Source organism: Elaeis guineensis, chromosome 10, assembly GCF_000442705.2.
Source record: "Elaeis guineensis isolate ETL-2024a chromosome 10, EG11, whole genome shotgun sequence".
Classification (NCBI taxonomy): domain Eukaryota; kingdom Viridiplantae; phylum Streptophyta; class Magnoliopsida; order Arecales; family Arecaceae; genus Elaeis; species Elaeis guineensis.
The window spans coordinates 26,792,158-26,843,126 of NC_026002.2; the positions used below are offsets into that span (position 1 = coordinate 26,792,158).

The window sequence follows — 50,969 nt, forward strand, 5'->3', positions numbered from 1 at the left end:
ATTGGTACCGGATCTGGACCCAAATACTCGACGAGTCTAGCCTTGAAGTACCAAATCCGAATCCTAATGGATCACGGGTATCTAGATCCGATTTCGAAATCCGAAACTCATATTCAAAGTCTCAAAAAAATACCTAAAAATTATATAATAACCTAAAAAAATATCTAAAAATTATACAATTATGTGATCATACAAATAAAAATATAAAAGTTGCTCAAATTCAACAAGTAAAATTCTAATTAAAGTATCTAAAAAATCAACATTCCAATTATAAAATATTCAATATATTATTCAAATTTTAATAACAACATCACACTGTTCCATCCCAGTTTGTTCCAACATTCCTCACAACTCCAAATCAACTTCCTCTATGCCATGGGATAATAATGAAAGCTTATTCAAAAAAAATATAAAACATTACTTATTGAACATAAAAACAAAAACTACACAAAAAAATGCCCTGGTTAATAAAAATCGTTAGATTGAGAATTCTATTAATTCGGAGGTCCAATCCCTCAAAGCAATCTATTTGATCTATATATTAATTCAACAAGATGAGAAAGATCAGAAAAAAGAAATGTCCAAGAGCCCAGAATAAAGAATTGAAGAGGGGGAGGGGGGGAGGAGGGGGGGGGGAACCCAAGAGGCAGACTGGCTGAGGATGACGAAGGCGAAGCTGTGGTCGGGATTGATGGAGAGCTTGGCATTGATGAAAAGGAGAAGGGCCTGCTTGATGGAGTCAAGACAGGTGATGGGGTGGCCCTTGGGTCCCGATAGCTTCATCTCCATCTGCAACTTCACGTCTACATCCACGTCCATGCAGGGCATTATGTCCTCGCCGTATAATCAGCTCGACGATAGCGAGTACACCCCAACTGACTGCCCACCCTTCATCAAAACCCCAGTTCTCTCTCTCTCTCCCAGATTCGTCTTACTTTTTGGGCTGAGCGTTCAACCTGGTTGTTAGACTTTGTGCGAAGTAGAGATCTCCTCCCAAAGCAAATCTCCTCTATCCACAACTTAGGTGTCGGGTTCGACCACCAACGAACAAATCTCACGACAGAGAGGAAGAGACAGGGCATCCGAAGTGGGAGAGGAAGGAAGGGAGGGAGGCCGTCGGAAGACTGAGAGACTCATAGAGGGAGACAAAGACTGATAGAATTTTAAGGCTTTTTTGCTTTTTGCAAATTTTAGACCGTTGGATCACTGATCTAACAGCTCAATATATATATATATATATATATATATATATATATATATATATATATATATATATATATATATATATATTATTTAAGTCTCAAGTCTATTGAGTCTGGATATTAAATATCCAAATCCTACCCATTTACATGATAGTTTATCAAATCCGGATCCGAATTCAGATAAACGGATCTGATGCTAATACCATATCCGAACCTATCGGATAAATATCTACGAATCTCAGGCCTACACCCGATCCGTTGATAGCTCTACATCCGAGACTAAAATATGACCTCGAATTTCATAATTTTTTCTAAAAAATAAGAATATTTTCACCATACAAAATTTTTAAACAAAAATATAGCGACAAAATTTTTAAACAAAAATATAGCGACGACTACATGGATCAATCGAATAAAATGGTGTGCTCCACATCGAATTTTCTATACTACCCGTGGTGCACAAAGAATTTCTCTTAGACCTTGTCCAGAACAAATGAAACAGCAGCTTTAAGATAAAAACAAGAAGGGAAGAAACTGAAGCAGCAACATCATGCAACATCACGAATGGTAATATTTCTTAATTTTCAGAGAAACGTATTTCTTCACCATATACATAGACCCCAACAAGATGTTTCTCTTTTTAAGTCCAAACCTACCCAGGATTGGTGTCCTCGGCATTGTTGCTCTTCGCCATCCTTCATAAACACAAGTTGAGCTAACTCTTATAATAGAACGTAATTTTCCCTAGACGATTCAAGGCAACAAAATCATAACAGCATTTCCTGGTCTCCTCCTCAGCTCATCCATGGTGCTTCTATCCGCTCTCTAGCATTTTGTCAAAGCAACCAGCCTTCATTTGGAACATTAATGCACTGAAAAGGGTTGCAATATGAAAAACTGTGAGTGACTAAGATTATTACCACGGAATGGAGGTGCTGGGATAATTGAAAATTAAGTCTAATAGAGATAATTAAATCATAAAAACATATAGCTGCAAATATGGCAATACCTAGCTAATAGTAGCATCAATCAAGCTATCATGATGTCATAGGCAGGAAAGTTCAACTGGCATGTAACTAGCCAATGCGTATGTGCATATAAAAACTCTTGACTTGTGAATGGAACCCCTACTCGGGATTTTGAGCTCACAAGATAACCCAATACCATAGATAATGGGCATAGTTAAATAAGTGCACTTAAGCCTAACAGTGGTGGACTTGGTCCATTTCATGTTGGACTTGGTTTTGAACCTCAATGTACAAGCAAACATGCATAATCGTATTTAGTGTATAATGATAACTACAAAGGTATATCCAATGCATATGTGATATATAACACCTCGACTTGTGAGTGGAGCCCCTAGTCAGGATTGAGCTCACAAGATAACCCAATACCATAAGAAATGGGCATAGTTAAAATAAGTGAACCTAAAGTCAAACAGTGGTGGACTTGGTCCATTTCACGTTGGACTTGGTTTCGAACCTAATTGTACAAGCAAACATGCATAATCGTATTTAAAGTATAAAGATCACTCCGAAAGTATATACAAAAAAACTCATTGTATCATTAAATACTTTTCTTCTAATAAGCATTTATAACATCAAATTCAGCCCTTCACCAATCACCAATCTCACAAGAAAAACAGTAAGAGGCCCCATCCTAAATATTTATCAATATATTTATGACCACTGTATCTACACGAAAGCTTATGCATTATAAACGAATATCAACTGCTGAACTGGAAAGAGGAATAGGGCCCTAGGGGCGAGACCAAGGATAAATATTGCGAACATATGCAAATGATAATGACTCAAACTAGCACTTGGTGTAAATTTGGTACTCAATAATTCTTGTCAATTGACCAGAAAAAAGGGTACCTGATCAATTAAATAGAGCATGTAGATAACTAGCTCCCAAATGTGATAGCGATAATGCCAAATTTTGGAACCGTGTTATGTGAGGTTACTCTCTTTTTTTTTTCCCCAAAAAACACTTATGTAAGGTTTACTTGAAACCTTGTCTTGTCTAGAATGCATGAACATGCACAACACTGGCACATCCCCTTATGTTTACCAATAACTACCGTCACAACCAGATGAAACAATGATATGAAGGATGCAATGGATAATCACAGGAGAAATGCAAGAATACCTCCACAAACATGAAATGGGTCCAGAAACAGCACAATCATAAAGATGAGATGACAAATACCAGAAACATTTCAGCCCATAGTAAACAGTGACTTCTCCAGAAAGAACCCTGCTTCTATGTTCCGTTGCTTATAAAAACATTAACAAACTAATGAAGAATGATAACCAAAAGGATCTCAATGAAGCTGACACAATCAATGACAGAATGTCTTGCCAATATGACACGAATGAAAATGCATTACATGACTATATGCATAGCAATGCTCCTCCAAAATCATGCCAAACCAAAAAAATATTTCAACACCATTTTGAGTTGGAAGGCAACATGAAACTCCTTCCCATCTACATTTTATCCACAAACAGTGTACATGTGGGATCCAAATCAACAACAACAACCACAACAATGTTAACACCAGTGAGTATGCTGGCCCTGGGTTTCCCTTTGCTACAACTGGCAAATAATCAAAGGGTTTGGTGTAAACTCACAAACTTACAGGATACCAAAACCAGATAGAGAAGACCGTGATTCTAAAAGATCAGAACTTGCAGGGATTGAGTTTTCTCTTATATTTAGCCATTGAGTATCAAATATCTAAGAGAGAAAAAATCCTTTCAATTAAGCCAACATTTGACTAAATGTTATGCAAATCCAATGCAAACTCTCAAAAACAAAATGTCAGAATTACTTCCAAGCACAAAACACTGACAGAGGCACTGCAAGTTGAAATCAACACTTTATGATGCACAACCCAAGCTCCGCTCATCTATATTCTATCAGTGTGCACACACACCCACATGCACATACACACTGAGAAAGCAAAAAAACAAACAAACAGAAAAGGAGATAGACTTTTCTGCTGTTCTTGCAAAACCTACAATACTGAGGACTTAAGATGTGCAGCAGATATGATTCAAGGTTTCTTTTAGTTATGAAAGCAGCCAGTAGCAGCCATAATACCCCAACAGAAGGATCATAAAGACTCCAGGTTAAAATGTTGTATAAGGCAATTAACAGTATCATAGCAATAAGTATCTAAAAGTTAACACCTGTTCAAGAATGTCATTCTCTATGGCTGGTTAAAAGCCATAAATAATATAAAAATCAAGGGCACTTGGTCACGATACAGTTAAATATTTTAACAAATAAAATTTAGAAAAATATTAATTAATGCTAACTATGCATATATAAACAATGCATATGGTAATACTTAGAGATATTAGTTTTCATGACTACCAATGTGCAAACATCTGTAAACTTGGAAATGACATCAAGTATCAAGCATAATATGGAGGAATGATGTTGCTGCTGCATCACAAAGAATAAAATGACAAAGAAGACAGAATAAGATGAATAACAAGTGGTCATTTTTTGAATTTCTATCTAATTGTTTGAGAAAATAAGATAAAATGATGAAAGGAGGGAGAAGAAGTGAGAAAAAGAGATTTTTTTTTTTTTGGGGGTAGGGGGGGGGGGGGGGGGCTGAATTTCTATCTAATTGTTTGAGAAAATAAGATAAAATGATGAAAGGAGGGAGAAGAAGTGAGAAAAAGAGATTTTTTTTTTTTTGGGGGTAGGGGGGGGGGGGGGGGGGGCGGGGGTTGCCCTGTATTAAGAGACCAGGAATACATCTTGTAGGAGATTCAGCTTCTAATTTCATCAAGGTGATCCTTTTCAGGTCTAAAACACAACTCCCCAAGCAATTTCCCGAAATCAAGGATTTATTCTAATTGATGCCCAACCAACCCAACACAGAGCGTGCCTATTTTTTTTTTTTTTTTTGCATTTACAGTATTTGCAATGCATAATTCTCTCCCCAAAAAAGTCAACGGATTTCACTAGCTGCATGACATATGTTTTACATTATTTTGCTTCCATCTATCTCAATTCCCACTTTTCATATTGACAATGTAATTCATTGGAAGAGAACTCATTTCTGGCTGTTAACCAACCATTAATTTGTCACTAAATTGATGTCCTTTTATGATTCCCTATGATAGTTTGGAGAAAAGAACTTCTACAAAATTTTGAAGTTGAACAAATTAGAATGTCTATAACATAATATTTGAACTATAACAATGGCATGCAAGATTGCATGGATGGACCAACCAAATATTGAAAATCTGCTGCTAAAGCAAACAATTATTTGGATACAAGAACAGAAAACCGAACATTATAAAGAATGTCTGAACAAATGAAACATCAAAAGTAACCATTCATGTAGAAATTGGGGGACTAAAAGAAGATACCAGATTGAGATAAAAGGACTTCAACAGACACAAATCTCATTCCATCCCTGCTAACTTGTTTCGCAATAATGAATTTCGATTTTCCTGCCAAATATGCACAAAAGAAAAGGATGATTGCTAAGGAGAAGTCACCTCGATCACACTAGAAATAATCTTTAATCATGTTTTAATCCATACAAGATACAAAGAACAGTGTCACAGTCAAAACAAAAAATAGTCTGCATTTACCTATCATGATTTTAATCTACATATATATTTTAGCCAAAATTCATAAAGATTCTTTGTTATCAATCGAAGATTTGATTGCCATCAAATATTCAGCCTTAACCAAGAAGATACGAATGATGATGGCACAGTCAAAGTGAAAGAAAATACTCCACTAGTAACCATTCTTGATTTTAATCTATATATCTTTCGTAAAGGTTTTCCGTTACCCAATCAAAGAAGCACTGACATCAAGTAGCCAGCCATGAGCAAAAACTATCTTGTCTACACAAAGCTGCTTTTGTGAATCAAGATGTGATCCACCAAATTTTAGAAAGTTTTGTCAACAGCTCTCAACCCAACATCAGCCCTCCATGCGTTTGTTATGAGTTCCTAACTGGGGTAACTTTGGGAGACAAAAATATTTGTCATGCAAACAAGGCAACATAACAGCAAATAGTGAAATCTACCATGCTAGTTATACACTTTAAGCTCATGCAACCAAGAAAAAACCCTATATTCCTTTAGACTCGGAAAGATGCAAAACCAAAAATAAAGAGGCAAGATTTGATATGGGAACTGCATAAATTTCTAATAAACAAATAAAACATGCCAACAAACCAAATTCAGATTCAGTCGACCTTAATAAGTCATTTAGTAAAATTAAATTTAAAAAAAAATAAAAATCTAAAACCATGAGCTACCAAGTATGCTTCTCTTACAGACACAGCATCCCCCTAATCCAACAAAGCATGAGTGATTTATAGAACTCCTAAGCACTTAAGAGAATGTACGGATATTTACGGTGGTGTGAATGAATTACTTTCAACACAATAAAATAATATATATCAATTCATAGTAGATCAAGGACTTGCGAAAGAAGTACTTTGAATAAAAATTACACAAAGTTCAATTTATTCAATATTGTAGGTACAGAGATCTGTAATAAAAAAGCACAAGGCATTTAGGCGAGAGAGAGAGAGAGCTCACCTGCTCGAGAACCCTAGCTGAGCTCTTCTCCACGAGCCTCGCCAAGCCCTCCACCTTGAGCAGCATCTTCGTATACAAGTCCTCCAACTCGGAGGTGTACTCTGCCGCCCCTGGCCCCACCAGCAGCTCCAATCTCGCCAGCCCGAATCCCTCCGCAGAGGACTCCAAAAGCCGCAGCTCCCTCTCCGCCTCCCGGAGGCTCTCCCCTTTCTTGCTTCCCCTCTCCCTCTCCCCTTCCTCGACGCCCTTCGACCAGCACGGCATCCACGGGAACGCCGACTCCGGCGAGAAGGAACTATACTGCCCCCGGAAGGCAGGGCCTACATTGATGACGTCCAGCGATCTCGGCTCGAGGACGCCGCTGCCGCCGGCCGTCGATCGGAACACGAAGGCCCGGTACTCGTGGGTGTGGACCGCATGGTTCGGAGATGACGAGGAGGAAAGGAGGAGGAAGATGCAGGGCTTCGGAGGGAGATCGGGATGGGGAGAGCCGGGGCGTTCGTCTAGGGTTAGTATTGGGGATTTGTAGAGGGAGAGGGAGACGGCGAACTCGCGCATGGAGGGCCGGACGGGGGAGCGGCGGCGTCCAGAGAACCATCCGAGGAGGGAGCAGCCGGGGGGTCGGTGGTCGGCCGCGGCGAAGGCGCGGCGGAAGGCGGGTAGGTCGAGGCGGCCGAGGGCGTTGTATAAACCCATGGGGGAGCCGGAGCAGAAGATGCCGGTGACCGTGGCGGAAAGGGGGGACGAGCTGGCGGCGGAGGCGGCGGAAGAGGGGTCGTCGTCGTGGAGATCGGGAGGAGGAAGGCGGGTGACGTGGCCGAAGAGGAGACCGTCGACATCGCCAGGAGAGGAGGTGAAGCGATGGATGATGGAGGCCAGGGTGGGGCCAGAGATGGAGATCTTCTCGACGGGGGTATCGTCAGCCATGGCGATCGCAGAGAGAGAGTGAGAGAGAGATTTTGAGGGTGCTGGGGTGGCGAGGGGCGTAATTGGGGAAGGGCAGTTTTGGGTCTGAACGATTTGAGTAGGGTTTTAAAACTCGCTGACACGAGTCAAGTCTCGTCCGATTGCTGTTGGATTAGTCAAAGTTCTGCTCAAAAATCAATGGAGTTATTCTTTGCACAGCCAGACACTGTCCCATCTTAATACATCAGGGATATTTAATATCTATAATTTTATTTTTTTATTTAAAATTTTAAATAAAAAATAATTTTTTTAAAAATAATTATAATATTCAATCATCATATTATAATATATTATAATTAAATTATAATTTTTTTTAAAAAATTATAAAGAGAGAAGGATATTTTTATTATTGAAAATTTATAAAATTTTTAAATGATAAAAATATTTTTTTCTTCTTTATGACATCCTGTAGTCAAATTATCACTTACTATTGTATAGGAAGTGATAATTTAACTACAGTAATATAGCTACAAGATATCATAATTTTTTTAAAAGAAGTAGAGTATTTTCATAATTAAAAATTTTAAACGTAAAAATATAACTGCATGTATTAAATGTACTTTGAAAATAGTGGTTATGTGGTCTACTCAGATGGGACGGTATATTTTTGCTGCACAAAGACTTTCTCAAATCAATGGGTCAATCTAAAATCAATTGCACTATTTACGGATCAAATTATTCAGAGTTTTTGATGGTCAACTAATTGAGGGTAAGCCTTAACATAATAACAAATTTACTCCATCATAATCCAAGTTTTATAAGATTCAAAACATGAAAACCTCTGATCCTTACAGGATTTCGTAGTTGCGAGAGCCTATTAGTGAATCTATTTAGTATTTTGGGTTGGAAAGGTCACCCTCACTACCCATATTTACTTTTCTTGAGCACTACTAATATGATACTGTTGGTGCGAGAATCCATCTGGTGTCGGAATGCTAGAGTAGACAATGAAGCAAGCCTCCGAGGGGTGTGACCGGCACAAAAAATCTTGATCGGATGTTGCTCCGGTGAGGACTTTCTGATGCTCAAGTTAGAACTCTCATTCAACAAATGGAGGAGGTGAGAGGCAGAATGATGGCGTAGCTTTTTTAGGATCCTTTTTGAGCCTCCTTTATAGGCGGAGGGCTGGAGCTTTAGTTGGCAGGATTGTTGGCACAATTCTGCTCGATCAGGGTGCCATTCACACATGGTGGTGAGACTATTATTCGAGATTCTTGAGATGTGGTGATTATGGTTGCCTTATTAGTTTCGTGATGTCGTCGTCTAGCAGGCACTTGAATTTTGAATTGGGCTGCCAATTGGGTGTCACTGAGATAAGGATTGGTCGGCGACGACCAAGAATCAGTTGCCTTATTTTGCATTTGGGTGGGGAAGTCATAGGCCACAGGACTACTCAAAAGAGAGAGATCAGTCAGCCCGTTCGGCTAGCGATCATCTTCTGGTCAGACTGATCTGGCCATTTAGGCATACCATCGATTCATCGGCCTAGGCCATAGGAATCGGCTAATGAGGAGATATCAACGATGATGCACAAAGATCGTCGAGTGATAGTCGGATAGCTTCTGTCTGCTCGGGATAGGAAGCATCAATCAGACGATCGACGAGGAGTAGCTTGGCAGGAGTTATGGCCGACTATAAGTCGACAAAGGCTTCAATGAGCAGGCTCGCTATGCTTGGACCTCTTGGGTCTTTTCATATCATCGGCCCAGGCAGAATTTTTTCAAACACATGCCCCCTACTCACGAGTCTGACTTTATTCGGACGAAAGGAGTATATCTGTTCCTTTATGTCGAGAAAGTGAAAAGACTTTTCAGTTGATGGGATACGCTCGGCTTTTGGGCCAGAAATGAGGCAGCTTGACGTATGCCATCATGGTTGAATTAAATGGGCATTATTTTGAAATCTTCTTTTTGAATCATGGCATCGATTTATCCAACTAGCGGCAACAGCTAACCGAGTAGGAAGATGCCACGTGTGCCATATGCTGCAAGTTGTTGGGCAGAAAATGATATGATATCTAAAGATTATCTTCTTCTGACTATAAATAGAGGAAGCGCCCATCTTGACCTTTTTGACTGCTATCAGGTCCTTCCATTTTTCTTCTTTCTTTTTAGCCTTTGCTGTAGCTTCTCGAAACAAGTTTTCCTTTTGCATCTATGGGGCGGTTCCTCGGAGGTGTTGTTGAAGGTTCCAGCCATTTCATTCCTCTGCTTTCTCCTTTTGTTCTTAAGTGAGTTTTCTTGGTGCCCCTTTCTCGCCTATCTATTTTTCCATCCTTCCTTTCTTTTTCTAGTCTGCCTTCTAACCTCTTTGTCTGAGAATGGCTGATCAGAGTGAGGTTGGGCCAGTGCCTATTATTCCATATTGAATTTGAATGACTTGAGCTAGATATGAGTGTGGTATGGAATTCTCTCTGACTTCGATCTGGAACTCCCTAAGGTAAGTGATCGTGTAGACAATCCTCCTTCCGGTCGGCTTTATGTATATGAGAAAGTGCTCCGAGTAGGTTTAAGATTTTCTATTCATCCTTGATATTTTTCATTTTTACAGCCTTTCCTTTGTGCGATTGTTCCAAACTCCTTTAGATTTGTAGTGAATTTCATGGTTATCTGTGTTATGACTAATGTTTAGCCATCTGTCTCTCTTTTTCGTTCTTTCTTCACCATCAAGAAGCATCCATATGCTAAGGACTGATAGTACTTTTCTTTTTAAAAGACATTTTCTCCTCTGATAAAGGGTGCTCCTATCTCCGTAAATGGGTGGAAGGGATGATTTTTATTGGTGTTTAGCTCTTTGATGGAGAATTAGAACTTGTCGAGTTAAAGTCGGTCAGAGGCTTCAGTGTTCAAGATCCCAAAATTAGGGACCGAGGAAGAGGGTTGTTTTAAGATCCTTTGGGATTTCAAAGCTCCCTCAACCGAGTGTTGTCCGATAGATCCCTTTTTAATGCTGGGCTCAGTCAGATTGATCCTAGAGGTGAGTACTACAGTCATCCATCTTTTATGTTTTCTTATTTTATGTATTTGACAAAGTTTGATTGTTTGTAGAGATGAGGCTTGAGGATATTGCCAAGATGAAGTGGAACCTTCTTAAGAAGAGGAAGGCTCCAGCATTTGAAGGTGCCTCTAAGAAGCCAGTGGTCCGTCGAGAAAAGATCATGGATAAGCATGTTTTACTTGATTGCTGGCCTTTAAGGACCTCTATGACCAGATCTTTGCTGTTTCCTGACGTCCACAATCTGAAAAAATTGCTCCAACAATTGGTATCAGAGCACGAATTGTGTGGAGAAAGAAGGAGATTCCAGAAGTTAAAAATCTTCAAAGACTGAAACTTCAGCAATGACCCTGTCAAGATATTTCTCAAATTTCTTGGAGTTTTGTTGTATTTTTGGTTTGGATCCAACCATGGGAAGCAACATGAAGGTTGATTTTGAAAAGTTTGATGGGAAAAAAAATTTTTTCATGTGAAAAGTTTGGATAGAAGATCTTTTGATTCAAGTAGATCTGGATCTGACATTGGAGGAGAACCTGAAGGGATGACAGATCATTAGTGAATGTCCTTAGAGAAGAAGGCTTATTCTGTGATTAGAGGATGTTTGATGAATGCGGTGCTCTATTCAGTATTAGAGGAGAAGATCCCAAAAGATTTATGGTCAAAATTGTACACCATGTATATAAAAAAAAAATATGTACAACAAGCTGATGTTGAAGAAGAGACTGTACAATATTCGGATGCAGAAAGGGAGAGACATCTTGGATCACATCCAAAAATTCGACTAGGTGTACAATGAGTTGCTGAACATCAGGGTGAAGATGGAGGAGGAAGATAAGTCATTGCTACTACTATGCTCGCTGCCTCCTTCTTATGATCCATTGGTGATAATGTTGCTCTACGGTAAGGAGACCCTGGAGTATGAAGATATGGTCTCGGTATTGCGGTCAAATGAACAGTGGGAGAAGTTAACCGAGGAAGGTGGTCCCTAAGAAGGCTTAGCCATGGGGGAGAGATCAAGAAGAGAAAGGAAAAGAGGTAAGTTAAGGGAACGATCAAAATCTCGAAAGAGCAGAAATAAGAAGGAAGCCAGGTGCTATAAGTGCAACGACATCGGGCATTTTAAACGAGATTGTCCGCAGTGGAAGAACAATAAGGGAGATAAGGGAGGATGTAATGCGCTGAGTATGATGGTTGATGGTGAGATGGAGGATGATTTCTTGATGGTATCAGATGGTCACAGGCAAAATACAGATGTATGGATCCTGAATTCAGCCTGTTCGCATCACTACACTCCAAATCGATCTTGATTCGCTACATACACTAGAACGGATGAAGGGAGCGTGACACTTGAAGATGATCACCCGTATCGAGTTGCTAGTATTGAGAGCATTCGGGTGAGGATGCTTGATAGGATGGTGCAAACTCTCACTAATGTGAATCACGTTCCTGATCTGAAGAAGAATCTTGTGTCACTTGGTTATCTGGAGCAAAGCAGCTACAGCTTCAGCAGTCGTGTCAAGAGTGGGGTGTTGAACATTTCAAATGGAGTTTGATAGTGATGAGAGGTAAGAGGATGGAGAATAACCTCCACAGGATGAAAAAATCTGTGATGACTGAAGAATCTGACACAGCAGCAGCGCAAGACCAGTAGGGGACTCACCGGTTGTGGCACTACCACCTAAGCCACATGAGAGATTGTGGGATGAAGGAGTTGAGCAAGTATGGTCTGATTTCAGATCTAGATGGAGGTATCTCAGAGATATGTGAGCCATGCTAGATGAAAAAGCAGAGGAGAGTGCAGTTTGCCAGCAGTGAAGCCCACAGTGAAGTCCCACCGAAACTAGTTTACACTGATGTGTGGGGACCGACCCCAATTTCAGTCAGAAATGGGGTGAGATACTTCTTGACCTTCATAGATACTTCCTCAAGAAAGGTATGAGTCTACTTTATAGAGAAAAAATAAAAAATTTTCATCAAATTCAAGATGTGGAAAGCTGAGGTGGAGAAGCAGATACTTCAAGCTCCGACCTTGAAGTATTTGCGGTCCAACAATAGCGGGGATTACACTAGCAAGGAGTTTCATATTTTTTGTAAAGAGTGCGGCATCAAAAGATACTTCTCGATGAGAGAGACTCCTCAGCAAAATAAAGTGACCGAGAGGATGAACAGAACCCTTATAAAAAAGGCACGGTGCATGAGGTTGCAGGTAGGACTTCCTAAGACGTTTTGGATTGATACAGTGGATGTAGCCTGTTATTTGATGAATCGATCACCTCACACTAAGTTAGATGGTGGTATTTCAGAAGAGAAATGGTCTGAAAGGAAGATTGGGCTAAGCCATCTAAGGGTGTTTGGGTGCATGACATTTGTGCACATCAGTGCTGGTGAGTGAAGCAAATTGGATGCCAGATCATGGAAGATGGTGTTTTTGAGATATCCGTGAGGAGTTAAGGGATACCGACTATGGGATCCCTTGGAGAAGCAGGTTGTCATTAATAAGGATATCACCTTTGATGAAAATTCAGTTCTCCAAAGGCGAGATGGCATGAAGGAGCAGTAGAGGTCCAGCAGAGCAGTGCTGGACAACTAACATCTTATTCTATTTTGCTACTTACAGGTGCATCGAGAGGGTTTGGTATTCAGGTGGAGCACTCTCCAAAGGTATCTCCATAGGTGGAGAGAGCTCGGATGGATGAAAGAGGCCAGGGGTCCAGCAGGAGTAAACTGGATCTAGGATGGATATCGGAGTTGCACTGCACAAGCCCAAAAGAAACGTCAGGCAATTAGAACGATATAGCTTCGAAGAGACGGTGTCATGTGCCCTGGTGACAGAGAATGGGGATCCCTACACCTACGAGGAGGCTATGGAGAGCTAGGACAGAGAGAGATGGGTTCAAGCAATGTCTGAGGAGATGCAGTCTCTCCATAAGAATGAGACGTGGCGATTGGTGCAATTGCCACAAGAGAAGAAACCCATTAGTTGCAAGTGGGTTTACCAATACAAAGAGGGGCCTTTGGAGCAGGGAGGTATAAGGTACAAGGCGAGGCTAGTGGCCAAGGGATATTCCCTGAAGGAAGGCATCGACTTCAGCGAGATTTTCTCTCTTGTCGTCAGGCATACTTCCATCAAGGTGCTGCTGAGCATTGTAGTAGCTCAGGATTTGGAGCTAGAGCAGATGGATGTCAAGATGGTGTTTCTCCATGGGCATCTGAAGGAGAGCATCTACATGGAGCAGCCACCTAGGTTCCTAGAGCCAAGAGTAGAAGGAAAGGTTTGTTTGTTGCAGAAATCACTGTATAGGCTGAAGCAGTCGTCGAGGTAATGGTACAAGCGGTTTGATTTTTATGTGAGGGCATCGGACTTTCTAGGTACAAGTATGACTCTTGTGTTTATGTTAAATCTTTGGAGGATGGGTCAAGGGTATTTTTACTCCTGTATGTAGATGACATGCTTATAGCATGTAAGAGTAGGAAGGTTGTACAGGAACTGAAGGCAGTCTTGTCTCAGGAGTTTGAGATGGAGGATTTGGGGCTTGCGAGGAAGATTTTAGGCATGAAAATCTTCAGAGATCGAGCCAAGAAGGTGCTGTATTTATCTCAAGGAGGTTAGATCAGGAAGGTCTTGGAAAGGTTTGGAATGAAGGAAGTGAAATCGACGGAGCTGCCACTCGGCGGACACTTTAGACTCTCGAAGATGATGTCACTACAGACTGAGGTGGAGGCTCAGAAGATGGAGAGAGTGCCATATGCTTCTAGTGTGGGGAGCCTTATATATGCCATGGTGTGTTGTAGGCCAGATATCGCCCACGCAGTGAGCCAGGTCAGCAGGTTCATGGCGCAGCCTGGCAAGAAGCACTGACGAGCACTGAAAGAGATTTTCAGGTACTTGGCAGGTACTGTTGGAGTCGGTATCTACTACGGACAACGAGGAGGTGCTGAGAGATTCTCCAACATATCCAAGGAGGCTCAAGGGTTGATAGGAGGGTTCATGGATGCGGACTTCGGTGGAGACGTGGACACCCGACGGTCGATGATAGATTTTGTATTTAGCCTGTTTGGATGTTTCGTTTCATGAAGATTATGCTTGCAACTCATCACGACCTTATCCATAACTGAGGTGGAGTACATTGACATTATGAAGGCAGCGAAGGAGGCCCTATAATTGAAGGCCTTGGCATTGAAGATACGTGTATTTGAAGTCGGCATGAAACTCGAGGTGGTGGAGGACTGCCGGTGGCAGGCCGGCGGAGCGGTGGTGGTGCGATCGCAGGCGGCGGGACACGGCCTGGCATGCGGCAGCACACGGGTTGGGCATGCGCAGGGTGCGGCCCAGCAGGCAGGCCCGACCCAGGCGCAGGCACGCGAGGCGCAACTCGGGCCCAGGCGCACGGTGTGAGCACAACCCAGGCCCACTCACGGGCTGGCCCAGCCCAGCGCGCCATGCTGGGAGCCCAGATCCTGATCCACTGTGGATCGGGCGGTCCACGGTGGATCGTGTGGACTGCGTGTGCATTTCTCATGCATTTTGCATGATCTATGGCACTATTTTGTGGACTGACGCGCGATCAAAGGGCTCTAAGATATTATGGTATTGATCCGACGGTTCAGAAACTTAATTAGCTTTGATTAGGAGTTCTAAACATAATCTAACACGAGCTTTTTAGCCTATAAAAGGCCCTGATCAAGTGAAACAGGGGTGTAGTTTTGGTTTTCGCCGCCTGTGAGCACCCATGAACAGTGTTTCTCGCATACGGCTCTATCAGCCGCAGGAAAGCAGAGAAGCCGTGAAGGAGGTGACGTGTGAACGCCGTAGAGAGAAGAAGTAAGACTCCTGAACAGCGGACAGCGATCGCTTCAGAGATTCAGAGGGTCTTTTAAGAGAGAGAGTTCTTGTGAGGAAAACTTTCTGTGAGAAAAAAATTAGGTGTACGAGGGTTGAGGGTGAGATCTCCTCTTGTAAATTTTTTTTTTTATAGTAAAGTTTGCATGTTCCGTGGAGGCAAGCTCTTTTGTGGCTGATCTACGTATTTTGATTATTTTTGTTTCATTTTTTTTTCTGCTGCATCGCGCAGTATCGAAAAGATCTTGAAAGGTGGTGTTCTGATCAGACATCCATCCAACAGTTTGCTCTACTTTCAACATACAATGCTGTTACTTAACAAGTAATTCTATTTGCAAATAATAAAAAAATATATTTTTTTAAAAACAATACTTTCAAAACAAACCATGAATGTAATAAACCACAAACAAAATGAACCATACAATACCAACTAAAGCAGCAGATATTGCTTTATCCATAATGCTGATTCATCAGGTTAAAAAAGAAGAAGAAGAAGAAGATTGTCGTGACTCAACACTGCAATACCAATCGAAGTAGGAAGATTCACGACCGAACGCTCCATGCGAGAGGAATGGTGGGGCAACGGTGCCTTCGCAGGGAGGCTACGGCGTGGAGACGCCGCAAGTACAAGAACATAGCCGATGACGATCTTGAGGTGGAAAACGGCCGAATGCATCAGGCGAGAGGAGGGAATAGCGATGCTGTCGACATGGGGACATTGTTGATATGTGGATCTTGCAGGTGAGAGGAGGGGGATGGCGAAGAGAGGAGGCCTCGAAAGAAAGGGTAACTCCTGCCCATGAGAGGAGGGGGCGATCGGTGTTGCCCTTGTAGAAAGGCTGTGGCACGAGAAGGGAATAGATGAGGGCTCGAGAGTCAAAGACATCCAGATGTGGTGGGAGAGATGAGGGTTTGGCGATGCTGTAGGTGCAAGGAGGCCGTCGGCATGAAAATACTTGGGGTGCGCGGTGAAGGGAAATGGAAACGAGGGGATCAAAGTCACACACAAAAAAAAAAAAAAATAGTAATAATAAATTTTAAGGGTTTACCTGCGGTTGGTAACCTGTTAGGATGGAAATTCTTGAACCTCAAATAATCAATCGTCGGGATGCCCCCTAATCTTCATTAAAATATATTTAAGGAGTACCGTAGCACAACCCTAAAAAAAAAAAAAAACTGTCTCCGATCTGCAGCTCCACCCTCGCCGCATCTGCGCTCGAACGCCTCTTCGGGCTCCGCAGCTCCGCCCTTGCTGAACTTCAGCCGCGACTCCGCTCTTAGCCCCATTCTTTACGGCGGATCTGTGAGAACTTGTTCAAGAGAAGCTCGCAGCTGGGATCTGGAAGCGGCTCTTCCCGGTGCGCGGCGACTGGCGGGTGGCCTAGGGCGAGGACGCGGGGTCGCGGCCGACAGCGGGAACCTTCCTCGCCGACCTCTCTAGCCACATCGACGCCGCTCTCTCCACCATCTGCCGGCTCGCTCCGGAAACCGAAAGGGAACTGAAACGAGAGAGAGAAAGAGAGAGATGAGGGAAGAAGAGGAGCTGCTGCGGTGCCAAATTCAGGAATGGTACCCCATCTTCAAACCTTATTCCATCCGCACCCTCTTCCACCCCCTCCCCGACTCCTTCCTCCGTTACCTCCTCTGCCTCCCGCTCAACCCTTCCTCCCCTGACGGCGACGACGATGCCCCGCCCCCTTTTCTCCTTCCCGTCTGCGCCTCCGGCCGCGACCCTCTCCCCCGCCCCACCGCTCACATCGACCCCGTCTCCCTCCTCGATTCCGAGAATTCCTTCTCTTCCTCCGACGACGAGGACGCGGGCGAGTCCTCCACCACCGCCGCTCCGTCATTCCCGGAGCTGGAGGCGGCGGTGGAGCGGTCGATCGCGGCCCTCGGTGGGGCCGCCTTCCCCAAGCTGAACTGGAGCGCCCCCAAGGACGCCACCTGGATCTCCGCCGACGGCACCCTCCGCTGCACCTCCTTCGCGGACGTCGCCCTCCTCCTCCACTCCTCCGACGCCATCGCCCACGACCTCTCCCACGCCCTACCTTCCTGCCGCGACAACGAGCGATCCTCCACGACAACCTTCTACCTGGCCCTCCGCAAGTGGTACCCATCTCTCCGCCCGGAGATGGAGTTCCGGTGCTTCACCCGCCACCGCCGCCTCGTCGGCATCTCCCAGCGCGAGGTCACCGGCTTCTATCCGGTGCTTCTCGATCGCCGCCACGAGATCCAGCCCCTCATCGAGGTCTTCTTCGCCGAGGTCGTCAAGCCGAGATTCGGATCGGAGGACTACACGTTCGACGTCTACGTGACCGGAGACGGGCGGGTGAAGCTGCTGGACTTCAATCCCTGGGGGTCCTTCACGTTGCCGCTTCTCTTCAGCTGGGAGGAGTTAGAGGGCGAGGGTTTTGGTGGGGAGGAAGGCCGGGCGGTGGACTTTAGGATCGTGGAGAGCCGGTGCGGGGTGAGGCCGGGGCTGAAGACCGCCGTGCCCTTCGATTACTTGGATACAGCGGAGGGTAGCGGCTGGGATCAGTTCTTGAAGAAGGCGGATGAGGAGCTCAGGAGGCAGACCCAGACCACTTCCGCCCCCGATGCTGACTGAATGCCTACTGGTAGAAAAAAAAAAGGTGAAGGACTCCTCATGCTCTTTGATCTAAGGTCCGTCAGTCTTCAAAAAAAGTCCTTGTTTTTGCTTGTAATTGTTGTTTAGCAATGGGTTTTGAAGGCAATTATGGAGTTTCAGTTGTAGTTCCAGTTAATGATCCGAGTGTTGGTTCATGTCATACTGCTGAAAAGATTACCGACAAAGTATAGAAGTATACATATCATGTGTTTGCTTGTATTGCTCGGTAACAACCCATACTTTTGCATCATTGTGACGCACTATGATGCGGGTTAGCTTGATGTTGCCAAACTGAAATTAAATTCAGCCAAACCAATCCACACTACATTATTTCATTCCGGTAGTTTGGTTTTGCATCTTTTCTTCAAGCCTTTTTGCAAGCAAAAAGCATTAGATGTTTCAAATTGGAAGTAGACAGAGCCTTGATGCAGAGAGTTAAGCATGTCTTATGATGAATTTTCTTCCTAAAGAACAAGCAAACATTATTGGTCTAGTATGATAGTGGATAATAATTAATAAAGATAGATCCTTGGATTTTATAAACAAATCAATCTTTTACATAAAATTCTGTATGAATTGGAGGGACTCTGCATGACATGGTCCCTTTGTATTAGTCAAAGTCTCTTAGAGCTAGTTTATGATGCTTTGCAATTTTGACTTAAGCATCAGCTTTGTTTGGGATTGTTTAGGTGAAGATAATGCTAATCTACACCTTGTGGGCAACCTTTGTTAATTGATGTATCACATATATTCAGGTTTTGTCTATTAGCAGCACACATGTTTAGTTGGAGCAATGATGCTTGATATCTCTTAAACTGCCAAACTTGGTTTATATATGTTCAGGACATGTGTACCCGTCAGTGTGAAGATCCTAATAACCAATCACACTTCTTCCTTGGCCACATACCTTAATTACTGATAATAAAATAATTGTAAAGTGAGCACAAGAATATAGCCTAAAAAAGTGAAAAATTCGAGGTGACAATCTTTATGTTTCGCTTATTAAAGCATAGATTCAGCGTATTCAAAACAGTTTCTTTAAAATATCAACTCTGTTCATGCACAGTGTGTAATGGGCTGCATGGTGTTTAAGAAATAAAATGTCGAAAGATTTTTGCTCATGCACATATTTTATAGGTTCATGAATTTTTAGAAAACAAAAGCTTTGATGATTTGGGTTTATGTATTTGTGGTATGTGCTTTGTGGTGGTTGATTTTATTTAGGAAGGAACCGCTGGATAACTCTGCTTAATGGAAATGTTTTATTATCTATAATGCATTCCATTAGAGCAAATAAAATTTTAGTTAATTTGGTTTGCTGTCTTGCCATATGTGCAGTAATGGATTGAATGCTTTTCCGGAATATTATTTTGGCAATTTCGTTCTTGTGTAATTTTGGCTCATGGGTGATCTTTGTTCCTGCGCATCATTGTTTTTAATAAGATTTTAGGAAACAATGTCTTTGCAGATGTTTTTTCTTGTACTTGCAGGATGCTCTGTAATGTTTGCATGTTGTTCTTGGAAGCCAAACCCTTGGCGATTGGGGATCCCATACGTGTACTTGAAACTCCCATGACTAGTAAACAAAATATATGACAGATACGCTGCTGTCCTCCTTATCTATCTTTGAGTTCCATCTCTATATAAGTATATGAAGGAGGGAAACGAATTCTCGCAGATCCCACTTCTTACCACCTCTCAATCAACAAGAATGACAGTACCTCATGTGGAGGAGAGTGTCTCCCACATATCTCCATCTCATGACTAGACAAAAGAATAAAATTTCATGTAAGCCCTTGCACCTTTGCTCCTTTATGCAAGCAGTGCTGCCCAGGATCTATATGCATCTCTTCACATGTTGCAGATGGTTTCCTTGGAAAAGTGTTCACCAACTGAGACACAAATATCCCCTACTTCAAAGGGTCCTCCTTGTCTCCTCCTACCTTCTTTTTTCAAATTTTATCTACTCTTCTTCCACCATTGCTGGGTAAGCTGGGATCAAGCGAATTAGTCAAGCTCCAAAACCAAGGTAATTTGATCCCCCAAGTACCATACAAACGCACCCCTTCAGCCATTGCCTTCCCTTTCTGCCTTTCTAAGATTAAACCCCGAGTGCCTCAGGAAGCCCAGAGGAATTGACACCACAGTTGAGAGAGCTCGCTTGCACTTCCAGGTTTCATGGTATCTTCTGACTGAATCATCGAGACCCGGTAATCTAGAGAGTCTCTGAGGTTAGTCTTTTGTTTATTCTTATTTCTCCTTCTGATTCTCATGAAGTAATCCAAACATGCTTGAATTTGAAGTCTATAGAATGTTGTTGGTATCTGTCATATTCAATTCTTACTGACAACATATCTTTCCTTGCAGTGATGAGTGATTTTCTATTTCTTCTTTTCCAGGATCAATTCATCCGTGTGGTTGGCAATTGGATCCTTGGAAATGTTCAGGAGTGGAAGCAAGTAGGAGCTTTGCAAGCAAAATCTAGAAAAGCTGATACAAGTCATTGTCTTGTTATGAAAATGGGATTGTGAAGGCTAGCCTTGTATGGTTTCTGAGTTACTTATATTCCTCAAAATTCCGAACGTTTGCTCTGTGTTTTTAGAACATATGATGGAAAAAATGAATCTTGTGTGCATGGTTATGAATATTTGTAATTGCTTTTTTATGTTAACCGGGAAAAATGCACGGCAAAAAATATATTGTTGAAAATTGCATGTTTCCAAAAAATTGTGGAAAATAATTGGTCTGCTGATCAATCTACGAACAAGAGTACATACTAGGAATATTGCTCTAGTTGATTCTTTGTACGGCAAGTGATCTCATGGTCTAATGTAGATTAGGGACTTCGACCACATAATTAAAACTAAAATTATAATCTCAGATTGACGATAATCAATTGTTTGACTGCTACTTGTAGCTTGTCTTGGATTCCCGAGCCTTTTTGACAAAAGAAGACTGATCGAGCAATTCTAGGTTTTGAAACTCTTGCAAGCTTTGTAAGTCTTGTGATTTTGTGGCAAGCTCATCTTATGCCTACTTGGCTGAAGCAACGGTTCAGCAGATATATCTAAGTAATATCAGGTAGATAGACTATCATAGAATCAAATCGATCCTTCCACTTTATAGCCAACCATTTAGGTGATGGAGAAGGCTTAGACCTTACTGAGGGAAGTCTTTTATAGTGCATACCGGTAGTCTCACAAATCAGAAGAAGGATCAGAATAATTAAAATTAACCTTTCCAATGTCAAAAATCCTTTATGATATGCATTAATTCAGAGGAGTCACTTAGATCCACTTAAAAATGGATAATCTCAGTTGTCGCTAGTGTAGTTGAATATGTAAATATTCCTTGTTTGATGTTTCTTGTTTTCTTCTCATCATGCCTGCTCTTGCCTGTTATAGGCTGACAGACTCAAACTCCAAGAACCCACATACATGGTCTTCAAACCTGCTATTGGCTTTGCCATTACAACAACTGTCTTCAAAATCTGTGGTATCATGGATTACAGGCATCCCACTCATGTAGTAATCATTTGATTACATATTAACTAATCAAACTAGCAACTAAAGCAAGCTAAGTGTGCTCATTATTCAATGAGTTGCACAGCAAGTAATTAATTAGCAAGCACTTACCGTACATCATATCATAATATTAGGCAAACACCAAATAAACTAAGAATTGGTACTCTAGTTTTCCGAGCTGTATTTGTCAGCTAATCTTGTATTAGAAAAACGGCACAGATGGGCTCATGTTTTTATAAAAAAATTTCCGACTTGCCAGCACAGGACAAGTAGAGGATATCCATTTGGTGCAGAGAGACAGGATGCTTTGTTGAATGGCCAGTCCAGTTAGAATTATTAACTTGTTTGATAAAGAGAAGTCAATTCGAATTTAGAGACTCTTGGTCCAAGCATTGCTCATAACATTAAGTTTTGATCCATCTGGGGCAGTAAAGACGCATTTTTCTAAAATGACTTGAGTAGCGTCTGGAGGATTACTGTATTCAAGTTTTTCAGAAAGGATGGTCAGTAACCTGGTTTCCTCAGAGTTACCTGAGGTTTTATTTATTAGATGATATCAATCTCTTCTTTCCCTCATTTTTTGTTTCTCTGTAAACAGATATACAAGCAAGAAAGCCACCATCTAAATAAAAACTTGAAATCTCTCCATATTGCGTGCACTTACAAGCGGGATGCCGGCAAAACAAACCAAACCCTGTTCTCAAAAATGATACCTGAATCAGTAAACCCAAACCCCGGTAGTCATAAATGATAGCGAACTTTTTCTCCTTCTAAGAAGAAGTCATGTCATATCCTCTCATTTCTGAAGAAATGGGACTTGTTGGGGGAAATTAAAAAAAAAAAAAGAACTACTAATATTTTGCCTTCTGAATCCTTCCTTGCAGTTCTTTTCTGTCAAGGCTTACATCTTTTTCAGATATGCCGGCTTTTATGGGTGCAATGACCATGTTCTTTTTCGTTTTTGGCTGTACTAATTTCTTTTCCTATCCTTTGTGGCATTAATACTGCTTAAAACTGGATGACAATTCATCTTACAGGATGACCCAACTAGTATGTTACATGAATAGGATCTACATGCATGCATGCATCTTGATGTCTTATTGCCACATGATCTGAATAAACAAATAAATAATTTCTATTTTAAAATCTCTTCAGTATCTTCTCTAGAATTTAACTTGTCATAAGATAAGTAGCTGCCCGAGAAAAATATATATATATCAAGATGGGCTTCCAAGGCTACGGGCTCATCCGCTCATGAGTGTGGAAAGTGAGAAGGGAGGCTGGTATAGGAATCTTAGACGGGGGAGCGCGACAGATCCGGCGACCCTTCTGCCGCCCTGCTCTCTTCTAATCTTTCCTTCCCAGGACTCTTCACTGGTTTCATTTCATTCATCATGCCAGCTAACAACGCCACACAAAAAAAATGTGCAAGTGCTTCACAGCTCCATGCATGCAAGTATAAAGACTTCATTAGTCCTCCCCATTTGGATCTTAGCTCATAAGGAGCAATATATGAGGTGAGAGTTTTATTCCATGCATTGAGAATTCACACAACATCCCTCTAAGGAGTTGCTTCTCTTCTTCCTGCTTCCACTTGGTCTATTCTCCTTGCTTGTCAGCCCTTCCTGTATGGCCTTGCTGAGGAGCGAACTGTAGAAGGCTCTCAAACCTGTTCACTCTATGGGAATGTACATGGAGGAGGGCCCTCCATTCAAGGGTTGGATCCTTCCTCGCTCCAGTTATTCAGCTACTGAATCTAGAATGCATTCATGGAGTCCTGATTTGCTGAGAAACAAAATTATGTGGCCAAATTTGATAAAATATTTGACAGCCAATCAAGTAATGCATATTTAACATCATGATTGTTTAGAGTCAAATTAGATTAATACAAATAACACTATCTTTTCACCAAAGTGAGTTTCTTGTCATACATACCCTTGAAGAAAAGAGAAAAAGGGTTTATTGTATATGCAGTAGTAGGGGAATGTAGGAATTTTCAAGGCATCTAATAGCAAAGAATGTAGCCAAGAATAGAGCCAGGGAGCAGATGAAAATCTTACTTCTGGTCATTGGAAAATCAGGAAAATACTTTTGTGCATCTAAAACCTGCTAAATATTCTCGACTAAATGTGCTTGTTTTATTCTCCTTTCTGTCAAATGGCAGCAAATTTCCTTTCATACCATAATGTTGTAGGTTATATTAGAAAATTGACCAAAATGAATATCTTGTTTTAAAATATCCAACAACCATTGGAACTAGATATGCACATGAAATCAAGAGCATAACAAGATATGATCTTTCAAATAGAGCCAGGTGCTCGAGGGTGTGCAGCACAGTTACATGTTTTTTTTTCTGATGAATTGGAAAGCAGCAGAGCTGCCACCCAGAATATATTAAATAAATCTGTACATGAGAAACAGAAACAAGCAAAAAGATTAATCAGCAGAGGTGTGACGAAAGGAACAGAAAACATAAAATAATAAACAAGAAATCTAAGAGCTTAATCAGCAGTCAACACTGAGTTTTCAAGGGCTTCTTCCTCTTTTTGCAGATAAATGGAGTATGAGACCAACTTCCATGTCATGTGGAAAGACATTAGCTGAGCATTCACACAGTCTGCAAGTAGGACTTCCTTTCTAGAGTTGCAATCTAGGATCAATCTATTTTCAGCATCATAATGGAAAGTGACCAAAAAACAGCTTCAACATATTTGCAGCACAGTTATATGATTCAGCTTCTTGACTATATTTGAAATATTCACAAGAAAATTATTTTGAAAAGACTACAAGTTTTAGGGACATGCATTGCTGGATAGATCAGTCAAGGTCCTCTCTTAAATATGAATTACTTTGATTACAAAACTCGATTATTGGGGCCCATGTTTGAGAGCAGTGTCTATGATAGAGCAACCGATCTACTTATTTATTTATAGATAGAGAGCTATGAGTACATGGAGTGACAACAGGCTATTGGAGCAAAAGAATGAAGAACATTTTGTTATGCAGTAGAATATGGTTATAATAATGATAACAAGATATAGAATTAACATTTTTGCATGATAAGAAATTGCAGCAAGCACCCTTCTGTTCATAAAAATTAACGAAGCAAGCATCCAATGGCTACAAGTATCACCATCAACAGAGGATGGTTGGTGTGATGTTGATATCAAAAATCGTTCGATTAGATTAGACTATACTTGTGGTCTGCATCTAAGAGCAATGTGTGCTATAAATAGAGCTTCAGAGTTCATGCACCAACACATTTAGGACAAATTAGCAGAAGTGCCACATGCAGGTGAATTAAATACATCTTAGTTATGCAACAGGAAAAATGAATCATCAACAATGTGGCATAGGATTAATATATCTGCAGAGAAAATGGTAATGTGAAATGATAACACCAAGCACCCAATAATTAGGATCAACAGCTCTGAGGGGAGGAAAGTTGGTGGCACCTTCCCTAGATTGTCTTGCCCAAGCCTTTGAATCACTCCCACACACCATGCACATGTGTATTTATGTCAAGCTTCGCATGACTCACCTGCAAAACCCTAATCTCCCGGGTGGGCAGCCGGTTTCGAAGAGCAACCTCCTCTCCCAATCCAAAGTCCTACAGCAAACAATTGCCCATCCACAAACAGAAAAACATGCCATTAATGAGAGGATGCCTCCCTAAGTAGAATGCCTGTTTTTCCTAGGGAAATGGCCACCATAACTCTCGTCGCCCATTGCTTCCAACCATCTGATCGGCTGATCGAATGTCTCGTAAGTTCCCGAAGACTGTAAATTCATGGATCCTGTCTGGATGGCTGCCTGATCTCGATCGGGGCTCTTAACTACTATAATTATATAATCATTAATTGACTCTTGATTTCTGTTATCTTGGTCTATTTTATTGCATCTACAAACGTGGCAGGCACGGTGGAATTCTAGAGTGCCAATTTTCAAAATCAGTAGGAATGATGTGTTGTGCCTCTGTGGGGCTCAAAGTAGGCAATGGAAGATTTTAACCCATAACATTTGTTTATGGCCAATGATTGATATCCTGCTGGTAGAGTTCAGTGCATGTGCATATATCTGACAAACTTTGTTGCTCTATGTTGAGATTATTTTAATACTAATAGAAAGGAAAGTTGTATTGTGTGAAGGCAATGGTTCTTCAGAGCTCAAACTTCTTGGCTGAGGAGATGGATGAGAGTGCCAGGTAGTTAAGTAGTTAAGCCAAGCTGGTGGGGTACCACTCCCCTCACATGCATTGAATACCTCATTGCCATCTAGTAGACAAAATCACCAGTTCTGTGGTGGACACATCAAACATAGAGGAATGAGAATCTTCCTCACCATTCTCTTGCCTCCTGATGGAACTTTAAAAAAAAAAAAAAAACTGCAGTTAAGCATAGTTGGAGCAGACAAGAAGTGCATCAAGAAAAATACAGGCATAATGCATACAAACGCTGCTCGTTAGATGGCTTAGCAGACCAAAAGTCTGGCCTATATCTATTTGCAGTGGAAATAAATAAGAGAACAGACATAGAGATCATGGATAACCAATCTATATATAGTAATTGCATTGGGATGCATGCGAGTGGCAAGAGTATCAAAAGACATCAGAAAACAATATCTATATATAGTTCGCAAAATATTTTATAAATGGTCGTTTAACAATTTGTGAGCAGATCATGTATTTTTCTTGATAATTGAATAGTTCTTGCTTATTTGCTTTGCAGAGAATGATTCGAAGAAACGTGCAAGCGCGCACACACTCACACAGCGAGCGAGCGAGCGTAAACCCAATGCATTCATTGTACTTAGCTTCTGTACTTCCCACTATTTTGATTGTATAAGATACCTATTATTTTATTATTAACAGATCTTATTTCTAATTCCCCGACTATGTGACAGCCTTAACACGTTAAAATGGTTGGAGCTTGTCTTTCCTCCACAAACCCAACCTATATCACACGGCAATGCACCAAAATATCTTTCATAACTAACCAAAAAAAAAAAAAAAAGCACTATTTCGGTATCATTTGAGATGGTTCTTTTAATCATCAACAAAAAGTCTTTTTGAACCACATATGTGCTTACTCACTTGTCACAACAGCAACAGCACTATATCTACAAGACAAGGCCCATATGAAAACTCGGTGCATGTCAACACGAGCTAATTATTTAGAGAAATTATTTGTTAGGACTGTTCTATATATCATGTGTCTTAAATCATTCAAAAAAAATTACCTTTCATTCATTATTAGAAAAAAAAAAATTTTGAATGACAAAAAATTAATTAGTCTAATCAGTAACTGACAACTTTTCTGTTTGAATGAAAAAAGTCCATTCTTTTTGGATGATGTAGCAACTTTGTATTAGATGATTCAAATTAATTACATGTAATAGAACAGTTCTAGCTAATAATTTTTCAATCATTTGTCCGCGTTATCACCAATCGCTCTCTGCAGCTGAATAACAAATCCTTGCCAAAGTCTATTATTCAAAAGTTGGCCCACATGCAAGAACGATGCTAAAATGGCGATAGTGGAATGCCACGTAGCATTCCGGAGTTTGACCGAGGCCGCCAACCACATGGCAACCCTCACAAGTGGGCGAGACCATTCATCATATTATTTTTCTATTATTCTTTTTTTTGGTTAGAGTAACAATCACACGTCGACTGATAGCTTGCAGCATCCTAAACTCCCTCCACCCTGCAGATGGTGTTCTAAGCCGCGGTTTTAAGCGGGTGAATGGGGCGGGGCTTGTAGCATTCGTTACTCGTTATCACGTTATCACCTAGCTTGGCCCTAATACCTCCGGGTACAGGATTTGGACCCAGTTCCGATGAACAGGGGAGCGTTTCGACAAGGACTCATTGGCATTTTTCCTGCCGAATGTCACATGCATTGGCCATGGGCGGTGTTTTGATGCTTCGTAACTCTCCTGAAGTATTCAAAGCGAATTTGATCGATCTAGACGACGGTCGTGAAAAATGACGGCCACCACTACTTCCGATGGAATGAAATTCGGAAAAGAACGTTGGGCCGGTAGGGGTGCACCATGTGGTGATATCTTGGTCTGTACGGTGTCACCTGAGTTGACTTCCAAGGTTGGGAAAGCACGCCATTTATGGCCTGGGGGTGACCATACTAACTAAACTGGTGATTGGCTGTTAGTGTGGACGCCTACGCCTGTAAAAAGGGACTGATGGCCAGTAAAACTTCATCTTCTACCTTCTTTTCTATAACTCTTGTGAAAACTCTCCCTCTCCCTCAAACAAAACCTAATTTACTATGGTTTATACTGGATATAAGAAATAGCATTTGCATGCTTATTACAAGAAAATAGACAGTGAAAGGGAAGAAATTTGCAGCACCCCTCACACCACTAATAACAAGACAATCACACATCACAACTCAGCTTAAACTCAAATTTGTACAGAGGCAAAAGCTATTGAATCATCATGAATCGATAACCTATCTTATTTAGCACCTATAGAATCAAACGTTACAAACCACTCTAAGCCATTCCTCACTCGACAACTCTTACACAATTTCAAGCAATATTCCTAAATCTCTATGAAAACAGTAATCTAAAACAACAGAATGTCCAGCTAATTATTTTCCTATTGCCCTAATCAAGACGAAGTACTAAATTTTAAAATCAACTTGTATAACCTTTTTGAAACTAACCAAATGATGTTTTGAAGTAGCATCACCAAATATCTGTTGCCTAGCACCTAACAATCAAACTATCGTAACTGACATATCATACAAGCTATGATTCCAGTAGGTTTTTATACCGATCATTTTATTCAAGTTTTCTATTATATAATTTGATTGAACCATCTAGATGTTATTTTCTGGTCATGCCTATTGAGGATAAAATCGACTTGAATCTTCCCTGCTTGCATATACATTTTCTATTGTTTTAATTGTAATAGATTAGCATAGAGTATATATATTGTTGAATACAATGGTTGACATGGTGATTTAGAATTCAAATTGCATATGCCTCTAATATGTTTTTTTACTTCTGGTCTTGATATTACATAATCAGGTGAAAATGGCTTTGGATGGTAGTGGAGATGGGAGCCACCCTTTGGAAACACTTTATAAGCTTTCAAGAAGGCTCTCTTCACCTCTACCAAGAATTTTAGTATGATCATTATTTTGCTTCATTGGATATTCTTAGATTTTTATAATTCTTGCCTTATGGAAAATACTTTCTTACATAATTTCTTCTGTTCCTCCTTTGTTGAACTTTTCAACTTAGTATGAATTAATATATCATCACTTTGGTTCAAGTGAATCTTTTGATAAAGACACAAACTACTGGATTGTGCAAAAAGTATATTGTCTGAATTATATATAATGAATAACAGAACACTCATTAACCAAGGAATATTCTTTTAGAATATTCTTGTGGAAGATTATGAACAAACAATATTGTTAGCAAGCATTGAAATATCGGAACCGATATTGGTACTACTTTTTTGTCGGACCTGTTTGGTACCGACCTGTCCTATATTGACTCATGGTTAGGGATTGCGTGTGATAACCCGGCCCAATTGGGCCCAAAACCAGCCCACAAAGCCCACTCAGAAAAAAAAAAAAAAAAGGAAAACAGAGGAGAAGACTCCCGAAGGGAGTCTTCTTCCTCCTCTCACCGGCTCCCAATCGGAGTCGAAAAGAGCCCCCCCTCCGGCTCTATTTAAGGAGGAGAATCCTTCTCTCTCTCTCTCACCGAAGATTCGAGACCCAATCGGCGGCAATCATCGAAAAATCACCACGGAGACCATCCCTGTGCCATCTTTTTTTTGCTCATCGGAAAAGCCTCGCCGGCGTCGAAGGTGAGCCTCCTCCCCTTCCTCTCTTCTCCTCCTTTCTCCCCGTGCCTGTGTGCACGATCGCCGGCGACCAGAGTCGTCGGATTTCTTTGAGAAAGGGATTCGGTCCCTTTTGAATGTGTGGGCATCGGTGGCCGCCGCCGGCCACCGGCTTGGCCTTCCTCTTGCCGCTGGGTCGCCCCTCCTCCTGCCGACGGCCGCCCCATGCCGGTTGCACTGCCGGTCGGCCAGCCAACAGGGGATTGTGAGATCCCCTATTTCGGCCCAAAGGAAGCCCGGGAAGAAGAAAAGAAAGAGAAGAAGAAGAAGGAAAAGAAAAGAAAAAAAAAAGAAAAGAAAAAGAAAAAGAAAAGAAAAAGGAAAAAGAAAAAGAAAAAAAAAGAAAAAAAAATATATATAATAATGATGATAATAATAATAATAATAATAATAAAGAGAGAGAAAAAAAAGAAAAGAAATATAATAATAATAATAATAATAATAATAATAATAATAAAATACATGTGAGAGAAAGTTTCTCTTATCTCTCTCTCTTAATTCTTTCTCTCTTTAGAATTGAACTTTCTCTCTCTACCTTCTCTCTACATTTTTTCTCTCTAGATTTTCTTCCTATTTTCTCTCTCTAGACCCTTTTATCTTTTTTTATGGATTTTGTCTCTCTAGGATCATTCTCTCTCTCTGATTGTATCACAAACCCTAGGAGAAACTTCAGATGAAAATATGATAATCTGAGACTGCTCCGAAATTCATGCAGTAGATCGGATCCCGATCCGATCCTTCTTCGAAATTGATAACATCGATCATGGTTAATCCATATTAAGTCATCCTGATATAACCTCTGATGATCTCAATCATGATTGCCACTTTTGAAGGATACGAAGATTCTCTCTCCACTTTCTCTCTCTACTTTCTCTCTCATGACCGACTTTCTCTCTCTAAGAAGGTCTATGAATCCTGTACTAAGTCATATCTTCATCTTTTAGGGGTTCATATTGACTATAACAAGATGATCCGAAGTTGCTTTGATATCCGTGCTGTATGTCAACCTCATTTGATCATATCAAGGATCTTTCAAATTTATTATTAAAGAATCCTATTGATTGATCTTGACCTTAATTCAATCTGTGCTTCACGATTTCTTGATCAAGTCACTTAAATCTGACCCTCAGATCAGAGATCCTGAATTGCTTTGGTATCTGGATAGTCCGACACATTTGGACAACAGTCCTCTTTCCTTATGATTTAATTTTATTATATTTATGGAATAGAAATTGATGATGATTTGATATTTTAAATAGGATTAACTGATTCTTTTAATGAAGTCTGAAAATCTAAGATGAACGAGGTAAGTGGATCTTATGCTCCTCATTTAATTTTAAATGATCATATTTTTATGTAAAGAATTGCTATTGATGAAATCATAATTTTTCATAAAATAAGGATCGACATATGTGATATGAAAAAGCATGTTTTATTATGAGTATTGATTTCATGAATATGTCTTATAAAAATAGAATGATTATGAAGCATGAATTTCATTGTTTTTCCATCTATATATATGTATGCTTTACGAAAAAGATATAATGATTTCAAAGGCTCTCAGATGGCTATGAATGAATCCCTTTGGGAAGGTCGACATTCGGAGCTAGCATCCACACGAAACATGACCCTGCTAGCGGGTATAAAGTTGGCACATAAATTAAGAACTCTGTCGATTAAGAAACATAGCCCTGTCACGGGTATAATAGTGACCTTAGCATGAATATCTGTGAGCAATGTTTTGAAACATGGCATGAATACATGATGAAAATGATTTACGATTCATGATTGTGAAATATACATGATTTATGCATGCATGATGAGTTTATAACTTATTTTGTTATATGCTCTATAAAATGCTTTATTTTGTATTACCTGTTATTTTATAAATATTGTATTATCATGAAAAACTTATGTTTGATCCGATAAGGAAGTGCAAGTTCTACTTACTGGGCTAGTGTAGCTCATATTCTTTTTGTTTTCTTTTTGTTTGAACAGAGAAATAATGTTAGGATCGGTAAAAGGAATCCAAACTTGAAGATCGGCATAGCAAGTTGAAAAATTTGGCAACAGAATAAGCATTAAAACATGTTTGAACGAATGGTAATAAGCATTGGATATAATAATTATAAGACAAGTAAGTTTCTGTTCTAGAGTGCCTGCATCATATTTTGACTCTTAGGTTATGGTTGGTTATGCGGAAAACAAAGGTCAAAAAGGGAAGGGAAAGATTTTCCAAGGATAAGGAAAAAATCTAGTCAACTATAAGAAATCTGTTTCTGCAGTCTGTTAGTTTTCCTTTTCTTCATATGCTAAAAAACTTAATTTGTTCTTCAGATGCTACAAACCTGCAGTCCTTACATTGTTCCATTTGCCACAGTTGATTTTTTTCTCTATTTGTTGACATCTGGAGAGAATAGACATATCAATCATTCCTGACCTCGAACATAAAGGCCAGTGAAGTCCTCGCAGCCGGGCATGATGAGTAAACCTTGCAAAGAATTTTGAAGGCATTTAATGAGTTGGTTTTTACTGCATCCCGATCTTTGTTGAGTTGGATCCTGATTTTGACCCTCCACTTGTCAGCAGCTTCGCTTATTTTCACTTCCCACTTTTCATGGTATTGCTTTCCTCTTTTCTGTTCCTCCTCCTGAAATCCTATATGTTCGATTTGTCCAGAGGTGTATCGGAGCAATCTAATGTTTTTTTTAAGTAATCATGTGTTTGGATACTGCCTTGAATTTGTGAATGAAGGCTTTAGATTGGGGTGCAAGTGAATTAAGCAAATCTGCATGTTACTTGATCCCAATATGGATCTGAATTATATACTCTTGGGTGGGTGAACTTCAGAAGTAGGCCCCTTTTTTGAAATTTTCAGGTTATTTTTATCCCAGGCCTAATTAGATGCTGGGTATAGTGTGCAAAATTCAAACCTTACCTCTAGTGTTCATGAGATTGATACAATCTATGAAACTAGATCAAGAAATCCAACTGTAAATGAATAACCTCGAACCTAATCTATAAAAAGAGAAGGCCAGGAACTTTAAAAAGAATTGAAGCCAGATAATTAAGACATGCCTAAAATGTTTTCCATTTTGAAAAAACAAAATGAAGAGGAGATTTTTTTTCACCGGCAAAGGCAAAGAGGATCTTAAGGAACACGAGAGAGAGAGAGAGAGAGAGAGAGGAGGGGTGATGTCTCACTGATAAGAGCAGCTGAATTGGCAGGGGAGGGTGAAATTATCATGACACATTGAGCAGTAATCACTCCAATTAGTGATGTGCTGCAGCCTTATCTGAACTTTAGGATGAATCATGTCTCTTTCTCACTCCTTGAGGTTGTTTTCCTTCGCCACCTTCATTTTTGTGGCATGCTATAACTTTTGAGTCTGTTGGCATTGAACGCTATTATTCAGATTCCTGACACGAGGGATAACCATCTATCTTTGAGTTGAATGATGTGGCTATGCGAGGCAAAATACGCACCGCAGAGAATTTTACTCATCTCTTCCCTCTCTTAAAGTGGACCATATAATTTTGGTACGGGTAGTAACAAAAATGAGTGTCAACTGTTCGGACGCATCATGCCATCTTTTAATTAAGCACCATAGGCATGGTCGAAGTTGGCAAAGGACAATCCTGACCATAGAATGCTGAACCAACTCAAACCAGGCAGTTTGGCCCGCATCGAACCGACACTGGGTTAGAATGATTCAAGGCTTAAATTTGGTTCGATTATACAATCCCATAAAACAGCTCTGGTTCAGTTGAAAAAGGGCTTGAATGGATGATGTTTTCATGGCTCTGGTTTACTTTAAAACCAAGCTCAAATTGCTCAAGAGAACCTCCCCCACAGCTCGTGATTGTTCGAGAGCTGCTAGGCCCTACCCCCTCTGGTTTCCTACGTGACCATCTCCTATCTCCATCTTTCTCTCTGTCTCATTCATCGGTCACATCTCTCAAAGTCCCTTGTCAAATCCTGCTCATTCAAGCCTTCGATCTAGGGCTTGGTGGGGGTTATTCTGAGAGCCTTACCATTGGATGCTGCTGGATAACCCCTCAGCGATCATCGCCCAGTATCCCCTTCGGTATCTGAACCTTGATCCCTACATGTCCTATTCGATTTCAATGTACTTTTCGAGTGCATGCCCATCATGCCAGTCAAACTTATTATCACGCCCCAAATCCGAGACATAACACGGCCATGCTACCGAGAGATGGACCCACGATAACACGAAGCCAAAATTCATCTTCTTAAATATAATAACAGGTGTATCTCAAATAAATGTAATAATAAAGTTCAATTCAAATATTTAATTAAACCAAAACTGGTTCAGAGCATCTAAATCCAGAGATAAAATAATCCAAGTCTTAAAATTCATAATGACTACAATTCATAAACATAAACTGAATTCCTAGAGCAAAATTTTTAAACTTGCTTTGCTGATCTCCAAGCCTGGATTCTCTTTCCTTCGATCCTAGCCTTATTTCTCTGTACATGAAAGAGAAAACAAAAAGAATATGAGCTACACTAGCTCAGTAAGTAGACTTTCGCTTCCTTACCGGATCAAGCATAAGTTTTCTATGATAATGCATCATTTAGCAAATAACAATTATTTTAAAAATAAATATTTCATAGAGCATATAATAAAACAAGTTATAAGCTCATCATGTATGCATAAATCATGTATATTTTACAATTATGAATCGTAAATCATTTTCATCATGTGTTCATATCATGTTTCAAAATATTGCTCTCAGACATTCATGCTAAGGTCACTATTATACCCGTGACAGGGCCATGTTTCTTAATCGACAGAGTTCTTTATTCATGTGCCAACTTTATACCCACTGGCAGAGCCATGTTTCGTGTGGATGCTAGCTCCGGATGTCGACCTTCCCGAAGAAATTCATTCATAGCTATCTGAGAGCCTTTGAAATCATTTTATCTTTTTCTTAAAACATACGTATACATAGATAAAAAAAATAATAAAATTCATACTTCATAATCATGCTATTTTCATAAGACATATTAATGGAATCAATACTCATAATAAAATATATTTTTTCATATCACATATGCTGATCCTTAATTTTATAAAAAAAATATGATTTCATCAATAATAATTCTTTGCATGAAAATATGATCATTTAAAAATAAATAAGGAGCATAAGATCTACTTACCTCGATCGTCTGGGACCTTTTAATCTTCCTTAAAAGAATCAGACAGTCCTATTTAAAATATTAAATCATTAATAAATTTTATATTTTTAATAAAATTATATAATATAAAGAAATGACCGATTTGATGATCAGTCCAATAAATATCTCCCTTCGGCTCTAACCTGATTTAAGGTCATAGGTCCCTAGAAGTGAAGAAGATAGCCTAATAAGGGATTCATAGGATTTCTTGGAGAGAGAATTTTTTTTTTAGAGAGAGAAAGTAGAGAGAGAACGAATCCAATTCTAGAGAGAGAAAGACTTTAGAGAGGGATGAGAGAAACTTTCTCTTTTTTTTTTTTAATTTTTATTCTTATTATTTTATATATTTTCTTTTCTTTTCTTTTTTTTTTTCTTTTCTTTTATTATTATTATTATTATTATTATTATTATTATTATTATTATTATTATTATTTGACTATATATTTTTCTTTTTCTTCTTCTTCTTCTTCTTCTTCTTTTCTTTTCCTTTTCTTTTTCTTTTTCTTTTTCTTTTCCCTCCCGTGGCCTTCTTTGGCCGGAACAGGGGACCTAGAGGTCCCTGTTCCCCACGTCGGCCGTTCACGGCCACTCCTTGCCCGGCGGTGGCCGGCGGCAAGGGAGGCCTTCCCCCGAGTTTGGAGGGCCTGTACCGGCGGTCGGGGATGACCGTCGGTGCCGAAAAATCGGAGAAAAGAGGAGACGAAAACAGGGATTTTCTTTTTCAACAAAATCCGGCGACCCCGTCGCCGGCAATCGTGCCCACAGGCACGGCAAAGAAGGGAGAGAAGAGAGGGAGAGGAGGGAGACCTTACCACAACCTCCGGTGACCCCCACCGGCGTGAAATCGCGGCGAGCACAGGTCGAGGGGCCGCGGCTTCAAACGAGAAAATCGAAGAAAAATCTTCGATAATCGTCGGTGACTGAAGGGTCTACCCATAGAGGAGAGGGGGGGTTCTTATAGAGTTCGTCCTAAGGTCTTTTAATGGCCCTAGGACTCCGATTTTTGATCGAAAACGGAGGAAGAGGAAGACTCCGATCGGGAGTCTTCCTGCTCTATTTTTTTTTTTTTTTTCAGGGCTTAGTGGGCCGGGCTTTCACATTCTACCATCCTTAAAAAAAATTTCGTCCTCGAAATTTAACATACCTTCATTTTCAAATAAGTGTAGATATCTCATCTTCATATCGTCTTCAAGCTCCCAAGTAGCCTCTCTCTCTTCATGATTACTCCAATGAATCTTTACGTATGGAATGGTACGCCGTCTTAGAACTTGCTCTTTTCGGTCAATAATTCACAGAGCAAATTTTTCATAGGTTAGATCTTCATGAACTTGCAATGGTTCATACTTTATCATACTGTTTGGATCAGGTACAAACTTCCTCAGTAGTGAAACATGAAAGACATTGTGCACTTTGGATAAATCTGGTGGTAAGGTTAGTTCGTATGCAACATCTCCTACTCGATTTAAAATTTTAAAAGGTCCAATATATCACGGACTCAGCTTGCCATGTCTCCCGAACCTCATGACACCCTTAGTAGGTGATACTTTTAGAAAAATATGATTACCGATCTGAAATTTTAATTCTCTTCTTTTTCTATCTACCCAACTCTTTTGTCTATCCTGTGCTGCCTTGAGTCTTCTCTTGATTAGATAAATTTTATCTCTGGCATCTTGAACTAACTCGGGACCAATTAATTTCTTTTCACCCACTTCATCCCAATACAGAAGGGATCTACACTTTCTTCCATATAGGGCTTCATAGGGTGCCATCTGGATACTAGAATGAAAACTGTTATTATATGCAAATTCAATCAATGCCACATGATTATCCCAATGTCCTCCGAAGTCAAAAGCACAAGCTCTTAACATATCCTCCAGAGTTTGAATTGTCCTTTCAGATTGGCCATCGGTCTGAGGATGGAATGCAGTACTAAGCCTCAATTCTGTTCCCAAGGCATCTTGAAAACTTTTCCAAAATCTAGATACAAATCATGGGTCTCGATCAGATACAATACTTATTGGAACACCATGCAGACGTACAATTCCATCAATATACATCTGGGCTAACTTATCAAGCGGAGTGCCAACTCGAAAAGGTAGAAAGTGAGCTGATTTAGTAAGCCGATCAACAATCACCCACACTGCATTATTTTTTCTTGTTGTCCTTGGAAGTCCAGTAACGAAATCCATCGTGATATATTTTCATTTCCATTCTGGTATCTCTAATGGTCTTAGCAGACCAGCAGGTCTTTGATGTTCGGCTTTCACTTGTTGGCATACCAAGTATTGAGATACAAACCGAGCTATCTCCTGCTTCATTCCATTCCACCAGAAGAGTTGTTTTAAATCTCTATACATCTTTGTACTATCGAGATGAAAAGAGAAACGAGATTTATGGGCTTCTTCCAAAATTTTCTTTTTTAGTTCAGGATCACCTGGTATACATAATCTATTTCCAAAATAAAGAGTTCCATCTGTATGGAGTCTAAACTCAGTTCATAATCCTTTCTCCATGTCCTTCTTAATCTGACATAAATGAATATCACTTTGTTGGGCCGCTTTTATCTGTTCGATCAATGCTGGTTGTACCATTAAATTTGCTAACACATTCTTAACATCAGTGCAAGTCACTTCAATTTGTAAATCTTCAAGATCCCTAAGAATTTGTTGCTGAAAGGATAGCAGAGTCATCACATTCGCTGAAGACTTCTTACTAAGTGCATCTGCCACCACATTAGCTTTTTCAAGGTGATATTTAATATTTAGATCATAATCTTTTAATAGTTCAAGCCACCTTCTTTGCCTCATATTCAGCTCTTTTTGAGTAAATAAGTATTTCAAGCTTTTATGATCAGTAAAGATTTCACATGATTCTCCATATAAATAGTGTCGTCAAATTTTTAAAGCAAAAATAATAGCTGCTAACTCCAAATCATAGGTCGGATAATTCTGCTCATAGGCTTTTAGTTGTCGAGAAGCATAAGCTATGACCTTATCATTCTGCATCAACACACAACCTAATCCTTTCTTAGAAGCATCACTATAAATGACAAATCCTCCTTCATTAGATGGTAGGGTAAGAACTGGGGCAGATATCAATCGTTGCTTTAGATCTTGAAAACTCTGCTCACATTCACTGCTCCATTCAAATTTTATTCATTTCTGATTTAAGCGAGTCAGAGGAATTGCAATTTGGGAAAATTTCTTGACGAATCTTCTATAATAACCAGCCAAGCCTAAGAAGCTTCTAACTTCCGTCACATTAGTCGGTCTAGGCCAATTTACCACGGCTTCTATCTTCTTTGGATCGACTGAGATTCCTTTCTTGGATATTTCATGGCCGAGGAAGACAACACTATCCAACCAGAATTCACACTTGCTAAGCTTGGCGAAGAGCTTCTCTTTTCTCAAGGTCTGAAACACGATCCTCAAATGTCTCTCATGTTCCTCTATATTTTTAGAATACACTAGGATATCATCAATAAAAACAACGAATTGATCCAGATACGGCTTGAAAATCCTGTTCATCATATCCATAAAAGCAGCCGGTGCATTGGTTAGTCCAAAAGGCATTACTAAAAATTCATAATGGCCATACCTGGTTCTAAATGCAGTCTTAGGTACATCTTCATCTCTAATTCTTAGTTGATGATAGCCTGATTGTAAGTCAATTTTGGAGAAAACTTGAGTACCCTGAAGTTGATCAAATAAGTCATCTATTCATGGAAGGGGATATTTGTTCTTTATGGTTACCTTGTTCAACTCCTGATAGTCAATGCATAATCGCATGCTTCCATCTTTCTTTTTCACAAATAACACAGGAGCTCCCCAGGGTGATGTACTTGGCCAAACAAACTTTTTATTCAAAAGTTCTTGCAGTTGATCCTTTAATTCTCGTAATTCTACGGGAGCCATCCGGTAAGGAGGTTTCGAAATAGGTCCGGTTCCTGGGGTGATATCAATTTTAAATTCAACTTCACGCTCTGAGGGCAATCCGAGTAGTTCATCTGGAAAAATATCAGAAAATTCCTTGACAATTGGGATATCATCCAGCTTTATCTTTTCCTTCTCGACGTCTATTACATGGGCCAAAAATGCTTTGCATCCTTTCCTTAAAGCTTTTCTTGCGTTCATGATTGAGATAATACCCAAAGATTGTTTGGATTCCGTATTATGAACTTTGCCTTGAAAGAAAAATTGCGGTTCATCCAAAATTTGAAATACCACTCTTTTTTCAAAACAATCAATATGTGTATGGTACGAAGATAACCAATTCATCCCAAGAATAACGTCAAAATCATACGTATTTAGCTGAATCAAATCTGCTGCTAATTCTTTTTCTTCTATTTGGATTATGCAATTCTTGAAAATAATGTCAGCAACAATAATATTTTTAAAAGGTGTGCTAACATATAATGGTTCATTTAGTTTTTCAGGCACATAATTCAAAGAAGTAGCAAACTTGAGAGATATAAAAGAGTGTGAAGAGCCAGAATCGAATAACACACGAGCATAAATAGAATTGACTGGGATAATACCTATCACCACTTGATCATTTGCATTGGCCTCCTGCTGGTTTAAAGTAAACACTCGTGCATTTCCTTTTTGTTTTTGATAACTGGTTTGTTAGATCTAGAGTCATCTCTTTTCTTATTTGGGCAATCACGAGCCATATGTCTTTTTTCACCACATAAGAAGCATGCTCCAATCCTCTTGAGACAAGGTCCATTGTAATTTTTTCCACAGTAGGAGCATGATGAAGATTCTTTCTTCTTATCAGAGTTATTACTTTTGAAATTTTTCTGCTGATCCTTTAGATTTTCTGCTGATCTTGGTCTCTTCTTATCTCCTCTTTCTAGTTCTGCTCTTTTCAATTCAGATTCCACTTTCAAAGCTCGCTCCAGTACGTCTTTGTAGTTATTGAAAATATGAGAAGGTAGACGGGATCGAATTCCATATCTTAGACCTTGTTCAAATCTGTTAGCTTTACTCCTTTCGAATTCTATAAGCTGGGGGCAGAAGCGGCCTAGCTCATTAAACTTGTTAGCATATTCTAGCACCGTCATATCATCCTTTTGCTTTAAGGCTAGAAACTCATTTTCTTTTACCAATCTCATTGTCCCCGAAAAGTACTGATCATAAAATATCTCTTTGAATTCTTCCCAAGTGAGCTGATCGTCATTGTTCCCATAGGCAGCTTTTATTGCAGTCCACCAAAACTCGGCATTTTCTTTTAACATAGGAATGGCTAATCGGACCTTCACATTCTCAGGGTATTGCAGGGCATCAAACATCTTTTCCATCTCTCGAATCCATGTCTCTGCAGCCATAGGATCAGATCCACCCTCAAATAGAGGTGGGTTGAGCCTTTTGAATCTCTCGTAGTATGACTCCATAGATAATGTCGATCAAGGAGTAGTCTGTGCCTGCTGCTGGATAAGCTGAGCCACCACTTGACATACACCAGCAATGTCTGCTTGTGTGGCCGGTGCATCAGGAGCCCGCTCAGCTGGTTGATTGTCAGCTCCTCGTGACGTCAGTCTTGCTCCTCTTGCTCCTCTTGTCCTAGCGGCCATATTTGCCAAAGTCTCGCCCTTCCTATCGCTCATCGCTTCCTATTCAAATGCCAATCATTATTACGTTATTTTATAACAGAGTTACAGTACAGTTAATAATTTAAGTCAGAGTCTAATTATGCGTAACCTAGCTACTCACTGTTAGGTTTTAACTTCTATCCTTGATTAAACCTATTGCTCTGATACCATAAAATGCCACGCCCCAAACCCAGGACATAACACGACCATGCTACCGAGGGATGGACCCACGATAACACGAAGCCAAAATTCATCTTCTTAAATATAATAACAGGTGTATCTCAAATAAATGTAATAATAAAGTTCAATTCAAATATTTAATTAAACCAAAACTGGTTCAGAGCATCTAAATCCAGAGATAAAATAATCCAAGTCTTAAAATTCATAATGACTACAATTCATAAACATAAACTGAATTCCTAGAGCAAAATTTTTAAACTTGCTTTGCTGATCTCCAAGCCTGGATTCTCTTTCCTTCGATCCTAGTCTTATTTCTCTGTACATGAAAGAGAAAACAAAAAGAATATGAGTGTTGCTCCTAGATTGATTTTGATGACTACAAAACAGTTGGAAGGGATACAAATAATTTTTATGTGAAAAAGACCTTATGCTCTACAGGGGCAAAATTATAATTTCATCAAAACTCTGATTTGATAGCATCATCGTGTAGAACAAATGATATGTAATCTATTGGTGAAAGTTTCATGGTTTTTGGACTTATATTTTTAGAGTTATGAAGGTTTGAAGTTCATGAGTCGACTCATGAGTCAACTCATGAAACTATGAGCTGATTGGCACGCAAAGATTAGCCATGGCACGCAGGTTTTCTGGCTTGGCACGACCTGTGAGTCGACTCATGAGTCGACCCACAAGGCATGAGTCGACTCATGAGTCGACTTCTGCTGTTTTGGGCCAAGAAAATCCAGAAACCAAATCTCTAGACTTTGCAACAGAGGTCGACTCATGAGTCGACCCCTGAGGCATGAGTCGACTCATGAGTCGACTCATATGACGGGATTTGCCTGTAACGGCTAGTTTTTGGCCAGATTTGGTTGCTTTTTAATGCTGCTTTTTGTGCTCTAACGGCTCTTTTTCTGCCTAGTTTGTTTTCCCTTGTCTCTTAAGGCTATAAAAGGTTTCAAAAGGTGGAAAACAAAGAGAGAGAGATTCAAATATCCAAGAGGCATTCAAGTGATTTGAAAAGAGAAAATCAAGAGCATTCAAGAGGGCATTCAAGTGCATTCAAGAGAAGGTTTTTCAAGCCAACTACTCAACATCATACAAGAGCTCATTTAAAAACCTTCAAGAAGCCATCAATCAAGCTCACCAACTCCTCAAGCATTTACTTCATCTCTCATCCACTTTGAGGAAATCCAAGAGGGGTTTCTTCATTTGAGTAAAGCGTATTTATTGTTATATTCGCTCACTTAAGGAGCTATTCTTGTACTTATTTGTGCTCTAAACTGATTTTATCTTGTGAGTAATTATTTTTGTTTTGGAGGGTTTCCAAAACAAGGGAAGATTGATCCGAACCTGAAATCGGAGTGTATTGGGTCGGCTTGTACCCGGGAAACAAGTGGACTAGCTTGGGATAGCTAGTGTCGGAGTTTCCGACGGTTGTATTCGGGTTGAATACAAAGTATAGTGGATTGGAATTTCCAAGTAGGAGCTTGGGGAGTGGATGTAGGTGCAAGGTTGGCACCGAACCACTATAAATCATTGTGTTTGTGGCATGCTTTATTGTTTCTCTTTAATTCTCCATTATATCCTTGCATTCTTGTTTTAAGTAATTAATCTCAAACTAAAGTCTCTCTCCTCATTCATCAAGCTTTTGATATATAATTTTTACAAGTAAATAGTTAAGCCTAAAATTTTTAAAACCCAATTCACCCCCCCCTCTTGGGTTGCATAGCTGGGCAACAATGAGCTACACTAGCTCAGTAAATAAACTTCCGCTTCCTTACCGGATCAAGCATAAGTTTTCTATGATAATGCATCATTTAGCAAATAACAATTATTGCAAAAATAAATATTTCATAGAGCATATAATAAAACAAGTTATAAGCTCATCATGTATGCATAAATTATGTATATTTTACAATTATGAATCGTAAATCATTTTCATCATGTGTTCATATCATGTTTCAAAATATTGCTCACAGACATTCATGCTAAGGTCACTATTATACCCGTGACAGGATCATGTTTCTTAATCGACAGAGTTCTTTATTCATGTGCCAACTTTATACCCGCTGGCAGGGCCATGTTTCGTGTGGATGCTAGCTCCGGATGTCGACCTTTTCGAAGAAATTCATTCATAGCTATCTGAGAGCCTTTGAAATCATTTTATCTTTTTCTTAAAACATACATATACATAGATAAAAAAAATAATAAAATTCATACTTCATAATCATGCTATTTTCATAAGACATATTCATGAAATCAATGCTCATAATAAAACATACTTTTTCATATCACATATGCTGATCCTTAATTTTATAAAAAAAATATGATTTCATCAATAACAATTCTTTGCATGAAAATATGATTATTTAAAAATAAATAAGGAGCATAAGATCTACTTACCTCGATCGTCCGGGACCTTTTAATCTTCCTTAAAAGAATCAGACAGTCCTATTTAAAATATTAAATCATTAATAAATTTCATATTTTTAATAAAATTACATAATATAAAGAAATAACCGATTTGATGATCAGTCCAATAAATCTCTCCCTTCGGCTCTAACCCGATTTAAGGTCATAGGTCCCTAGAAGTGAAGAAGATAGCCTAATAAGGGATTCATAGGATTTCTTTGAGAGAGATTTTTTTTTAGAGAGAAAAAGTAGAGAGAGAACGAATCCAATTCTAGAGAGAGAAAGACTTTAGAGAGAGATGAGAGAAACTTTCTCTCTCTTTTTTTTTTAATTTTTATTCTTATTATTTTATATATTTTTCTTTTCTTTTCTTTTTTCTTCTTTTTTCTTTATTATTATTATTATTATTATTATTATTATTTCACTATATATTTTTCTTTTTTTTTTTCTTTTCTTTTTCTTCTTCTTCTTCTTCTTCTTTTCTTTTCCTTTTCTTTTTCTTTTTCTTTTCCTTTTTCTTTTCTTTTTCTTTTTCTTTTTCTTTTCCCTTCCGTGGTCTTCTTTGGCCGGAACAGGGGACCTAGAGGTCCCCGTTCCCCACGTCCGCCGTTCACGACCACCCCTTGCCCGACGGTGGTCGGTGGCAAGGGAGGCCTTCCCTCGAGTTCGGAGGGCCTGTACCGACGGTCGGGGATGAACGTCGGTGCCGAAAAATCGGAGAAAAGAGGAGACGAAAATAGGGGTTTTCTTTTCCAGCAAAATCCGGCGACCCCGTCGCCGGCAATCGTACCCACAGGCACGGGAAAGAAGGGAGAGAAGAGAGGGAGAGGAGGGAGACCTTACCACAACCTCCGGTGACCCCCACCGGCATGAAATCGTGACGAGCACAGGTCGAGGGGCCGCGGCTTCAAACGAGAAAATCGGAGAAAAATCTCCGGCAATCGTCGGTGACTGAAGGGTCTACCCATAGAGGAGAGGGAGGGTTCTTATAGAGTTCGTCCTAGGGTCTTTTAATGGCCCTAGGACTCCGATTTTTGATCGAAAACGGGGGAAGAGGAAGACTCCGATCGGGAGCCTTTTTTTTTTTTTTTCCAGGATTTAGTGGGCCGGGCTTTCACACTTATAGAATTGGTGCCTTTTATTTGGGAAAAATGCCAACTTATGTGTGCTGGGCAGAAAATTAGGAAGGCCTTCCCTTACCATCAGTTTGTATGGCCTGTTTTATAATATCGGGTCAATATTTTTTTATGTGTAAGAACTACCAAGCAGGATTCTCTTTTTGCTGCCAAAATTTGAATAGAATTCAGCATCCAATCCTCCCAACTTACACTTGATAATATCTCCACCCAAGTTCAAATAGAATTTGGTTCCCAGTGACTCAGTCTCGTCGACTTATGCTCGAAGTTCAAAAAAGTTCCCCAATTTTTCTGTAAAAGAACATAATTCAATAATTTCTTTCTAAAGAAATAATTTACTAATTGACAGATTTACTACTGACTTTTAGAGCACTAATTTTGTAAGAGATTTAAGCATAAAGTAATAGATAGCCATTGACTTTAACGATGATGATTGATTGAACCCATGAATTGTTACAAATGACGTTAGAGCAGACCTGGACCATGGCTCATGGGGACTCGGGCACACTACAGCACAGGTCCATTTGGACTGACTAAAAAGTTGATTGTGGTGTTTGTGATTGGATTTGTGATACTTATGAGTGAATTTGAATGAATTTGGACACTAAACCTGGCGAGGATGCGGCAACTTAAAATGGGAAGAATATGTGGGGATCCATGCAGGTGTGTTTAGTCTAATATCAGCCATGCATCGGGTGGATCTTGAATACTTATATAGGACTATAGGATCTAAATAACACCACCTTTGTTAGTCTTTTTGGGTGAGGTTCTGGATATTACAACTTATAATTCTTTTATGTACAAAATGACTTGTAAGCATAAGATGTCTCGCCACAATTTAAAAGCTAGGTGTTAAGTTGAGGTCTAGGCAGCTGTTTAAATTTCTAGCATGGGATGATTAATGTGTCCAGCTAGGTGTCTAAATTTTTGGCATGAGATTGCTGCTTTACCATGAGGGTTAGCAAGCATGATGTGGGGCAATTCCTAATAGACATGATGTGACAATTTGAGCACGAGATGGGGCAAATAGGAGGTGTCAATTTAAGCATGAGATGGTATAACTAGGAGGTAGTAGTTCAAGGGTAAACGTGAGGTAGTAGCTCATTATAGAAAGCATGAGGTGGCAGCCAATAGAAATGGGTGGAGCACTCGATTTCTAGTCTAACTCACAATAGACCTTCAATAGATAGTACATTGAATTAGGGGTGTATACGGTCCAGGTCAGGTTGGTTAGTGTTATTCTTGAAGATGACCTAATTTAAATTGGTTTTCTAAAATTGAAATCAAACCAACCATATGCCAAAATTGATTCAAACCAACCTTACGAACTTAGTTTTGTTTGGTTCAGGTTATTAGGTTGGATGGTTTGGTAGTGGGTGTAGGGTATGTGGTTGAGATATGCCGATGTGAACTCATCAACTACAAGGTACAGTCTCATGAGCAAGATTTACTATCTTGATATCGGATCCTATATTAGTATTATCTTATTACAGTATCGATATGCAGTTCGATACGATACGAAATAACATATTAAGTGTCGGTATGGTACTGAACAGCTTATCAGTACGAAATTGATATGATATAGTATGTCTTGTATCCGATGGTATGGGATGGTACAACAAGCTATGACCATGAGGTTCTCTTGCTACGATAACATCTCAGCTGCAGGCCATCCGTGTGTGCGCTTGCTGGATCTTGGCCTATTGCAAGTCCACCATCACTGCTAGTAGTGCCCCCATGGCAGCCCCCACTTCCACTAACAATGCTTCCATGTCGTCCACTTGTGACCCCTTATGTTCACTTCTGTCGATGGCTTCAATCTATACATGACATGACCTGGAGGGGTGGATGGGATGTGCTTGAGGTCATATTTTGACTGGCGGCAGGCATTGGGGATAATGGATGGACTCGGTAGGATTAAGTATCTGGTTTGGGACGGTGGTGGCGGTAGCTTGGACTTGTTTCTCTAGTGGTTGGGAATTAGCCAGAGGGGAGAAGGGGAGGCAAGGCGTTGAGCTCAGAGAGCATGCTCTCGAGGAGAGAGAAGAGGAGAGGTGAACGAGGGGAAGGAGAGTGGGCGAAGGGTACTGATCCCGATTGGCGGACTCTGATCGTCCATTGCCCACTCATATGGGCTATGGCATAGTTGGTGGAGGGGTTTTATAGGCACAACTTGCTTTAACTTGTTGCATTTTGGGCTACCATGCAAGGAAAAACGAGTTGAAGTTTTCTTTTTTTTTTTTTTTTTTTTTTAAGAACTAGAAGAGAGAAATTGTCACATCCCAAATTCGGGACATAACACGGTCATGCTACCGAGGGATGGAGCCCACGATAACACGAAGCCAATCCATCATAATCATCTAAAATCCATCAAATAAAAAGATTCAATTCTATTATTCATCAAATAATCGAACCAATATTGGTTCAGAGCATCTAAATTCAAAAGCAAGTACTAATCCGAATCTCAACATTCATAAATTACTATAAATCTATGATTATAAAATAAATTAAACTTCTGCTGTCAAATTTTCAAGCTTTCTATGCCGATCTTCAAGCTTGGATTTCTTTTGCCGATCCTAACCTTATTTCTCTGTTCAAACAAAAAGAAAACAAAAAGAATATGAGCTACACTAGCCCAGTAAGTAGAACTTGTACTTCCTTATCGAATCAAACATAAATTTTTCATGATAATGAAATATTTAGAAAATAACAAGTAATACAAAATAAAGCATTTCATAGAGCATATAACAAAACAAGTTATAAACTCATCATGCATGCATAAATCATGTATATTTCACAATCATGAATCGTAAATTATTTTCATCATGTATTCATGTCATGTTTCAAAATATTGCTCACAGATATTCGTGCTAAGGTCACTATTATATCCGTGACAGGATCATGTTTCTTAATCGACAGAGTTCTTAATTCATGTGCCAACTTTATACCCGCTGGCAGGGCCATGTTTCGTGTGGATGCTAGCTCCGGATGTCGACCTTCCTGAAGGGATTCATTCATAGCCATCTGAGAGCCTTTGAAATCATTATATCTTTTTCTTAAAGCATACATATACATAGATGAAAAAATAATGAAATTCATGCTTTATAATCATGCTATTTTCATAAGACATATTCATAAAATCAATGCTCATAATAAAACATGCCTTTTCATATCACATATGTCGATCCTTATTTTATGAAAAATTTTGATTTCATCAATAACAATTCTTTGCATAAAAATATGATCATTTAAAAATAAATAAGGAGCATAAGATCTACTTACCTCGTTCATCTTAGATCTTCAGACTTCGTTAGAAGAGTCAGCTAATCCTATTTAAAATATCAAATCATCATCAATTTCTATTCCATAAATATAATAAAATTAAATCATAAGGAAAGAGGACTGTTGTCCGGATATGTCGGACCATCCAGATACCAGGGCAATTCAGGGTCTCTGATATGAGGGTCAGATTTAAGTGACTTGATCAAGAAATCGTGAAGCACAGATCGAATTAAGGTCAAAATCAATCAATAGGATTCTTTAATAATGAATTTGAAAGATTCTTGATATGATCAAATGAGGTTGACATACAGCACGGATATCAAAGTAACTTTGGATCATCTTGTTAGAGTCAACATGAGCCCCTAAAAGATGAAGGCATGACTCGATATAGGATTTATAGACCTTCTTAGAGAGAGAAAGTCGGTCATGAGAGAGAAAGTGGAGAGAGAATCTTCGTATCCTTCAAAAGTGGCAATCATGATCGAGATCATCAAAGATCATATCAGGATGACTCAATATGGATTAACCATGATTGATGTTATCAATTTCTAATAAGAATCGGATCGGAATCCGATCTACTGCACGAATTTCGGAGCAATCTCAGATCATCATATTTTCATCTCAAGTTTATCCTAGGGTTTATGATGCAATCAGAGAGAGAGAGAATGATCCTAGAGAGATAAAATTCATAAAAAGAGATAAAAAGGTCTAGAGAGAGAAAATAGAAAGAAAATCTAGAGAGAGAAAATAGAAAGAGAATGTAGAGAGAGGAAGTCCAATTTTAAAGAGAGAAAGACTTAAAAGAGAGATGAGAGAAACTTTCTCTCGCATGTATTTATTATTATTATTATTATTATTTTCTTTTTTTTTTTTTCTTTTTTTTTTATTTTTATTTTTATTTTTTTTCTTTTTCCTTTTTCTTTTTCTTTTTTTTTTCTTTTTCTTTTTTCTTTTCTTTTCTTTTCTTCTTCTTCTTCTTTTCTTTTCTTCCCGCGGCCTCCCTTGGCTGAAATAGGGGAAGACCGTGAGGTCCCCCCCTTGGTGGCCCAAGCTTCGACGAGATGGTGGCTTGGCCGGAGGTCCGACAACGGTGGCCGACCATGCGAAGCCGGTCGGCGATGGGGTTCGGCCGGCATGCTTTCTTTTTTTTTTTGAAAAATAGGGATTCGTCCCCTTTCTTCATAATTTCCGACTATTGGCCGGTCGCCAGTGGCCAAGCGCTCAAGAGAAGAGAGAGAGAGAGATGTGGGTCCGATCTCGGAGATAAGACATCGAAATCGATAGCGTCGGTGGTCGGAAAAGTGAGAAACGTGGTCGGTCGAACAGGGGTTTCACGCTTCATGGGTTTTCTGGTGATCCCGATGGCCGGCGAGGAGTCATGAAGCTATGGAAAGGAGGGGAAGGAAGAGAAGAAGGAGGGTCAGAGCTTACCTTCGACGCCGGCAAGATTTTCCGACAAGAAATTAGACGGGCACAAGTCGGGTCTCCATGGTGGTTTTCCAGCGATTGCCACCGACTGGGTCTCGGATCTTTGGTGAGAGGGAGAGAGGAGGGTTCTCCTCCTTAAATAGAGCCGGAGGGGGCTTTTTCCGACTCCGATTGGGAGCCGGTGAGAGGAGGAAGAAGACTCCCTTCGGGAGTCTTCTCCTCTGTTTCCCTTTTTTTTTTATTTGGGCTGTGGATTGATTCTGGACCCAATTGGATCGGGTGATCACATTCTACCCCCTTTAAAAAAATTTCATCCTCAAAATTTAATATACCTTCATTTTTAAATAAGTGTGGATATTTCATCTTCATATCATCTTCAAGCTCCCATGTAGCCTCTCTCTCTTCATGATTACTCCAGTGAATCTTCACATACGGAATGATGCGCCGTCTTAGAACTTGCTCTTTTCGATCAATAATTCGGAGGAAAATTTTTTTTCTAGGTTAAGTCTTCATGAACTTTCAATGGCTCATACTTTATCACGTTATTTGGATCAGGTATAAATTTTCTTAGTGGTGAAATATGAAAGACATTGTGCACTTTAGATAAATCTGGTGGTAAGGCTAGTTCGTAAGCAACATCTCCTACTCTATTTAAAATTTCAGAAGGTCCAATATATCGCCCCTCAGCTTGCCATGTCTCCCAAACCTCATGACACCCTTAGTAGGTGATACTTTTAGAAAAATATGATTACCGACCTGAAATTCTAATTCTCTTTTTTTTCTATCTGTCCAACTCTTCTGTCTATCCTGTGCTGCTTTGAGTCTTTCTTTGATCAAATAGATTTTCTCTCTAGCATCCATTTATTATCAGTAAAATCCTTCCTTATTTACAACTAATATATTTCATAATATCTTTTGATTTAAAGGATTAATATTTCTAATCAATTCAGACCATCACGCTTTTGCTGTGCACTCTGATCTCAACTTACCAAATTATCTAAGTCTATCAAAAATATCTTTGTATATTAAATCAATCAAAGATAGATCCAACTTTCAGATTTCATATAAAATTTAGAGTAAAATTTAAGATTTCTTTGTCATTACTATCTCTTAGGCATAGCACATCAAAATTAAATCTTCATCCACCTTCTATGTTTGAACTTATTACATAAGCTTCACCACTCCTCAAGAATCCAATATGTCTAGAATTAATTTGAGTTAACCTTCGATTTACCTTACAATCATTTAGAAAACTTCCAAACCAACCTTTCTTTGCAAAGAAATTAACATCAAAATCAGCAAAATTATCATGTCCTTTATCCATATAGGTTTAACATTCCAATGTCATCGAATATACCCAACATAATATATCAATACCTCCCACTTCATTCTAGGGTCAACACTTCTCGTACTTAGGTCAACCTTGCTAATTGAAATCTAAGATATAACTCGTCAATTCTATTATAGACATCATATGCCACTTATGCATAAATTTCATCATAATACCTATTGATTCGAAATCAAATTATTGATTCCTTTCTTTTATATCTATAATGTTCCTCATGATCTTAGCCTCAAGTTCAAATATTACTAAAGTCACAATCCCGAATAATGGTAACCTTAAGTTCAAATACCACTTAAGTCATATTCTCTAGTGATCATAACCTAAACTTTATATCATTCTATCACGTTCTTAATGATCATAATCTTAAGCTCTGATATTATCCATTATACTTCACTCGATCACATCCTATTGATCATACATAAAGTTTTGATATCACTTTATAATCTCAATGATCTTAAACCTAAGCTCTGATATTATTTTATCATATCCTAATCATTTATATCATTTATATCATAATCCCCAATGATTATAACCTAAGCTCTGATACCATAAAATATCACGCCCCAAATTCGGGATATAACACGGCCATGCTATCGAGAGATGGAGCCCACGATAACACGAAGCCAATCCATCATAATCATCTAAAATCCATCAAATAAAAAGATTCAATTCTATTATTCATCAAATAATCGAATCAATATTGGTTCAGAGCATCTAAATCTAAAAGCAAGTACTAACCCGAATCTCAACATTCATAAA

At 39.6% G+C, this 50,969-nt stretch overlaps 2 protein-coding genes and 1 pseudogene across 5 annotated transcripts; 1 reads left to right on the forward strand and 2 right to left on the reverse strand.

Moving 5' to 3' along the window:
- Window positions 1-1,760: 1,760 nt before the first annotated feature.
- Window positions 1,761-7,802, reverse strand: LOC105059951 (uncharacterized). The gene is made up of 3 exons (XM_073244694.1): window positions 6,794-7,802; window positions 5,600-5,683; window positions 1,761-2,074 (listed from the first exon to the last, which is right to left on the reverse strand). Exons 1-2 carry the CDS (start codon window positions 7,718-7,720, stop codon window positions 5,636-5,638), a joined length of 975 nt encoding a protein of 324 aa, XP_073100795.1. The 5' UTR covers window positions 7,721-7,802; the 3' UTR covers window positions 1,761-2,074; window positions 5,600-5,635.
- Window positions 7,803-16,677: 8,875 nt separating this feature from the next.
- Window positions 16,678-20,863, forward strand: LOC105059952 (uncharacterized). Of its 4 annotated transcripts, none has more exons than XR_012134827.1 (3): window positions 16,678-18,226; window positions 19,713-20,453; window positions 20,622-20,863. XR_012134827.1 is itself a non-coding variant. In XM_010943493.4 (2 exons), exon 1 carries the CDS (start codon window positions 17,119-17,121, stop codon window positions 18,199-18,201), a length of 1,083 nt encoding a protein of 360 aa, XP_010941795.1. In that variant the 5' UTR covers window positions 16,678-17,118; the 3' UTR covers window positions 18,202-18,226; window positions 20,622-20,863. The 4 variants fall into 4 exon arrangements, 1 of the variants encoding a protein (XP_010941795.1); XR_012134826.1 differs by having other exon boundaries at window positions 16,681-20,251; window positions 20,344-20,453; XR_002166325.3 differs by having other exon boundaries at window positions 16,681-20,010; window positions 20,087-20,453.
- A 4,241-nt stretch (window positions 20,864-25,104) lies between these two features.
- On the reverse strand, window positions 25,105-40,439 carry LOC140852203 (uncharacterized; annotated as a pseudogene).
- Window positions 40,440-50,969: the final 10,530 nt, after the last annotated feature.

Bases quoted from the DNA above. Each gene is read 5' to 3' on its own strand.
- LOC105059952 (XM_010943493.4), top strand. From the start codon at position 17,119: ATGAGGGAAGAAGAGGAGCTGCTGCGGTGCCAAATTCAGGAATGGTAC.
- LOC105059951 (XM_073244694.1), bottom strand. From the start codon at position 7,720: ATGGCTGACGATACCCCCGTCGAGAAGATCTCCATCTCTGGCCCCACC. The intron at 5,684-6,793 runs GTGAGCTCTCTC...CATATTTGGCAG, and splicing joins CAGCTAGGGTTCTCGAGCAG to GAAAATCGAAATTCATTATT.